Here is a 72089-nt window from a genome sequence, read left to right on the forward strand (position 1 = left end):
ATTGCCCTGCTTACAGAAACTGCCTTTCCGGTTAACCCTTATCACATTGTAACAGCTAAGGCGAAGCGCCCATTGACGTGAATGACGTTGAGTTGGCCACGCCCACACAGTCACATGACCACTGTACCACGCCTACACAGCTGGTCATTAGGGCAGAGAACCGGCTGTTAAATTGTTTGAATCCCACCACTGGTGCTAACTTTCTACGATATGATATGCCAAGACCAAACAAGGCGCATTCTGGTTAGAGTATTGTGGGAACTCGGGCAGTTTCTAATTCATAACTATTTTGGGATGGATAACATTTGTTATTTTTCATTCTCTTACATACCATTGTAAGTATACATTCACATAATTGTTATTCTTCTTTACATTTGTCATTCTTATACATTTGTTATTCCATTTAATAGGTTATAATATATAGTTTGGGTCGCTTTATTTACCATCCCTTCCGCCTGTTGTAACGCCACCTTATTTTCCCTTTCTTTTCTCCCTCCCTCCCTTCTCTACTTCCTTCCTTCCTCCTCTCCTTCTCCTTCCTTCTTCGCTTACCTTTCCCCTACTAGGCTGGAGAACATTAAGGAACCATTCCAGTCCAGGTTCATACCAGAATTTCAGATATAACAGATCTTGGTGGTTCTAACTCAGTGTTTCCCAAAGTGTGGTACGCGTACCCCCAGGGGTACGGGAAGAGCTTGGTGGGGGTACGCGTCGCACCGGAGTTTGGTGGGGATCACGTGGGAATATCCACTGCACCGTGCTTAGCTGCGCCCATAGAACAAGGAAAGAAATAGGCGCGTATCGCAGTTTTTACATGGGAACTGGGGCCATCGTACCGTGACCCGTCAAAACCACGGTAGACAAAAGCGCACTCGACGAAAGCGCGTACCTGACGTCATCAGCAGCGCGATGAAAAAAATTAAAAATAAATTAAATTGATATTAAAATAAAATTAAAGCAAGCCGATTCACATAAAGGTAAGGGTTAGGTTTAGGTTTAGGTTTAGGGTTAGGGTTAGGTTAAGGGTTAGGGTTAGGTTTAGGGTTACGTTAAGCGTTAGGGTTAGGTTTAGTGTTAGGTTAAGGGTTAGCGTTAGGTTTAGCGTTAGGCTAAGGGTTAGGTTTAGGGTTAGGTTAAGGGTTAGCGTTAGGTTTAGCGTTAGGCTAAGGGTTAGGTTTAGGGTTAGATTTAGGCTTAGGTTAAGGGTTAGGTTTAGGGTTAGGTTTGGGGGGGTTAGGGTAAGGTTTTCGCTTTAATTTTAAATTTACCGCTCACAGCGCGATGTTTTCGTCGCGCTGTGATGACGTCACGTACACGCTTTCGTCGAGCGCGCTTTTGTCTACCATGGTTTTGTGGTGGAACCCCATCGTACATCGTATCGCAACGCATTATGGCGGGAACTTCTGCGCATGCTTCACGCAGCTCGGGTTCGGCCATTTTTGAACTGCGGGAACATTAACAGTCGACATTGAGCCGCGGAGCTGTTTAAACGCCGGAGATTTTTATTAAAGCATATGTTTTTGATGAGGGGTACTCAGCGTTACGAAAATTATAGAAGGGGTACACATATGTGAAACGTTTGGGAAACACTGTTCTAACTGATGACCTTCGCCAACAAGACTGCTAGGGGAAGGATGACTTTTATTTCTTCTTGATTTATCAGCAGCTTTTGATATCCTCATCCATCCGCTCTTCCTGCACCAACTTTGCTTTTGAAGGTTGAGTGCGGCAGGAGGCATTGAGTTACTGTGGCTCCACTCCTACTTACAGGGAGGGTTTTCAAGGATAACGTTGGGGGGGGGGTATTATATCTGCCAATTGTGCTTGCTGCCTACTAGTTAGCTGAACCACCTTCAAGAGGAGGACAATTATAGAATGCCAAAACAGTTATGAATTAGAAACTGTCTTGAGTTCCCACCTTCAAGATGGGGTCAATTATGAAGCCCAAAATAGTTATGAATTAGAAACTATCTTTTTTGGGGGGGGGGGGGCAAAAGTACACAGATGGCTAGAAAAGATAATGGGGAAACATGTAGATTTCAAACCTCAACTGTTTTTATTAGAGGTGATATCAGAAAAAATTGATGAGAAAAGGATGTGTTTAGTATGACGTGTCTTAACAATGGCGAGGATGATCTTCACAGAACGGTGGAAAGATAAAGAAAGACCGCAAGATGAAGAGATAATTAAGAAGATACTAGACTGTGCAGAAATGGATAGATTCACTACATTGAAAATCAAACAGAAAGAAAACCCAGAGTATCATCAAACGGGGAACTTAATTTACCAGTGGTTGGAAAAATGGGGTGGACTATAGTCTGAAAAATATGGTAAATATCCAGACAATACAATGTTTATTAAGCACTAAGAATTATAATTAATACTAAAGTGTGTGTGTGTGTGTGTGTGTTAGCTGATAAAGGAGGAGAGCTTGTGGCTTAGGGGCTAATATAACTGCCTAATATGTAATACAGCCCAGGTTCGATTCCCAGTAAGGGTATGGCTAGCTGATGAGAGCTAAATAGATCTATACTAGTCTCCCTTTATTTATTTATCAGCACAATTGCAACACACAAACACACAAACACACACACACACACACAATCCCTAGTGCCGCGTAACGGAGTGAGCTCCTGTTATTTGTCCCAGCTTCTGCCAACCGAGCAGTTCGAAAGCACGTAAAAAACGCAAGTAGAAAAATAGGAACCACCTTTGGTGGGAAGCTAAAAGCATTCCGGGCGCCTTCGATGTTTAGTCATGCCGGCCACATGACCACAGAGACGTCTTCGGACAGCGCTGGCTCTTTGGCTTTTAAACGGAGGTGAGCACTGCCCCCTAGAGCCAGGAACAACTCGCACAAATGTGCCAGGAGAACCTTTACTATATATAAAGAAACTGGCTCCACAATACTCTTAACCAGAGTGTGACTTACTTGGTTTTGGCGTATCATATTATACAAAGAGAGCCGATATTGTTAAATCATGGCTTAGCACAGTATGTGAACCAGAGCCCTGCTCTCTTCCCTATAGGGATACGTATCTTTAGCCTCTGCAGCAGGAATGTTTTACATATTGCACCAAGATGTTCTGATGCTATTTTACAGTGACAGGGAAGTCAGCCGTCTCCAAAGCGTAGTAATAGTATGGAAACTACCCACAGGGTGGGAAACGGGATTTGGATAGTTTCTGCTTCCCTGAACCTACAGCAATAGAAGATTCCATGGAGCCAAGTTGAGTAGATCAAATTCATTTTATATTTACAGATTAACAGAGTTGGAAGGAGCCTTGTAGGTCATCTAGTCAACACCTCCCCACCCCCAAGCAGAAGACCCTATACCATTTATGACAATTGGCAATCCAATTTCTTCTTGAAAGCCTCCAGTGATGGAGCATTCACAATTTCCAAAGGCAACTTCTGTTCCATGGGTTGATTGCTCTCACTGTCTGGAAATTCCTCCTTATTTCCATGTTGAATCTCTCCTTGGTCAGTTTCCATCCATTATTCCTTGTCTGGCCTTCGGGTGCTTTGGAAAATAGCTTGACCCCATCCTCTCAGTGGCAGCCCTTCAAATATTGGAACGTTGCTATCATGTCTCCCCTGGTCCTTCTCTTCACTAGACTAGCCACGCCCAGTTCCTGCAACCGTTCACCGTATGTTTTAGCCTCCAGTCCCTTAATCATCCTGGTTGCTCTTCTCTGCACTTTTTCCAGAGTCTCAACATCTTTTTTATAGTGTGGTGAACAAAAGTGGATGCAGTACTCTAGGTGTGGTCTTATTTTATAGAGTGGTATTTGTACCTCATTTGATCTTGATTGTATTCCTCTGTTAATGCAATTTAGGATTGCGTGGGCTTTTTTGGCTGCCGTCCAGAGGTGGGTTCCTACCAGTTCGCACCTATTCAGTAGAACCGGTTCGTCAAATCTACCGAACCGGGTTAGAAGAGGTTCTACCAGTGGACCCGGAAAGCAGGCCACACCTACCGAAGAGGGTCCAAAAATTTTTGAAACCCACCACTGACACCCCCCCCCCCACACACAGACAGACTCACACAGAGAGAGAAAGAAAAAGAAAGGAAGAAAGAAAAAAAGAAAAAAAGAAAGAAAAAGTGTGAGAGAGATGAAACATAAAAAGGAAAAAGGGACAGAGAGACAAAAGGAAAGAGAGAGAGAGAGAGGGGGGGGAGGGAGGGAGGGAGGGAGAAAACACATGGCCGGCAAGCCATTCCCACCAGGTCACATGGCCGGCAAGCCACTCCCACAAAGGAGGCCACACCCACAGAGTAGGTTCGAATTTTTTTTGAAACCCACCACTGCTGCCGTCGCACACTGCTGGCTAATATTTAGCTGGTTGGCCACTAAGACTCCAAGATCCCTCTCTCAGTTACTACTATTAAGCCTGGCTTCACCCAGTCTACGTATATGTGTACTTTTGGTTTTTCTTGCCTAAGTGTAAGACTTTACTTTTCCCTACATTGAATTTAATTTTGTTAGTTTAGGGGCCAGTGTTCAAGTCTGTCAACATCCATCTGGATCTTGAGCAGTTGTAAAATTCATTTTTTTTTTTTACTATTGGTTCTGTGGGCGTGGCTTGGTGGGGGTGGGAGGGGAAGGATATTGCAAAATCTCCCTTCCCTCCCCACTCTGGGGCCAGCCAGAGGTGGCATTTGCTGGTTCTCTGAACTACTCAAAATTTCTGCTACTGGTTCTCCAGAACCTGCTGGATTTCACTCCTGATCGTGAACCTATCTTCTAGAGTATTGGCTATTCCTGCCATCTTAGTATTGTCTGCAAATTTGGCAAGTTCCCCTTGTATTCTCTCATTTAAGTTGTTTACGAAAATGATAAACCTGTATGAGCTTCTTCATGCCATGATGATAGAAACCTTAGTCAATGCTACTACAGCAGTGGTGGGATTCAGCCAGCCCGCACCTATCCCGGAGAACCGGTTGTTAACTTTCTAAGCAGTTGGGAGAACCGGTTGTTGGAAGAAATCTCCTTTTGTTTTTTTCCACTTTACAGGGCTGATCCTGTAAGGAAGGCAGGAAGGAAATATTCTGGTGTTGTTTCTAGCCTCATCTTTATTGCCCTGCTTATAGAAAGTGCCTCTCCAGTTAACCCTTATTACATTGAAACAGCTAAGGCGAAGCGCCCATCGACCTGAGTGACATTGAGTTGGCCATGCCCACCCGGTCACATGACCACCGAGCCATGCCTGCCCAGCTGGCCATTAAGGCAGAGAAGCAGTTGTTAGAAAGAGCCGAGGTGGCGCAGTGGTTAGAGTGCAGTACTGCAGGCCACTTCAGCTGACTGCTATCTGCAGTTCAGCGGTTCAAATCTCACCGGCTCAAGGTTGACTCAGCTTTCCATCCTTCCGAGGTGGGTGAAATGAGGATCCAGACTGTGGGGGCGATATGCTGACTCTGTAAACCGCTTAGAGAGGGCTGAAAGCCCTATGAAGCGGTATATAAGTCTAACTGCTATTGCTATTGCTATAGTTGAATCCCACCACTGTACTACAGCTAGTCTTCGACTTAACAACAGTTTGTTTAGTGTCCATTCGAAGTTATAAGAGCACTGAAGAAAGGGACTTATGATCATTTTTTCACACTTACGACCATTGTAGTATCTGCTCTGGAGCTGGCCTGATTGAGGCCATTTTGAGGCTCCAGGGTTGCCCCAATGGAGATGAGGGTTAGGGAGAGGGGAATAATGATAGCTGGGGTTTGGTAGCCAAAACAAAATAGTTTCCCTTAGGAACCAAGGACATTCCCAGAGGGGGCTGAAGAAAGGAGGAGTGAAGTTGCCCAAGCAAGCAGGTTGCACTCTGATTGGGCCATGTGACTGATTGCTTGGGGAAAGGGGAAGGGAAACATTTACTTTTAATTAGGTGAAAACCGCGGGAACATTTAGAGTCGGTTTTCACCAGCCTGTGCCAATTTAATACATCTAATAAAACTATTGTTTGAGCAACCTACCTGCCTCGGAGTTCTGTTTGCTGTGGGTGTATTACTTGGAACCCTTCCAAGCATTACACGATGGGAAGAACACCACGCAATCTCCCAGCTGTTGTTTCCCACAAAACTCCCCTTTGCTTCGCCACCGTTAAGCGCAACCCAGAGGACGTGTTCGTTGACAAGGCCACTTCCAGCCAGAATGAAACACCCCTGGTTGGTGGCTGTTACTATTTGATCCTAATATCCTGGCGTCGTGTGAAAAGTTCAGCACGTCTCAATCCAACTGCTGGCAGCGAGGATCCCCTCTATAAATCTCCTCCTTGGCAGAAGTGCCAAGTCAGACCGAAAGCGCCGTCTGCCAAAAAACCCAGGTTCGTTCCATATTTTCAATGCACAAACTCAATCCCTGTATTGCGGTGAACAGCTTGTGTGGGTCCCAAGGTTGCCGCTAATGTTCAGAAATGGCTTTTGTGCACTGCTCAAAGTCTTTGGAGAGAGAGAGAAAGAGAGGGAGGGAGGGAGAGAGAGAGGGAGGGGGAGGGAGGGAGGGAGAGAGAGAGGGGGGAGAGGGAGAGGGAGGGAGAGGGAGAGAGGCAGAGAGAGAAAGAGAGAAAAAGAGAACAGAGACAGAGAAAGATAGAGACGGGCAGAAAGAGACGTGAGAGACAGACAGACAGACACACAGAGAGAAACAGAGAGAGGGAGGAAGAGAGGGAGAGAGAGAGAGAGAGACAGAGAAAGAGAGAGGCAGAGAGAAACAGAGAGAAAAAAAGAGAGAGACATACCGACACACTGAGAGAAACAGAGAGAGAGAGGGAGAGAGAGAAGGAGAGAAACAGAGAGACAGACAGAGAGAGAGAGAAAGAGAGAGAAAGAGAGAGAGGCAGAGAGAGAGGCCGAGAGAGAGAAAGAGACAGAGAAAGACAGAGACAGACAGAGAGGTGAGAGAGTGACACACACACACACACACACACACACAGACAGACAGACAGACACACGCCGAGAGAAACAGAGAGAAAAGAGAGAGACAGAGAAAGACAGAGACAGAGACAGACAGAAAGAGAGGTGAGTGACACACACAGATACACACAGACACACACACAGAGAGAGAGAGAGAAAGAGAGAGAGAGACAGAACAGACACACACACACACACAAACACAGAGGCTGAGAGAAACAGAGAGAAAAAGAGAGAGACAGAGAAAGACAGAGACAGAGACAGACAGAAAGAGAGGTGATACAGTGACACACACACACACACAGAAAAACAGAGAGAGGGAGAGAGATAGATAGATAAGGAGAGATAGAGAGATAGATTCAGGGCAGCCTGGCTTCTGTAATTTCCCTTGAAATAACGGCTAATTCTATTTTATCCAGCCAAAGGAAAGCGGGAAACTGAGAGAGGGGAAGAGGTTTATAGAAGGAGACAAATGTAATTGTTTCAGACAGCTGGGGCTGGTTGGCAAATGGTTTGTGAGATGATCCTGCGTGAAAAAGAGAAAAAAAACTGCAAGGGGGAATGAATTCTGCTTGTAGGGCCTGAGGCTTTTGACATCATCTTCCCAGGATAGGAAAGGAGCTGGCTGCAACATCTCCCAGGCCAGAAAAAAAAGGAGTCCAGCAATCTTCCTGTGAGAGCTAATCCCCCCCATGGATAACGCTGGCCATTAGCTGACCCATAGGAGACACTGAGACACGGTGGCTCGGTGGCTAAGACGCGGTGCTTGTTGATCAGAAAGGTTGGCAGTTCGGCGGTTCGAATCCCTAGTGCTGCGTAACGGAGTGAGCTCCCGTTACTTGACCCAGCTTCTGCCAACCTAGCAGTTCGAAAGCATGTAAAATGCAAGTAGAAAAATAGGAACCACCTTTGGTGGGAAGGTGACAGCGTCTAGTCCAGTGTTTCTCAACCTTGGCAACTTGAAGATGTCCGGACTTCAACTCCCAGAATTCCCCAGCCAGCGAATGCTGGCTGGGGAATTCTGGGAGTTAAAGTCCGGACATCTTCAAGTTGCCAAGGTTGAGAAACACTGGTCTAGTCATGCCAGCCACATGACCACGGAGACAGCTTCGGACAGCGCTGGCTCTTCGGCTTTGAAACGGAGATGAGCAATGCCTCCTAGAGTCGGGAACGACTAGCACATATGTGTGAGGGGAATGTCTTCCCTCATGCCTGAAAAAATACAGCTGATTTCTGGGTGAAGAAATGAGTTCCAAGCCTGAGCTGTCAAAAATAATCACATTTTCCCTATTTCTCCATATCTTTGTAAGAGAATCTGGCATCTTGAATGATGCCCAATTCAGATACTTGGACTCATTCGTAGCATAATATCGCTTAACATATGCCTGTCAAGAAGAAGGTCATTGTGCTTTGACCTAATGGAAACTGTTGATGGAATGGTGGCCCCCCCAGAGCAAGCGATTTCTGAAGTCTCTGATATGCTTATGTATGGAGTCAAAAATCAAGGCTATGATAACTTTAAGAACCAAGGACTTCAACTCCCAGAATTCCACAGTCAGCTTCAGGAGGCTTCCCTTCTCCGGAGGGAGAAAAATGGCCCAATGTGCAAACCGGAAGTCTGTTTCTGAAACTTCCAGTTTGTGCATCAGGTTGTTTATCGCCCCCTGGAGGCTTCAGGAAAGTCTCTGGAGGGAGAAAAACAGCCGAAAATGAAGGCTGAAATAAGCTGGTTAGCGTGTGCATGAATGCTGGAGCTGGCAGAGCAACGCCTCATGTGTCCTGAGAAATGGCTCCACATGCCACCTGTGGCACGCATGTCAAAAATTCGCCATCACGGGTATAGGGTTTCCTGCCTGAGCAGGGGGCTGGACTAGAAGACCTCCAAGGCAGCCGCGCGAGTGATTGTGGGCGCACCACGGTTCGCCCACATAACACCGATCCTCCATGAGCTGCGCTGGCTACCTGTTGATCTCCGGGTGCACTTCAAGGTCCTACTTACCACTCATAAAGCGCTCCATGGTAGTGGATCTGGCTATTTGAGAGACCGCCTTCTGCTGATTACCTCCCTCTGTCCCATCAGATCACATAGAGTAGGCCTCCTCCGAATTCCATCCGCCAGTCAGTGCCGACTGGCGACTACGCGAAGGAGAGCCTTCTCAGTTGCAGCTCCGACGCTATGGAACAATCTCCCCGTGGAGATCCGCACCCTCACCACCGTCCAGGCCTTCCGCACAGCCCTCAAGATCTGGCTATCCCGTCAGGCCTGGGGATAAGACTTTACTTTTGCCCCTCCCGAATGTTGAATGAATGTTGTGTTTTTACTGCCAATTATTTGTTACTCACATTTTCTTTTGTGTCTCTGTCCTGCACTCCCCTCCCCTATTATTGTAAGCCGCCCTGAGTCCCCTCAGGGAAAAGGGCAGCCTATAAATGTTTAATTAAAAAAAAAAAAAGGTCCCTTCCAACTAGGTTATTCAGTTATTCCTTTCCTAGTCTTTCCTTTTAAAAAGGTAATGGTAAATGTTCCCCTCACACACATGTGCTAGTCATTCCCGACTCTGGGGGTGGTGCTCATCTCCGTTTCAAAGCCGAAGGGCCAGCACTGTCTGAAGACGTCTCTGTGGTCATGTGGCCGGCATGACTAAACACCAAATACTCACAGAACCCTGTTACCTTCCCACCAAAGGTGCTCCCTATTTTTCTACTTGCATTTTTACGTGCTTTCGAACTGCTAGGTTGGCAGAAGCTGGGACAAGTAATGGGAGCTCACTCCGTTACATGGCGCTAGGGATTCGAACCGCCGAACTTTCTGATTGACAAGCTCAGCGTCTAAGCCACTGAGCCACCCATTTTTCCTTTCTTACACTTTGTTAATTTTGCACCCTGAAGACAGAATGCTAGCCATATGTGATATCCACTTCTCCTCTTAACATCTGGCACTGCACCACTGGGCAATCCTCGCATTTGCAGCTGAAGTAGCTAATTCTCTGCTTGAAGCTGCAACTGACTCTCCTTTCACTGTCTAGAGCTGATGGGCAGAAAAGATACAAGAAATAAATTGCAAGGAACATGTATCTAATTCTCAAATATGGTCAGTGTTTTCCTTTTATTTCTAGTTTTGGGATTCCAACACTACAGTTTCTGCCCTGTGTGTTAACTGGATGCTTTAACTCAGATTGATCCGCTTCAGTGTTTAAGTGGCCTTCTGCAATTCTAGAATTCTGGAATATATTCTAGAATATAGTCATGCGTTTTGCTTCCAAAATTCTACACCGTGTAGTGAATAAAGAACGGGGGCGGGGGAGATATCTAATCCCCTGGAAGCTCATACAGTAGTCAATATTTTGCTAGCAGATACAGTCAGGGTATAGACTCACTGTCTAAGATTAATTTTTATTCCTGGATGATTTGGCACTCACTGTCTGATTTCCCCCCTTTTATTTATACAATGAAAGTAAGGCTATAGTCTCATATACATTTGACTCATATACAAGTGACTTTCATCAGCCTGTGCTAGCGGGCTGCTGCTTTCTTTCACCCACCTGTGTCCGCGGCAGCCCGCCATCAGAGGCGGGATTTCGCCTGCCTCTGCTGATGGGCTGCCGCGGACACAGGTGGGCAAAATAAAGTTACTTTTGCTGACCTGTGCTGGTGGGCTGCCGCGGACACAGAGGCGGGCGAAAGAAAGTGACTTTCGCCCACCTGAGCTAGCAGGCTGCCGCGGACATAGAGGTGGGTGAAAGAAAGTGACTTTTGCCTGCCTGAGCTGGCGGGCTGCTCTCCCTGCCTCTCCTACCCCCTTCCCTCTCTTCACTCAAACAAACTTTCTCTCAAACACACACACAGACACAAAGTTGCACCAGGAGGATTAAGTTTGAATTCCTCCCCCTCCCTCTGACCCACATGTACCTTTTCCAGCTGTTTCAGAGAGGATTTCAACTCTGCTCTTGCCTGCCATCATGAAAGGAAAAAAAAATGTAAAAGGAAAAAGGCAAGAGCTGCTGAGGTCAGGCTGGGCTAGTTGCTGCCAGAGTCGCCATGGATGACTCTGCTTAATTGTTTAAAAAAGCCTCTAAAAAACACTCTCTTCAGGAGGAGGTAAGAGAACGACATGCCTCATCTACGTCAGAAATTTTTCGGCTTTTAACCCTTGCTTAGCTCTGCTCGAGTCATCATAAAGTCAGACTAGATGAGGCACATGGTTCTCCTGCCTCCTCCTGTAGAGGACACTTTTTAGAGGCTTTTTTAAACAGTTAAGCACTAAGCAGAGTCATCCACTGTGACTCTGGCAGCAACTACCTCAACCTTTTTCCTTTTACATTTTTTTTTCATGATGACAGTGGTGAGGCTCTGCCTCCCCTGCCTCCCCTGACAGCATGTCCCTGCCATCCATCCATCCATCCATTATCTATCTATCTATCTATCTATCTATCTATCTATCTATCTATCTATCTATCTATCTATCTATCTATCTATCTATCTATCTAAAATGACTGTTAGTGTGTATGTTCCAGCATAACTCTGGAACACCTCGAGCAATTTCAACCAAATTTGGTACACAGATGACTTACTCTCTAGAAAAAAAATACCGTGAGAGTAAGAAACCCCTAACACTCTTCAGGGTGCATGTTCTGTTAAGATACAGCCTGTTGTGCCTTAAAATGGATTCTACTGTACTGCCTTAAAATGGCTTCTACTGAACAGCACAGTGGAGTTACCATGGTAACGGCTTCACAGTACTCCACAAGGGGGCTCGCTCGCTCTATCTATCTATCTATCTATCTATCTATCTATCTATCTATCTATCTATCTATCTATCTATCTATCTATCTATCTATCCATCCAACCATCCATCCATCCATCCATCCATCCATCCATCCATCCATCCATCCATCCATCCATCCATCCTCAAAACCCATACTATGCTTTTTCCTTTCTGTGGGGAGAAAAACCCCACGCAAAATCCTGTTCACTGAAACTGGGAAGTCATGTTCAGGCCTGATTGCTGGGCTGAAGGCTGATCAGTCGATGTGTAACCAGAGAAGAATCTCTCTCTCTCCGCTGACCCTTTCGGTAAGTCCCAGCTGTCCCGAAGGCTTGATCTCTCCCGGGGGCCCCATCAGCTGGGATGTCATCATGCTATTTCATCAGGTTCAGTTTACAGCAATGCCGGGACAGCCCGTGTCTCTGTCTTGCAGCGAGAGCGCAGCAAAGGGCCACCTCGCTGAACGACGGCCAGTTTGCCTTGAGTCTTCCAGCTGTCCACCTGCTCCTTTCGGGCATTGCTTATTGGGAAGGCCGGGTTTCCATGCTGAAAGGCATTTACAGCGCTGGCGATAGAAGATAAAAATAGGAGCTAGGGGCTGAGCCCACAGGAGAACTTGGCCTGGCACGGAGAGGGAAACAATTCATTTTCAAGTTTTGTTTTTACCTTCCAATTGGCAGGAATTATTTCAGCTCAAAAAGAATTAACAAATGATCTGGCCCTAAACAATTTATCATTTCTATGTGAACAACCAGAAAGGTTCTTTATGAATTATTAAGATTATTACGTTGAGTGATTTCGTTCTTTTCAGAATAACAGAGTAATAGTGTTGGAAGGGATCTTGAAGGTCTTCTAGTCCAGCCACCTGCTCGAGCAGGAGACCCTATATTATCCCAGACAAAGCGTTGTCCAATCTCTTCTTAAAAGCTTCCAGTGGTGGAGCATCCTCAAGTTCTGGAGGCAAGCCGTTCCACTGGTTAATTGTTCTCACTGTTAGGAAATGTCTCCTTATTTCTACTTTGGTTCTCCTCTTGATAATTTTCATCCATTGCTTCTTCTTTTGCCTTCTGGTGCTGTGGAGAATAGGTTGACCCCAGAAGTGATATTCAGCTGGCTCTGAATGGTTCTGGAGAACTGCTGGTGGAAATTTTGAGTAATTCGGAGAACCGGCAAATACCACGTCTATCTGGCTACACCCCCATCTATTTGCTGCCTCTCGAGTCCCAGCTGATCAGCTGGGTCTTCTCCTATTGCCCTGCACAGGAGAACGGAGCTGGAAATCAGGTTAGTGGGGTGGGGAGGGAATGGGGATTTTGCAGTATTCTTCCCCCAAGAGTGGGGAGGGAATGGGGATTTTGCAGTATCCTTTCCCCTGGAGTGGGGAGGGAATGGGGATTTTGCAGTATCCTTCCTCCAGGAGTGGGGAGGGAATGGGGATTTTGCAGTATCCTTCCCCCAGGAGTGGGGAGGGAATGGGGATTTTGCAGTATCCTTCCTCCAGGAGTGGGGAGGGAATGGGGATTTTGCAGTATCCTTTCCCCTGGAGTGGGGAGGGAATGGGGATTTTGCAGTATCCTTCCTCCAGGAGTGGGGAGGGAATGGGGATTTTGCAGTATCCTTCCCCCAGGAGTGGGGAGGGAATGGGGATTTTGCAGTATCCTTTCCCCTGGAGTGGGGAGGGAATGGGGATTTTACAGTATCCTTCCCCCAAGAGTGGGGAAGGAATGGGGATTTTGCAGTATCCTTCCCCCAAGAGTGAGGTGGGAATGGGGATTTTGCAGTATCCTTTCCCCTGGAGTGGGGAGGGAATGGGGATTTTGCAGTATCCTTTCCCCTGGAGTGGGGAGGGAATGGGGATTTTGCAGTATCCTTCCTCCAGGAGTGGGGAGGGAATGGGGATTTTGCAGTATCCTTCCCCCAGGAGTGGGGAGGGAATGGGGATTTTGCAGTATCCTTCCCCCAGGAGTGGGGAGGGAATGGGGATTTTGCAGTATCCTTTCCCCTGGAGTGGGGAGGGAATGGGGATTTTGCAGTATCCTTCCCCCAAGAGTGGGGAAGGAATGGGGATTTTGCAGTATCCTTCCCCCAAGAGTGAGGTGGGAATGGGGATTTTGCAGTATCCTTCCTCCAGGAGTGGGGAGGGAATGGGGATTTTGCAGTATCCTTCCCCCAAGAGTGAGGTGGGAATGGGGATTTTGCAGTATCCTTTCCCCTGGAGTGAGGTGGGAATGGGGATTTTGCAGTATCCTTCCCCCAAGAGTGGGGAGGGAATGGGGATTTTGCAGTATCCTTCCCCCAAGAGTGGGAAGGGAATGGGGATTTTGCAGTATCCTTACCCCAGGAATGGGGAGGGAATGGGGATTTTGCAGTATCCTTCCTCCAGGAATGTGGAGGGAATGGGGATTTTGCAGTATCCTTACCCCAGGAATGGGGAGGGAATGGGGATTTTGCAGTATCCTTTCCCCAGGAGTGTGGAGGGAATGGGGATTTTGCAGTATCCTTTCCCCAGGAGTGTGGAGGGAATGGGGATTTTGCAGTATCCTTCCCCCAAGAGTGGGGAAGGAATGGGGATTTTGCAGTATCCTTCCCCCAAGAGTGAGGTGGGAATGGGGATTTTGCAGTATCCTTTCCCCTGGAGTGAGGTGGGAATGGGGATTTTGCAGTATCCTTCCTCCAGGAGTGGGGAGGGAATGGGGATTTTGCAGTATCCTTTCCCCTGGAGTGGGGAGGGAATGGGGATTTTGCAGTATCCTTTCCCCTGGAGTGGGGAGGGAATGGGGATTTTGCAGTATCCTTTCCCCTGGAGTGGGGAGGGAATGGGGATTTTGCAGTATCCTTCCCCCAAGAGTGGGGAAGGAATGGGGATTTTGCAGTATCCTTCCCCCAAGAGTGAGGTGGGAATGGGGATTTTGCAGTATCCTTTCCCCTGGAGTGAGGTGGGAATGGGGATTTTGCAGTATCCTTCCTCCAGGAGTGGGGAGGGAATGGGGATTTTGCAGTATCCTTCCCCCAAGAGTGGGGAGGGAATGGGGATTTTGCAGTATCCTTCCCCCAAGAGTGGGAAGGGAATGGGGATTTTGCAGTATCCTTACCCCAGGAATGGGGAGGGAATGGGGATTTTGCAGTATCCTTCCTCCAGGAATGTGGAGGGAATGGGGATTTTGCAGTATCCTTACCCCAGGAATGGGGAGGGAATGGGGATTTTGCAGTATCCTTTCCCCAGGAGTGTGGAGGGAATGGGGATTTTGCAGTATCCTTTCCCCAGGAGTGTGGAGGGAATGGGGATTTTGCAGTATCCTTCCCCTGCCACACCCACTAAGCCATGCCCACCAAGCAATGCCACGCCCACCAAGCCACGCCCATAGAATCGGCAATAAAAATTTCTTCAATCCCACCACTGGTTGACCCCCAGTTCTTTGGGGCGCCTCTGAAATATTGGAACACTGCTATCATGTCACTCCTAGTCCTTCTTTTCTCTAGACTAGCCAAACCCAAGTCCTGCAACAAAATTGGAAGGAACCTAGGAGGTCTTCTAGTCCAACCCTCTGCTCAAGGCTGGACATATCCAATTTCTTCCACCGTTCTTTGTGAGTTTTAGCCTCTGGTCCGCTAATCATCTTTGTTGCTCTTCTCCGAGGTGGCGCACTGCAGGCTACTTCAGCTGACTGCAGTTCTGCAGTTCGTCTGTTCAAATCCCACCGGCTCAGGGTTGACTCAGCCTTCCATCCTTCCGAGGTGGGTAAAATGAGGACCCGGATTGTTGTTGGGGGCAATATGCTGACTCTGTAAACCGCTTAGAGAGGGCTGAAGCGGTATATAAGTCTAACTGCTATTGCTATTCTCTGCGCTCTTTCCAAAGTCTCTACATCTTTTTTATAATGCGGTGACCAAAACTGGATGCAGTATTCCAAGTGTGGCCTTACTAAGACTTTATTTCATGCAACAATCATAACTGGGGGCAATTGTGAGTGGATGACTTTTGTTTAAAAGAAGTATTTTAAATAAGGAGGAGGGAAATATTTAATCCAGGCTAATCTGTGTTATTGATTGGCACAGTCACAATGGTCTAAAGTTAGTGTGCTGTAATAAGGTGAAGGTTCTCCCGCACATGTGTGCTAGTTGTTTCTGGCTGTAGGAGGTGGTGCTCATCTCTGTTTCTTAGCTGAAGAACCAGCGGTATCTGAAGACATCTCCGTGGTCATGTGGCCAGCATGACTAAACGCTGAAGGCGCACGGAACGCTGTTACCTTCCCACCAAAGATGGTTCCTATTTTTATACTTGCATTTTTTTACATGCTTTCGAACTAGGTTGGCAGAAGCTGTGACAAGGAACAGGAGCTCACTCCATTATGCAGCACTAGGGATTTGAACCCCTGAACTGCCGACCTTCTGATCGACAAGCTCAGTGTCTTAGCCACTAAGCCACCATGACCGTAGGGTGATCTAATCAACACGTACAATTGAGATACACAGAAGTAGCAAATCGCTGGGTGCAGTCCTTTCAAGGTTAAGTGGCTCATAAAAAACTGACTTGTCAGAAAGTGTTTTCGATATTATTTTTTTAAAAGTAAGAAAACTTCAAGTGTATCATCATTTTTTTTTTTGGCAGAGATTTAAGCCAGGAAGGCCCATACCATTTGTTTTTCTTCGCTGATATATTAGGGTGGGTTATTTTAGAAATAACAGAAGGGCTCCATAACGGTCATCAATCAAGGACTAGCTGTAATTGTAAGAGCCGGTTTGGTATAGTGGTTAAAGCATCAGGCTAGAAACTGGGAGACTGGGAGTTGTAGTTCTGCCTTAGGCATCTGGGTAACATTGACCAGTCATGTCCTGTCAGCCCTAGGAAGGGAGCAATGACGCAAAAAACATCCTAAAAAAAAACCTCGCTAAGAAAACTGCAGAATCAGATACGATGAGCGGAAGAAAATATTTTTGAATTGAATTGAATTGAATTGAATTTATTGCATTTATATGCCGCCCTGTTCCCCGGAGGGGACTCAGGGCGGCTCACAATCCAAGTCAGGGAAGGGGATACAGATAAGGGATAAAAAGACAAACAAAACAATACACAATTTAAAAGCACACAACAACCATACCATTCGAGGGGGTGGGGGGGCAAAAGCTCTTTAGCCCCAGGCCTGTCGGAACAGCCAGGTTTTAAGGGCTTTGCGGAAGGCCTGGAGGGTGGTGAGGGTTCGAATCTCCATGGGGAGTTCGTTCCAGAGGGTCGGAGCAGCCACAGAGAAGGCTCTCCTCCGGGTAGTCGCCAGTCGACACTGGCCGGCGGATGGAATTCGGAGGAGGCCTAATCTGTGGGATCTAATCGGTCTATTGGAGGTAATTGGCAGCAGGCGGTCTCTCAAGTACCCAGGTCCAATACCATGAAAAATTAATTTTTTCTATTAATTGATAATATTACGGGACTGGAGGCTAAAACATATAAAGATCTGTTCCTGAAAATGGGTATGTTTAGTTAATGAAAAGAAATACTAGGACAGAGGTGGGTTCCTACTGGTTCGGCCCGGTTCGGCTGAACTGGTAGTTGTATAGCGGCCTGGGTGGCTGGAACTGGCACCAACCAAGGCTTGCCATGCCCCCGAACCGGTTCCCCAGTTGCCCCAGTGCCATCTTGTTTTTGAGTTCTGCGCATGCGCAGAACAATTTTAACTGAACTGTGCATGTGCGCGCAGCATGCATCCAGCACGAACAAGAGCGAACTGGCAGTAAAGCCGGTGCGAACCCACCCCTGGACTAGGGGTGACATGATAGCAGTGTTCCAATATCTCAGGGGTTGCCACAAAGAAGAGGGAGTCAAGCTATTCTCCAAGGCACCTGAGGGCAGGACAAGAAGCAATGGGTGGAAACTAATCAAGGAGAGAAGCAACTTAGAATGAAAGAGATATTTCCTGACAGTGAGAACAATTAATCAGTGGAACGACTTGCCTCCCGAAGTTGTAAATGCTCTAACACTGGAAGTTTTTAAGAAGATGTTGGATAACTATTTGTTTGAAAGGTTGTAGGGTTTCCTGCCTATGCAGGGGGTTGGACTAGAAGACCTCCAAGGTCCCTTTCAACTCTGTTGTTCTGTTCTGTTCTGTTCTGTTCTATTCTATTCTATTCTATTCTATTCTATTCTATTCTATTCTATTCTATTCTATTCTATTCTATTCTATTCTATTCTATATGAGTTATTGCAATTTTGCTACTCAGGATTTTCAGACATAATTTTATTTGATTGCCATTTGAATGTCTGTAAGTCTGGAAGGATTGGGGCAGCAGTTAAATTGCATTGATCAATTTATAAAGCTCTCTTGAAGAATTGCAGGTAAAGTACTGCTCAGAGCACAATGCTGCTGAAAAATTCAAGTTGGGCCCGATCCAAATGCTTATGACATTTGGCAGCATCCTGAAATAAGGTGTCAGCTTTGCATTGTGGGAATACAGCAAGGATTACATCACTGTTCTCGGCCTTTCCAGATGTGTGGGCATATACTTCAGCTTTGCTGGAAACTCCCCTTGATTTACGACACGGACTCCCCTAATCCTTGATTTAAGGCCACAATTGATCCCATATTTATGTTACCAAGACATCTTGTTAAGTGAATTTTGTCCTGTTTTACGACCTTTCTTCCCACAGTTGTTAAGGGAATCATTGCTGTCGTTAAGTTAGTAACGTGGTTGTTAAGTGAATCTGGCTTCCCCATTGACTTTGCTTGTCAGAAAGGGGAACTGCAGTCATCATAACTATGAGTCAGTTGCCAAGCATCTGAATTTTGATCACATGACCACGAGGATGATGTAACGGTTGCAAGTATGACAAATGGTCATTGGTCACTTTTTTCAGGGTAGTCATAACTAAACAAATGGTTGTAAGTCAAGGATTACTTACAAATACAAACTCTTCTGCAATTTCTTGGGAATGCACCAAATTGTAGAGGGAACTTACTGATTTACCGATTAACAGAGTTGGAAGGGGCCTTGTAGGTCATCTAGTCCAACCCCCCATCCAAGCAGGAGACACTATACCATTTTTGACAGATGACAGTCCAATCTCTTCTTAAAAGCTTCCAGTGATGAAGCTCCCACAACTTCTGAAGGAAACTTCTGTTCCATGGGTTGATGGGTCTCACTGTCAGAAAATTTCTCCTTATTTCCAGGTTGAATTTCTCCTTGGCCAGTTTCCATCCATTATTCGTTGTCTGGCCTTCAGGTGCTTTGGAAAATAGCTTGACCCCCCTCTTTGCTGTGGCAACCTCTCAAATGCTGGAAGACTGCTATCATGTTTCCACTGATCCTTCCCTTCGCTTAGACTAACTATGCCCAATTCCTACAACTGTTTACCGTATGTTTTACTCTCCAGTCCCCTAATCATCTTGGTTGCTCTTCTCTGCACTCTTTCTAGAATCTCTGATGCAGGAGGGGTTGCACAGGTAAACCCACCAGTGGCTGGCCAGGTTAGGTGGTCTTAATAGAATGGACCTTATAAATTCATATTAGCTTGGCTTTTCATTCTAATGCCCTCGAGTTCCAAAGTTGACTTTTAGCTGGAGTGAACTTTCTCTCCAACTTCCTCATAAGTATTAAAAATAGGGCTGAACAGTGTGGCAAGACCCTGTAAAGGAGGGGCACAGGAAGCCAGGCGTGGGTGACAGATAGAACAGAGGTAAAAACTGCTGACAGCTTAAGACATTATAGGAACTTCTCTTTTTTGTATTTTTCCTATGTACTTCTCTGTAACATTCCAAATGAACTTCTCCTTTTCGAAATGTCATGCTTGTCTCGTGTATGGAAACGCCTTGAGAATGTACCGTGTGGAACACGGCATAAAAGTAGCATCCTGGGCAGAGCCCAGGCAGTTCAGATTTTGGTTTGTGAACACGCTGAACTCGATGCATCAAATAAACCTGTTTCTCTCACCTTCGTGGTATCGAGTCCTGGTCTTTCGTAAGTAGATTACAAACCTCAATCTGCTGCAACATCTCAACATCTTTTTTTTTATAGCGTGGTGACCCAAACTAGATGCAGTACTCTAGGTGTGGTCTTACTAAGGCTTTATAGAGTGGTATTAGTACCTCACTTGATCTTGATTGTATCCCTCTGTTCATGCAATTTAGGATTGTATTGTTTTTTTTGACTGCCAGCACACACTGCTGGCTCATATTTAGCTGATTGTCCACCTCCAGGGCTGCCTTGAAAATAGTGAAGGAGTGCCCCATGGTGCCTCTGCCAGCAAAATGGCTCAGGAGGGCCGCAGGCAAAAGGTTGCAGGAGGCCAGCAGAGCCGAAAACGGAGTTCGGGAGGGCTGCATGCAAAGGGTTTCAGGAGGCCAGGAGAGCTGAAAATGGAGGTGAGGAGCCCATTTTTGCTGGCACCACAGGTGCCCCCAACGCAATAACAATAGCAATAGCAATAGCAGTTAGAATTATATACCGCTTCATAGGGCTTTCAGCCCTCTCTAAGCAGTTTACAGAGTCAGCATATCGCCCCCACAGTCTGGGTCCTCATTTCACCCACCTCGGAAGGATGGAAGGCTGAGTCAACCTTGAGCCGGTGAGATTTGAACCGCTGAACTGCAGATAACAGTCAGCTGAAGTGGCCTGCAGTACTGCACCCTAATCACTGCGCCACCTCGGTGACGTCGAACTGGGTATGCCCACCCTGGCCATGCTTACCCCAACCCCCCAAGGTCAAAACACAACCCTGATGTGGCCCTCAATGAAATCAAGTTTGACACCCCTGTTCTAGAGACTCTTCAGTCAAAATAAGAAACGGTTTTGTTTCCCAAACAGTGAAGAACTGGCTAAAGATGCTTGCAATGTCCAGTACTTCAGTTGGCAGGACAAATTTTTCTAACCTCTCATTTTGGAAAGGGAAAAATAAGAGTCAGGCATTGTTCCTTATTGACTGCACAAGCGTCCAGACACTTAAATAAACCAGCTTGATTTATAGAAACAAATAGGGGCATTTTGTCCTACATATCCAAATTCTCTGCTAATATTTGTGTCTCCCCAAAAGATGAAGCTAATGGCATACTTCATGATCAAAAGGGGAAACCCAAAGTAGATTTCCTATTTAAGAACAAAAGAAGAACATTATTTTAATTAATTAGCTGATTGATTTGTTTGTTTATTTATTACACTGCTATCCTGCCACAGTCAATTCGACTTTTGGCAGCTGGCAGCTTATATGATGTAAGATAATTTACATTATTCCCCTGTAAGCAGAAAAGTAAAGGCGACAAAAAACGTGAGCAAATCTAAACCAACAAGAATGGGAGGGAAGTACCATAAAGATATGTTATCACTTAATAGATTTACAATGATGTAACAGATAGTTAGCATATATATGAATTTAATCTTTAGAATATATGTTTAAAAGGAAGGAATTATAAGAGTAAATTGAATATATGACTTACAATGATAATCAATGTATTAACATATAGTGGATTGATAACTACTGATTTTATATGCATTTGAAAGGGGTGATGCACAAATATTTGTGACCAAATGACATGCTAAATAGACATGTAATTAATGATATATAAATTTTTGTTTGTTTTAGCCGAGGTGGCTCAGTGGTTAAATGCAGCACTGCAGGCTACTTCAGCTGACTGCAGTTCTGTAGTTTGGCTGTTCAAATCTCACCGGCTCAGGGTTGACTCAGCCTTCCATCCTTCCAAGGTGGGTAAAATGAGGACCCGGATTGTTGTTGGGAGCAATATGCTGACTCTGTAAACCTCTTAGAGAGGGCTGAAAGCCCTATGAAGCGGTATATAAGTCTAACTGCTATTGCTATTGCTATTTAAAATTTAAAAAAAAAGAATGGGAGGGAAGAAAAATAATCAAAATAAAACTAAAGAACATTCTCTAGGTGTGTGTGAAATTTTTAAAAGACACATTCAAATTTAAATGAAAAAAAATGATATATATGTCATGCAAAAATGATAAATATATCATACATCAGTATGCTTCATCCCATATTTGGGCATACCAGGGGTTGTGACACAATACATACCTATTTCCCTGGCCTAGCTGATATATATATATATATATATATTGAAGTTACAGTCGATGTGTAAACCCCATAGATGCACGCATAAGTTTCCACCACATAATTTCCTACTGCACAAACGTCATTGGGCAAAGCACAGAAAAGCAGTAGAAAGGAAGGAAGGAAGGGGAAGGGAAGGGAGGAAGGAAACGGGGATAACCATCTCTAGAGAACCTAATGGTCCTGAAGACAGCTTGAAAGTCCCTTATTTCCCATCTGCAGACATTTACAAAGCTTCTCCGTATTTCCACACATTCGGTATTAATTTCACCCTTTTTTATCTTCTGCGCCAGGTAAAAAATGGCGCCAGAGCTGTATCTCTGTCGGGTGAATTGTCTGCACACCTGGAAAATTATCTCTTGCCCTTTCTGTTATTTTTCTTCCCTCCGTTATTTTTTCTCCCCTGCTTTCCTTGTCTTCTTTGCACTGGGAGAATGTGAAAAACCTGAGCAAAGCGTGACTTGGCAGGCCCGTTTTATGTCTTTATCTCCCAACGCCGATGAATTTGGAATGCTAAATTAATTTCGGTGGCAAAATAGATATATTTAAGTCTAGCCTGCTGTGCGAGTTACATTAATTCCAGTCTGTGGGGTTTCTCTCCCTCTCTCTCTCTCCTACTGTTTATTATTTTTTCAGGTCCAGGTTCTCAGACATTATGAAAGGGCAACAGGTGCTACAGAGTTCAGAAAATACAAGTACTCCTTGACTTATGATCCATCATTTAGCCACCATTCAAATCTCCTTGATTAGATTCCATCCATTGCTTCTTGTTCTGCCCTCAGGTGCCTTGGAGAATAGTTTTGACTTCCTCTTCTTTGTGGCAGCCCCTGAGATGTTGGAAGACTGCTATCATGTCCCCCCTAGTCCTTCTTTTCATTAAACTAGACATACCCAGTTCCTGCAAACATTCTTCATATGTTTCAGCCTCCAGTCCCCTAATCCTCTTTGTTGCTCTTCTCTGCACTCTTTCTAGAGTCTCCACATCTTTTCTACATCGTGGCAATTCTTCTTCTTCTTCTTCTTCTTCTTCTTCTTCTTCTTCTTCTTCTTCTTCTTCTTCTTCTTCTTCTTCTTCTTCCTCTTCCTCTTCCTCCTCCTCCTCCTCCTCCTCCTCCTCCTCCTCCTCCTCCTCCTCCTCCTCCTCCTCCTCCTCCTCCTCCTCCTCCTCCTCCAGGTCCTGCAACCATTCCTTATATGTTTCAGCCTCCAGTCCCTTAATCATCTTTGTTGTTCTTCTCTGCACTCTTTCTAGAGCAGTGATGCCGAACCTTTTTTGCCTTGGGTGCCAAAAGTACATGCATGCACGCTATATCATGCACTTGTGTGCCCACCCCATAATTCAATGCCCCCCCCAATGCTGTGCCTCCATGCATGCACACGTGACACCCCCCACTACCCTTTCTTGGAGCCTGGGGAGGGTGAAAACGCAACAAGATCCTTGCACCCCTAACCCTTTAGAAAAAAAACCCCAGGGGTATTCAAACTTGACAGCTTTAAGACTTGTGGACTTCAACTCCCAGAATTCCTCCTCCAGTCATGTTGGCTCAGGAACTCTGGCATTGAAGTGTGCAAGTCTTAAAGCTGTTGAGTTACAAGACCCTTGCACTCCTAACCCTTTAGAAAAAAAAAACCCATGGGTGTTCAAAGTTGACAGCTTTAAGACTTGTGGACTTCAACTCCCAGAATTCCTCCTCTTGCTCTTCATCTTGATGATGTGCAGGCAGGCGAGGGGAGGGAGCTGGAACCGGTTCTAAACGGCACTATACAAGAGGTTAGAACTGGCAGGAACCCACCCGTGCTCCGCATGCCACTTGTGGCACATGTGGCATAGGTTCGCCATCACGGGTTTAGGGTTTCCTGTCTGAGCAAGGGGTTGGACTAGAAGATCTCCAACATCCCTTCTAACTCTGTTATTCTACTCTGTGAAAACATCCTCACGGTGGTCCAAAATGAGGCAGCCCTGGCCCTTTTTACAGCTATCTGAGACCCTTAAAAGGGGGGTGTCACTTTGATGAAGTGGTGGCGGCCAGCATTTTGACCCCCAACCCACAGATACTCTTTAGGTGCTGTCCAAACATGCTCGTTTCTGCCCTGGGTAAAGACAACCTTAAATCATCCTGAGCTGTACCAGAATTAAAGCAATATTTCCCCCCTTCTCTTGACGCTGTGCAAGGACAGCCTCAAGGTGTGAAAATTATTTAGATCTTGTCACCCATCACTTTGGATCTAAGTCACTGGGAAGACAAGCCACGGGAGACATAGATGGATCGGCAACGGGTGCCGCGGTTCTCACAACTGTGTGGTTTTCTATCTGCTCAAGGATGGGTGGGGAGTAGAAAATGGGTGGGGAGTTAAAGCCAAAAAAGCAGGGACAAAATCCAGCAGGTTCTGACAGGTTCTGGAGAACTGGTAGTGGAGGTTTTGAGTAGTCCGGAGAACCGGCAAATGCCACTTCTGGCTGGCCCCAGAGTGGGGAGGGAATGGGGATTTTGCAGTATCCTTCTACTGCCACGCCCACCAAGCCACACCCATAGAACTGGTAGTAAAAAAAATGAATTTCACCACTGCAAAAAAGCTAATATAATCCTGGGCTGTATAAACAGAGGCATAGAATCAAGATCACGTGAAGTATTAGTGCCACTTTACGAAACCCTAGTAAGACCACATCTGGAATAATGCAACCAGCTTTGGTCACCACCATACTAATTAGAAGATGTTGAGACTTTGGAAAAAGTTCAGAGAAGAGCAACTAAGACAATCAAAGCAGGGGTTCGCCCAAACCAGTAATAAAAATGGTACTGGTTCACCTGAACCAGTAGTAAAAAAAATGAAACTGGTTCGGGCAAACTAGTACTACTACGATGATCAGCTGTGACACGTGATTTATATTAGTTAGAAAGCAGGATTTCCTGAACGGAGGTGGGTTTCACATATTCTTGCCATCGGTTCGCCCCACGTGTGCATGCTTGCTTCGCGTGCGTGCCTTCCATTCATGCATCTGGCCTTCTCTGCATGTGCTTTACTCCATGCATAGGACGGCAATATGCCAGGGCAGGGAGTGGGGGTGGCACAGTGCTGCTACCAGTTCGGCTGACTCAGCTGAATACCACTTTTGCATCTGATGCAGATCATAACATCTGCAACTGTCAGCGTTCCAAGTATCATGTAGAATTAAATCAGAGTCCAAGGCAAAAAGATCCTCAAAGTTCCAATTTAATAAAGCAGACCTCTTAGCACAACTGTGTTAATCCCAATTCTGGAAATGACATCAGAATTCCACCCAGTTAAAAGTTCATCTTGCCCCCGCAACCACAATCCATCACATGGTCCAATCTTCTTCTTCCACGCTGGCATCCACATCCAGCTGCTTCCGGTCAGGTGTAAAAGTGCGCAGACAAAAGATGACCTTGGTCTTCTAGAAAAGAATGATAACAATACATTCCACAATCCTACTCCTGTCTATTCCCCCCTCCCATCAACTATACTAATGAAACAGCATAATGAAATAAGAGAAAGTGTGGCAGGCCAAAATTCTAAAAGGAATATAATTGCAGGCCTGACAGCAACATTTGTATGCCTGCCTTGTTTCTTTTTCCTTGAATTCATTTTCCTTCTCATCCAAGAAGCTTCTTCAGTTCTGAAAAAGCTTCTTGGATGAGAAGCGAAACATCTTCGAGGAAAAACAAAAGAACTTCAGTGGCCTCATGGGACAACCATGACCTGGATGACTGAGAATCTCCATAGAGAGTCTATCTTTGCAAGGAATGTGTTTGCCCACATGTGTGTTCATTTGCACGCACAAACACATGTCATGCACCCCATGAACGCTTATGGCGAGATGAGTCTAAGCATTAACAAAAACTAAGGGAAACCATATCATTGAGCTCTGTGCTTCCAACGTTAAAATGCTTTCTGAAAACAATTTCTACAGGGCAAAAATAGAAATGTGAAAATATTCCTTGTAGGTTCATTCCAACAGACATTTCAAATGGATTTGGCAACTGGTTTTCAAATAAAAGCAACGGTGAAACATTAATGGATTACTACGGATGCATTTTAATCGGGGTTTTTTTTGTTCAAGCCATTTTTATTAGCAGCTTCATAGCATTTAATTCATTCCTAATTAAAAGCTTGGTTTTCTGACGTCTTTGTAACGTTAGTTTATATATTCACCAGGGAACTGCCTATTGCAGTGTTTCTCAACCTTGGGGACTTTAAGTAGCGCAGTTTTTTTGCAGTTCCGCTGGTGTTATTGCAGGAAGTTGCAATTTGTTGATGTATCTTGTAAAATTCTTGGACATGGTACCAAGTGCCCCGATGACAGTGGGTATCACTGTTACATGCTTCATTCATAGCCGTGTAGTTTTGATGGCCAGGTCGCGATATTTCATTATTTTTTCTAGTTCTTTTTCTTCGACTCTGGCATCTCCAGGAATCAATAAACTGTACACTTCGGCCCTCTCCAACCGTGATATCTGGCGTGTTGTGCTCCAAATGACGATCCGTTTGTATTCGAAAGTCCCACAAGATCTTCACCTTCTCATTTTCGATAGCTTTTTCCACTTTATGTTCCCATGACTTTCTGGGTACAGGTAAATCATATTTTTTACATAATGACCAGTGGATTAATTTAGTAACTCGGTCGTGTCTAGCTTTGTAATCAGCATTCACATATTAAATGTGAAACAGTTTCACCTTTGTTATTGTAAAGTTGGCAGTTTGCGTTGTCAGTGAATTTCTGTATCTTCGCTTTCATGGCATTAGTTTGTAGTGCTTGTTCTTGAGCAGACAGTATTAAACCTTCTGTTACTTTCTTGATAGTTCCCATCTTAAGCCATGTCCATGTCAAGTTGTCATCACATTTTCCTTCGATGTTTTTCAAAGCAAAGCTTTGGTTTTCCATCTATTTAATCTCATATAATAACAATAACAACAACAATAATAATCTGGATAACAGATTAAATAGATGGAAAACCAAAGCTTTGCATGGACAGCACTTGAAAAACACCGAAGGAAAAAGTGATGACAATGACATCAGAAAGTCATGGGAACATAAAGTGAAAAAAGTTGTTGAAAATGAAAAGGTGAAGATCTTGTGGGACTTTCGAATACAAACGGATCGTCATTTGGAGCACAACACGCCTGATATCACGGTCGTAGAGGGCCAAAGTGTACAGTTTATTGATATCGCTGTTCCTGGAGACACCAGAGTCGAAGAAAAAGAACTAGAAAAAACAATGAAATATTTCATCGAAACTACACGGCTATGGATGAAGCACGTAACAGTGATACATCAACAAATTGCAGCTTCCTGCAATAACACCAGCGGAACTGCAAAAACTGTGCTACTAGGAACATCTTATATTTTAAGAAGGTATTTAGTTGATACCTAGGACGCTAGCAGCAAACCGTATCAACCATTAGCACCAGTCACTGGTATTTGTAATGCATTTTTGAATGTTCAGTTGGCTGAGTTTCATGTTTAATGAATAAAGTATATAATAATAATAATAATAATAATAATAATAATAATAATAATAATAATTTCGCATACAAACAGACAAAATACTGGCGCATAATACACCAGACATCACATTGGTTGAGAAAAATAAGGTCACAATCATAGACATCGCAATACCAGGTGATAGCAGGGTTGCTGAGAAGGAATATGAAAAAATTGCAAAATACCAGGACTTAAAAATTGAAATTCAACGACTATGGCACAAACCAGCAATGGTAATTCTAGTGGTAATTGGCACACTGGGTGCTATTCCAAAAGCACTGGAATTACATTTAAAACAGTTAAAAATTGACAAAATCACCATCAGTCAAATGCAAAAAGCCACACTGCTTGGCTCTGCACGCATATTACGAAAATACGTTATAACGTCCTAGGCCCCTGGGTGGGGCCCGACTAGTAACCAATGCCAAATCCGGCGAAACAACTGGCCGCTGTGATACAATTGTATAATAATAATAGCAGTAGCTCAGTGACTAAGACGCTGACTTGTCGATCAGAAAGGTTGGCAGTTCAGCGGTTCAAATCCCTAGCACCATGTAACAGAGTAAGCTCCTGTTACTTGTCCCAGCTTTTGCCAACCTAGCAGTTTGAAAGCATGTAAAAATGCAAGTAGAAAAATAGAGACCACCTTTGGTGGGAAGATAACTACATTCCGTCTTTGACGTTTAGACCACAGGGACATTTTCGGACAGCACTGGCTCTTCGGCTTTGAAACGGAGATGAGCACTGCCCCCTAGAGTCAGGATCAACTAGCACACATGTGCGAGGGGAACCTTTACCTTTACCTTTAGAAAACCACCAGGAAATTCTAATTGAAGACAATCTAGATTAACACTTCCCATGTTGTTTCCAACAATACATTTGTGTCTGTTCTTCATCAGGAGTTGCCTTTATTTTAATATGCATGAGTTTTCGGCCTATTTTCTCTAACATACATCTTTCTGTAGAAATTTTCCGTATTTGCATAATGCATAATTCTCAAAATATAATTATGCTTTGATTGCATCTTGATAGGGAGTGTGCAAACTAAGAAAAGCCACGGGTGTCAAATTCTCACTGAATGCTAGATCTAGTCAAAGCAATGTTTCTCCATTTTGGCAAGTTTAGGATGTGTGGATTTCAATTCCCTGAATTCTCTAGTCAGCATGTGGGATTTTGAGAGTTCGACCTTGACAACTGACTGGGGAATTCTGGGAAATGAAGTCCACACATCTTAACATTCTCACAGTTAAGACAAACTGACTGTCATTAAATAAATAATTACCATATTTTTTGGAGTATAAGATGCACCTTTTCCCCTCAAAAAAGAGGCTGGAAATCTGGGTGTGTCTTATACACTGTGTATAATAATAATACAGCATTTTTTTGCCTACTGAAACCTCGCCCCCTTCACCAAAATGGCCATGCATAGCTTTTAGGAGGCTTTCAGAATGCTCCTGGGGCTGGGAAGGAATTCCCGCCCCCCCAATCCCTAGGAGCACTCTATAAACCTCCTAAAGGCTATTCATGCCCTTTTTTTTGACGAGCCATTTTTTGCTTGTTTTTCTGGGGGGGGGCACTCCCCAGGAGCACTCCACAAGCCTCCTAAAGACTATTCATGCCCTTTTTAAAAAAGGGCCTATTTTTGTGAAAAACGGGCCCATTTTCATGAAAAACGGGCCATTTTGGGGAGGTCTGCAGAGTGCAAAAACTTTTTTAAAATTTGTCTCTTTAAAATCTTGGTGTGTTGTAAGGAATATAATCTAACGGTTGGGTTGGCAATATATAAATCATGTAACAATGCTATACCTGTTTCTTTAAATCATACTGTAAAATGTGATTGGTTGCTGTTTTCCCCAATCGGCCATAAGAAGGAGCCAGAAGGACTGTTAGCTCTCTGTTTGTTAGATGCTGGGCTGATCTGATCTGAGTGTTTTGGAAGCTGGCTGTTAGAAAGTGCCTTGAGCTATTGTAAGTTTTGCAACTGCTAGCAAACTTTGAATGCTGAACTGATTATATGATACTGGACTATGTTATTTGGATTATCCCTTAACTGAAAGACATTGATGTCTGGCTGTCTTATCCGTGTATGACTTAGACTGTTTGATGGACTCTGATACCTCTATTTCCACGAAAGTAAAATCCTACTTAAACTGCAGTGTCTCTGTATGCTGGTTTGTGTGTTCTCCAACACAACTCTCACAACGCTTCTCTGAACGTACTCGCTCTCCCAACGGGGAGCTTACCTAACATACTCCAGTGCATGTTATACTTTGAGTTTCAATGAGAAATACCTCAGAAATACAACTACAGGGACAGAGGTTGAAGGCAAAACTAAAGTGTGCTCCCTGAAGCCTTCAACTAATGTTCCTGGTATATTGGAAATTAAAGTAAAAATAAATTCTTTCCCATCTCTACCCACCATCTCCAACTTGTTCATTTATCTAATATTCCTGCTTTGTTAGAGCTGAGAACATTTTTTCTCTCCTGAAAATAATACCAGCTTTACTAATAAGGTTATTTCCTTAGTATAATTTGGGGAGTGGCTTGACATACAATTAATTTGACTTTCCGTTAATCTGAATATCACTTTATAGGGAGTTCTTGACAGGAGTGGGATCCTACCAATTTAGCAACCGGTTTGCTGAGAGCGTGCGGTCTCACACCTGGTCGGAGGAAGGTGGAGTGATGCCGTGACCCGTCAAAACTGCGGTCCACCAAAGCGCGCCCGATTAAAGCGCGTACGTGACATCAGCAGCAGCGCGACAAATACGACCACGGAGAAAAAAGGGCGCTTTAAAAAGCGCTTTTAAAGCAAGCTGATTCACATAAAGGTAAGGGTTAGGTTTAGGGTTAGGGTTAGGGTTAGGGTTAGGTTAAGGGTTAGGATTAGGTTTAGGGTTACGTTAAGCGTTAGGGTTAGGTTTAGGGTTAGGTTAAGGGTTAGGTATAGGGTTAGGTTTGGGGGGGTTAGGTTTAGATTTACGTGTTAATTTTAAGTTTACCGCTCACAGCGTGCTGTTTTCGTCGCGCTGTGATGACGTCACGTACGCGCTTTTGTCGAGCGCGCTTTAGTCTACCACGGTTTTGTGGTGGAACCGAGTGATGCTACCCGACTGCCAGTCTGCACCGTGATTGGACCATATGACTGATTGTTTGAGAAAGTAGAAAAACATTTATTTTTAATTAGGTGAAAACTGCAGGAGACTTCAGAGTCGTTTTTCACCACATATGTGCCAATATGATATTTCCAATAAAGTCATCCTTTAAGGAATCTACATGTCTCGCTTTTGCTTGCTATGGATCAATTACTTGGAGCCCTAACAGTTGACTAATATTGTAAAAGGTGCTAGAATAGGAGGGCTCCTCCTAAAATAATAGATTTAATGAAGAAGAAGAAGAAAAAGCCAGCAGATTGATTGAGATCAAAAGCGCCTGGTGAGATGTTCCATGTTCGTATTATTAGTAACCATTCAGACAGCAAAGGACTCCGTTTCTGTCCGGCCTGCTGATAAACAGCCAGGAAGAAGCTTATAAAACTGGGCATGTTTTTTCTGCTTCTGTCACTGCTGGGGAAATCTTATCTCAGCCGTTTTCCGGGATAAAGCATTTAGCCTTTTGTCACTAAACCTTTCACGAAAGGAAAGCAAGAATGGATTTTATTATGCACGGAGAGATGGGGTGGAGGGAGGGCTGGTTGAATTCCTGGGGAGGGAAGATGCAAATGAAAAGTGTCTTGCGTTGAGAAAGGCGGGGAAAGCCTTCCTTGAAACATTGATAAGGACTAAAGGGGGCTAAAACATATGAAGAACGGTTGCACGAACTGGGTGTGTTTAGTTTAAGGAAAAGAAGGACTAAGGGAGACATGATAGCAGTCTTCCAATATCTCAGGGGCTGCCACAAAGAAGAGGGAGTCAAGCTATTCTCCAAAGCACCTGAGGGCAGGACAAGAAGCAATGGGTGAAAACTAATCAAGGAGAGAAGTAACCTAGAATAAAGGAGAAATTTCCTGACGGTTAGAACAATTAACCAGTGCAACAACTTGCAGAAGTTTTGAATGCTCCAACACTGGAAGTTTTTAAGAAAATGTTGGATAACCATTTGTCTGAAGAGGTGTCCCTTCCAACTATTCTATTCTATTCTATTCTATTCTATTCTATTCTATTCTATTCTATTCTATTCTATTCTATTCTATTCCATTCCATTCCTCTACTCTACTCTACTCTACTCTACTCTACTCTACTCTACTCTACTCTACTCTACTCCACTCCACTCCACTCCACTCCACTCCATTATTCTATGCTATTCTATGCTATTCTATTCTATGCTATGCTATGCTATTCTATTCTATTCTATTCTATTCCATTCCATTCCATTATTCTATCCTATTCTATCCTATTCTATCCTATCCTATCCTATCCTATCCTATCCTATCCTATCCTATCCTATCCTATCCTATCCTATCCTATTCCATTCCATTCCATTCCATTCCATTCCTCTACTCTACTCTACTCTACTCTACTCTACTCTACTCTACTCTACTCTACTCTACTCCACTCCACTCCACTCCACTCCACTCCACTCCACTCCACTCCACTCCACTCCACTCCACTCCACTCCACTCCACTCCACTCTACTCCATTACTCTACTCCACTCCACTCCACTCCACTCCACTCCACTCCACTCCACTCCACTCCACTCCACTCCACTCCACTCCACTCCACTCCACTCCACTCCATTCCATTCTATTCTATTCTATTCTATTCTATTCTATTCTATGAACTTAATAGGCCACAAAAGAAATTATCTCCGCATCGGTTAAAAATGTCACAATTCTGCTTCGGTACAGAGGAAGAAACATGATAAAGCTAGTCCTTAACTTACAACAGTTCATTTAGTGACCGTTTGAAGTTACAAAGTGACCTTTGACCATTTTCACACTTGTGACTGATGCAATATCCCAATGGTCACCTGACCAAAATACTGATGCTTGGCAACTGACTCATATTTATGACAGTTGCAGTATCCTGGGGGTCGTGTGATCCTCTTTTGTGACCGTCTCACAGGTAAAGTCAATGGGGAAGCCGGATTCACTTCACAACCCTGTTACTATCTTAGCAACTGCAGTGATTCACTTAGCAGTGGTGGCAGGAAAGGTTGTAAAATGGAGCAAAACCCACTTAACAGCTCTCTCGCTTAGCAATTCGGGATAAACTTTGGTCATAAGTTACATTTATCATCTTTCCAGTGAATATATTGGCTCTGATGCTTATATACTTTGTAAATGCACCACTTGAAATAAAATACTTTATGCATCATTTTTTAGACTGAGGATGGAACTCCAAAAAGGGAATGTGACCAGGATCAGAAATGGTTTATTTTATGCAAATTTAAATTAAATTCTACTCAACTCCAATTAATTATCTGGAATTCATACGTTTACTGCCCCATTATGCATGGAACGATTTGCCTCTATGAAAATGGAGAAGTTCCATTATACTGAGAAATACAATTTGGTGAACATCTCTGGGGGGTGATTACAAGTTTGGGTCTTCCAATCTGAAGTTGTATAATCCTGAGTTATAGAATTTCATCTTTCTTCCTAACAAATATCTTGAAGCCCCTCTCTCCTCCGGTTTGCTCATGTTGTGTCCAGGCCAGCAGATGGCGCTGTGCAAGGCGCCTCTGATTGGCCAGGATGCATCTGCCTCTTGGCGGGAGAAACCCTGCACTCCCATTGGTTCCCCGTCTGACAGCTCGCTGTATAATAGCTGTCAGGCGGGGTTTTTTCGTTGCCTGTTACTTGAACAAGTTGCTGTTAATAAACCATTCCGTTGATCTCAAACCGGTCTCCTCAGTCGTTACTTCAGGCTACAAAAGCTCATTCTCTTTTCCAAAGCTCCCTCAACATTGCATGGCTCAAAACAAGCTATTCTTGGGAAAATGTAGAACACGGCATAACAGAGTCAGAAGGGACCTTGGAGGTCTTCTAGTCCAACCCCCTGCTCAAGCAGGACACCCTATCGCATTTCAAACAAATGGCTGCCCTATCTCTTCTTCAAAACTTCCAGTTGTTGAGGCCGGCCAACGTCTAGCGGAGCTGGTGGCAGACTCAGAGAGTGAGGAGGTTGGGGAGGAACATGGGCCAGTCCTGGATTCTCAGGAAGCCTCTGATGAGGGCTGTGCATCAGAGGAAGAGATGCGGACAGGGCCGTCCGACAGTTATCAGCCGCCTTTGGAGTCGGAGATTAGTGGGACAGAAGAACAGCTGGAGCCTGTTCCCGATGTGCGCATGTGCAGGGCTGCCAGGAGAAGGGAACAGCTAAGGAACAAGGGCTGACTCGGGAGTAAAGGCGCACAGGTGGGCAGTGAATGGCCCCTCCCATAGGGAGGGAATAAAAGAGGAGCAAAAGGGGAGGAGAGTTTGCATGAGACAATTATTTCAAAACTAAAACTCCTTCCTCCAACTGAGAGAGAATGATTGACCAAAGGTCACCCAGCCAGCTTCATGCCTAAGGCAGGACTAGAACTCACACTCTCTTGGTGATTGGCCCAAAATCACCCAGCTAGCCTTCATGCCTAGGGTGGGACTAGAACTCACAGTCTCCTGGTGATTGGCCCAAATTCACCCAGCTAGCCTTCATGCCTAAGGTGGGACTAGAACTCACAGTCTCCTGGTGATTGGCCCAAAGTCACCCAGCCAGCCTTCATGCCTAAGGTGGGACTAGAATTCACAGTCTCCTGGTGATTGGCCCAAAGTCACCCAGCCAGCCTTCATGCCTAAGGTGGGACTAGAACTCACAGTCTCCTGGTGATTGGCCCAAAGTCACCCAGCCAGCCTTCATGCCTAAGGTGAGACTAGAACTCACAGTCTCCTGGTGATTGGCCCAAAGTCACCCAGCACAGAGGTGGGTTCCTATCAGTTCGGACTGGTTTGGCAAAATAGGTAGTAACTTGGCAGCCTGGGTCGGTGGAACCGGTAGTGACTCAGGCTTGCCATGCCCCTGAACTGGTTCTCCTACGGCAGCGCCATCTCGATTTTTGGTTCTGTGCATGCGCAGAACAATTTTCATTGCAGAAATGTATTTTTATTTGATTTGATTTTACTTTTTAGTGTTTTGCGCATTTTTAGATGCAAATACACACAAACACGGAGCAGGCCAAACCAGCAGCAACCCACTTCTGCCCATCCAGCCTTCATGACTAAAGTGGGACTAGAACTCACGGGCTCCTGTTTCTAGGCCAGCACCTTAACCACTAAACCAAAGGAACGTTGATTGGAGGGGACTCAGTAAGGGAAGCTGAATAACGGTCTGAATTCTATGTAGGACAAACTGCTGGTGTAAGAAAATGATCCCCAAAGGACAAAAGGGACCAGAAACAATTCAGTCAGCCACCATGAGTGCAGAATTAAGAATCCCATTGAATTGCATCTTAATGTTCAGGCTTCACCTGTGTTAGCGCCTCTGCATCCCATTAGCAGCTGCTCATTTCCCTAATTATGAGCTATTCTTCGCCCTCTGGTACAAGATCAACTGAACAGCCTTTGGCAGCCAAGAGACACTGGTTTTGTCAGGCTGCGGCTATTTATTACCTGTGTGAAGTACATCAAGTATCAAGCGTCTTGTCTTGATTAATGATACTAATTACACTAATGTGTCAAAGCAGTTGCAAAAGAGAGAGAAAACTATTTACTTTTGTTTGTGTTTTCAGTTCAGCAGGGTTACGTTGCTTCACCAGCTTCAATTCATCAGCCCTGTTGGCTCCTTGCTCGTCTTCGGCTTCTCGGTTTTACAATTCATGGGTCAGAATTTCATTTTCAGGAGAGTTTAGACCATGGGTGTCCAGCCTTGGCAACTTTTTTAAAGATTTGTGGACTTCAACTCCCAGAATTCCCCCTGCCAGCATGGGAAGTTGAAGTCCACAAGTCTTAAAATTGCCAAAGTTGGACACCTCTGGTTGAGGCCAGGGAAGAGGTGGGTTCCTACCAGTTCACACCAGTTCGATAGAACCAGTTCGTCAAATCTACCGAACCGGTTAGAAGAGGTTCCACCAGTGGACACGGAAAGCAGGCCACACCTACAGAAGAGGTTCCAAAAAATTTTAAAACCCACCACTGACACACACACACATGCATGCATGCACACACACACACACACACACACACACACACACACACACACACACACACAAACAGAGACAGACAGACAGACAGACTCACACAGAGAAAGAGAAAGAGAAAGAAAGGAAGAAAGAAAGAAAAAAAGAAAAAAAGAAAGAAAAAGTGAGAGAGAGATGAAAGAAAAAAAGGAAAAAGGGACAGAGAGACAAAATGAAGGAGAGAGAGAGAGAGAGAGAGAGAGAGAGAGAGAGAGAGAGAGAGAAAGAAAGAAAGAAAGAAAGAAAGAAAGAAAGAAAGAAAGAAAGAAAGAAAGAAAGAAAGAAAACACATGGCTGGCAAGCCACTCCCACCAGGTCACATGGCCAGCAAGCCACTCCCACAAAGGAGGCCACATCCACAGAATTTTTTTTGAAACCCACCACTGGCCCAGAGGTTCCCAACTCCCGAGCCACAGCTCACTAAGCTTGACTTATGTGAGTGGTGGGCCAACGTGTGCCCATATTCATTATTAAATCTGTGTCCAAGTTTTTCAATTGCTCATTTTTTACTCTTTAATTAATTGCCGATCCCTTATATAGAATTGTGTTCTGGCCCCCCTCTGTCCAGTAATGAACACGGACACAGGCTTAACTGTTTGCCACTCTTTATTCACAGCAATTATAATCTTGTGGGCTGAAAGCACAGACACGACTCACTGGCAAGAAGTTGGCAGCAACCCAGACTCCAACAGACACGAGAACACAAGGCAGACCAGACAAGGAGTTCTCCAGATTACTACGAACAGTTGTGTCCTGCAAAAGGACTCCTCCTAAAGTCTCTTCTTATATACTCTCTTGGGAGGGGCCAAGCCACAACCACCTGGCCTTGATTATCTCTTATGAATCTGCTGCCTCCATTTCTCCACCCTCCTTTGCCTGGCATCAGGGACAAACTTCCTTTGATCTTCCCCACTGCTCCATGCCTCAGGCGCCTCCTGGTGGCCAACCAGCCTCTCTGGTCCCTGCTCTGAGTCTGAACCCTGCCCAGGGTCCTCCACATCTTCCATAGCAGACTTAAAGGGGTCCTCACTATTGGAGTCCATTGGCAGCTCCAATGGCTCCTGCTGGGCCACAACAGGATTGTATTTTTACCATGCTTTTATAGTTCTCATAAGATAAAGATAAAAGTTCCCGATTCTAGGGAGCAGTGCTCATCTCCATTTCAAAACCAAAGAACCAGCGCTGTCCGAAGACGTCTCTGTGGTCATGTGGCCGGCATGACTAAATACCGAAGGAACACAGAATGTTGTTACCTTCCCACCAAAGGTGGTCCCTATTTTTCTACTTGCATTTTTACATGCTTTCGAACTGCTAGGTTGGCAGAAGCTGGGACAAGTAATGGGAGCTCACTTCATTACATGGCACTAGGGATTCGAACCATCGAACTGCCAACCTTTCTGATCAACAAGCTCAGCGTCTTAGCCACTGAGGCACCTCATCCCATCTTTAGTTCTCATAGATATCGTATTAATATTAAGCATAGTCTACTTGTAAATCTTAGTGATATCATGATCTTGTGTTTCATTTAGCTATTTCATTTTCAGCTGCTGTTTTGTAATTCACCCAAATTACATAAGTCTATTCATTTTCATCTTTAAAATTTTATATTAACAGTCTTAATGGCATTGGTATCAACAATTTTATAGTTTGTGCTAGTGATCTAAATTTTCATCATTTTTTATAGATATAGGTCAGACTGCTACCATAATGGGACAGCTGTCATTTTATTGTTGAATATTGCATTATGCTGGCTGATGATGACTGGAATAAAGAGACTTGTTTTGACTATTCTCTGTCTCACAGTAAAAGGCTGCAGATGGTTTTGCAATATCTCCATTTTAAGAGCCTTAAATGTATTTCTGGAACTGTTGTGGCCTGCCAGTGGCCAGTGGAGCTGGTGGCAGACTCAGACAGAGAGGAGGTTGGAGAGGAACATGGGCCAGTCCTGGAGTCTGGGGAAGGCTCTGATGAGGGCCCTGTGTCGGAGGCAGAGAGGGGGCCAGAGCCGTCTGACAGTTATCAGCTGCCTTTGGAATTGGATATCAGTGAGGCAGAAGAACAGCTGGAGCCTGTTCCCGATGTGCACATACACAGAGCTGCCAGGAGAAGGGAACAGCTAAGGAATTAGGGTCGACTCGGGAGTGAAGGGACAGGTGGATGGTGAATGGCCCCTCCCATAGGAGCGAAAGGGGAATGGAGTTTGCAGGAGACAATTAGTTCAATTCGTTAGGGTGAAGATCTGTTCCTGACTTCTTGCCAAGGTATCTACAGGTAGTCCTCGACCTATGACCACAACTGAGCCCAAAATATCTGTTGTTAAGTGAGACATTTGTTAAATGAGTTTTGCCCCATTTTATGACCCTTCTTGCCATAATTGTTAATTGAATCACCAAAGTGGTTAGGTTAGTAAGCCGGTTGTTCAGTGAATCTGGTTTCCCCATTGACTTTGCTTGTCCAAAGGTCGCAAAAAGGGATTGCGTGACCCTCCCCCCTGAATACTGCAACCCCCATAATTATGAGCCGGTTGCTAATCATCCGAATCATCATCAACGATGGGATGCTGCAGTTTCAGTATCATTTAATAAAATTTGTATGCCGTCCACTCCCATTGGGATTCTGGGCAGCTCACAAGCAAGATAAAAAGCATTTAAAAAATTTAAGAAAAGATGCAATTATTAAAATAATACACCATCCATTCAGTCTAAGTGGGGCTGAATATTAATCAACAGCCCCAGGCCTGCCGGAACAGCCAGGTCTTGGTCGCGTTACGGAAGACCGGGAGAGAGGTAAGGGTCCGGATCTCTACGGGTAGATGGTTCCACAGGGCCGGTGCAGCTACAGAGAAGGCCCTCCCACAGGGGGCCGCCAGCCGGCACTGTCCGATCGACGGCACCCGGAGGAGGCCCAACCTGTGCGATCTTATTGGTCGTTGGGGGGTGAATGGCAGGAGGCGGTCTCTCAGGTAGCCAGGTCCAATACCATGTAGGGCTTTAAAAGTAACGACTAGCACCTTGAAGCAAAGGTTGTAACTCTGAAAAAGCGTCATTAGGCTCACTTAATTCAGTACTGTAGTCATTTTGAACGGTCACTAAATGAACTGTTGTAAGTCGAGGATTACTTGTATTCCTCTTTTCCCACGAAGGTCTGCAATATGCGAAAGAAACATGAAGCCGAGCAAAGAATTCTTATTCTTGATTGCTGATGGGAAATCACTGTCATTTTTGAGGTCTGGGGCAGCTGCGTTGGTGAGCAACAGGTGTGGTATATGCAAAATGACCCATGTGTCTCTTGACAAACCGCAGAGGGGACCACAAGCAAGGAGGGGGCAGCTTGACCCTGTAGCTCAGGGTTGAAATATGAAGTTCTTGGTCCTCTCTAAGTTTGAGGGGAATGAAGAAAAAAGGAGACAGAGTGGCTATTTAACTAAGTGGTCACCAACTGGTGGTCCGTGGGCCACTGGTGGTAAATGAGAAAATTTTGGCGGTCTGCAGAAAAATGATTTGCATTTTTTATATTGCACTCAATCGGGGGTCCTCAAACTACGGGCGCCTGGGATGGATACGTGCAATGAACATTTGTGTTGCTCCCCCTTTGGGGTCTTTTTGTGTGGGTTGGAGGGAGGGCAGAAATTCTGACTTGGGGTCTGCTTCAGCCTCCTGGTGGGGGGCTTTGGGCGAAGGCTGGAGGGAAGTGACGCTGGTGGTAAAGAGCCAGAGGGTCTTGTTCCAGTGGGACTGCATCATGGCCTGGAACTGGCTGACCATCTCAGCCTTCTGAGCCTCCAGGCGCCGGTACCTGGCCTTGCACTCCCACAGGTCTTCCCTCTGCTGCAAAGCCTAAGCTCAGTGAGGTGCTTCTGCTGAGCCTCCTTCTCGGTCAGATGCAATTTGAACTGAACCAGCTGTTTTGCCAACTCTTCCTCATGGGGGCTGCTTAGCTCCAACAACTGCTTCCTGTTGGAGCCCTAAGGAGCCCTTCCAGGGAGGCGAAGAGTGGCTGGGAGGGGAGCAGTGGTGGGTTTCAAAAAATTTTGGAACCTACTCTGTGGGTGTGGCCTCCTTTGTGGGAGTGGCTTGCCGGCCATGTGTTTTCTTTCTTTCTCTCTCTCTTTTTCCTTCCTTTTGTCTCTCTGTCCCTTTTTTCTTTTTTTCTTTCATTTCTCTCACTCTTTCTTTTTTTGTTATTTATTTCTTCCTTTCTTTCTCTTTCTCTCTGTGTCTGTCTGTCTTGTGTGTGTGTGTGTGTGTGTGTGTGTGTGTGTGTGTGGCAGTGGTGGGTTTCAAAAATTTTTGGAACCTCTTCTGTAGGTGTCGCCTGTTTCTAGATTTGACGAACCGGTTCTACCGAATAGGTGCGAACTGGTAGGAACCCACCTCTGGAGGGGAGAGATGAGTAGAGGCCAGCTAGGTGCCCCTCGACCCCTCAAGTTGGTTTAAAAGTATAATGTCTATATATGTATACTTTTTTGTACTCTCTTTTTTAAAAAAAGAAGGAACATATATGTTAAAATTAAATACGTGTATTGAAAAGGAATTATAAATACCATCAACATAAAATGGAGCTTGCTCAGAAGCTGAAATACACCAAGTAAATGAGATGAAGAGTGTGAAGTAGAGGAGAGAGGAAAGGGAAGAAGAGAGGGAAAGGAGAGAGGCAAGGGGAGGGGAAGGAGGAAAGAAAGGAGGAGTGGTAAGGGGAGGGAGAAGGAGAGAGGAAGGGGAAGTAGAGAATGGAAGGGGGAAGAAAGGAGGTAGGGAGGGGGAGAAGAGAGGGAGAAGAAAGTGATGGATGAGGTACAAATATGGTGTACGGAGAGCAGAAGAGCCAATAACTGTTTTTGGGAGTGGATGGTAAGATGAATCGATGTAAACATTTAATAATACAATGCGATCTTGGCTGTGTAATAGTAGACATGTGATTATATGTTATGAAAATGAAAAAAAATTATATACAAAGTTGACCATGCCCACACAGTCACATGACCACCTGGCCACACCCCACACAGTCGGGTCATTAGGCAGATCATATTAGTGGTCCGTGGGATTAAAAACTATGAATTTAGTGGTCCCTGAGGCCCGAAATGTTGGCACATGCCCCCTTAGTTCGCCATCATGGCACTAGGCCATGGACGATTGTGTGCTGCCAGGGTCCAGGGCAGTGGTGGGTTTCAAAAATTGTTGGAACCTATTCTGTGGGTGTGGCCTCCTTTGTGGGTGTGGCTTGCCACCCAAGTGACCGGATGGGAGTGGCTTGCTGCCCATGTGACCGGATGGGAGTGGCTTGCCACCCATGTGACCGGATATGAAATTATGAATTAGTACTTAGGTCAGTCCAAGTAGCGATTCAGAAGTTAGTGGTTAGAAGCAATCATAAAGCAAGATATGGAATTAAAACCAGAAATATTTTGTTAGCTATTTGAAAGGGAGTATAATAGATATTTAATTTTACACATGTTAGCAGCTGCTGGAATTGTGTTTGCACACGAACACAGAGATATGTGAATGAATAAATATTACAATGTGCAGGAATAAATAAATTGACAATTAAAATCAAGAAGGCTTTGAATACTTTTTCACGTGGGATTGGTTTTAGCAATTGCCAACTAACGGAAACAGAAATTAGAAATCCAAAAGTATGAAGGAAAACACCAATTATGTAAGGAAAGGTCCCTAAAATGTATAAGGAAATACTACTAGATCATTATTAATGCGTAGATAACTGCGGGACATTACACACCCACCAGTGGTGGGTTTCAAAAATTTTTGGAACCTCTTCTGTAGGTGTGGCCTGCTTTCCGGGTCCACTGGTGGAATCTCTTCTAACTGGTTCATTAGATTTGACAAACCGGTTCTACCGAATAGGTGCGAACTGGTAGGAACCCATTTCTGGTCCAGGGTGAGATAATTGCCCCAGGAAGCAGCTAATTCGGGCACTTGGATCCCCTCTCCGTACATGTGTCCTTCGTGCAAATCATTTGCACACCGTCAATGTGGCCTGAAGGAAAAGCAAAGGGCCGGATTTCACAGATCTAGCCAAGCCATCCGGGGAGAGAAAGGGCAGCTGCAATGGGCATGAAATATCTATGTCTCCATCTGTCAGGTCAGCTAAAACCAGCTCGGGATCATCGGCTTAAGATAGAATGGCAGAGAGCGGAGGAGCAGTCAGGTTGGAACGATGCAGCTGAGATTTCATCATCCAAAGCAATGAAAGTTACAGCTAAGAGATCTGCAAAAGGAAAGAGGAGAGAGGATTTGGCGCGCGCGCACACACACACACACACACGCACACACACACACATGTCACAATAGGGTTTCCCTGTAGAGATTTGGGGGCCTGTTCGCCATCCTGCCCAACTGCTTTGGATGCAAGCCTCACTTTACGCGAGAGGCTTGGCGGGCAGGCTTGAGATCTAAGCGGGAGCTAGAATGCAACTCAAGGTCGTGCCCCAGAAACTAAACGCAGCGAAGATTCAGGGCCAGCTCTTATTCATTCAGTGCGTAGCTGAATGTCATTGCAACAAAACTGGATCGTTTAAAAAACAAAAACAAAAAAAAGGACTGGCCAAATTTATCAGGTAATGCTTGCGTTATTCAGCCCAAAATGTAGGCTGCTAAGTCTGTGATGGCAAACCTATGGCACACGTGCCAGAGGTGGCATGCAGAGCCCGCTCTGTGGGCACATGCACTGTCGCCAGCTGCTCTTCTGGTTTCTGGCGCAACAGCCAGCTGGTCTTCGCTGGCACCAGAGCCCTGGAAAATGGCCTGTTAATAGCCAAAAACCAGGCCATTTTTCAGATCATTTCCAGGCTGTTTTCATACCATTTTTCGGGCCATTTTTGGGGTGTTTTTAGACCATTTTTCAGGCAGTTCTCGGTCTGAAAAATGGCCCCCAAATGGCCTGAAAACAGCCTGAAAAATGGCCAAAAGCAGCCAAGAAACAGGCACATGCACGCTGGTCAGCTGGTCTTTGGGTTTCTGGTGCTCCAGCGCATGCCCGCACATGCCCGCACATGCCCGCACATGCCCGCACATGCCCGCACATGCACGCACATGTCTGTGCGTTCTGGTTTGGGCACTCGGTGCCAAAAAGGTTCACCATCACTGTGCTAAGTGAAACATGAAATTCAATGTAGAGAAAGGTAACATCTTACACTAAGACAAGGAAAACCAAAAATACACATATAGACTGGGTGAAAACAGGATTAATACCCTAGCATTAAATGTGAGAGGGGTCTTGGAGTCTTAGTGGACCACCTGTTAAATATGAGTCAGCAGTGTGCAGTGGCAGCCAAAAAAGCCAATGCATTCCTAAATTGTATTAACAAAGGGATACATTCAAGATCAAGTGAGATACTAACACCACTCTATAAACCTTAGTGAGACCACATCTACAATACTGCATCCAGTTTTGGTTACCACGGTATAAAAAAGATGTTGAGAGAGGAAGGGGTCAAGCTATTTTCCAAAGCACCTGAAGATCCAGACGAGGAGTAATGGATGGAAACTAAACAACCTGGGAATTAGGAGAAATTTTCTGACAGGGAGAGCAATCAACCCATGGAAGAGGAGTTGCCTCCAGAAGTTGTGGGAGCTTCATCACTGGAGGCTTTCAAGAAGAGACTGGACTGCCATCTGTCAGAAATGGTGTAGGGTCTCCTCCTTGGGTGGGCAGGCGGGGGGTTTGGACTAGATGACCTACAAAAAGTCCCCTTCCAACTCTGTTAATCTGTTAAAACATTTGTTAAGTGAGTTTTGCTCCATTTTATCACCTTTCTTGCCAGAGTTGCTAAGTGAATCACTGCATTTGTTAAGTTAGTAACCCAGTTGTTAAGTGAATCTGGCTTCCCCAGTGCCTTTGCTTATCAGAAAGTTGGAAAAGGGGATCGCATGACCCCAGAACACTGCAACCGTCATAAATATGAACCAGTGGCCTTGCGTCTGAATTTTGATCATGCGATCATGGAGATGCTGCAGCGGTTGTAAGTGGGAAAATCATCATGTCATTTTTTTTTCAGTTCCGGTGTAACTTTGAACAATCACTAAATGAACTGTTGTAAGTTGAGGACTACCCCTAATGGAGGATTGGTGGTTTTTCCAGAAGGCAACTGGACTTTCTTGGGTTTTTTCTTTGCAAACATCTTGCTTTTCATTCAAGAACCTTCTTCAGTTCAGAACTGGAAAGAAAATCCTCCAGAAAAGTCCATTTGCCTTTTGGAAAAAGCAGCTTTGGATAATCATGATCTGGTTGATAGAGAATCTTCCATAGACAGGTTGATTAACACCCATGTTTTCGTATCTAGTGGCCAAATTCCTCTAGAATTCAGTGTCAATGAATTTCAGCAGACATTCCATAAAAGGAGAATCTATTCCTAAGCTCCAGTTCTCATATCATAAACACCTATGAAGTTGAACGATTGTGTCGGGGAATTCAAAAGCATTGTTGGGAGAAAAAAGGAAAGAAGGAAGGAAGGAGAATGGGAGGAAGGGGAAGAAGAAAGAAGGAAAGAGGAATAGGAGGAAGAGGGAAGGGAGAGGGAAGGACGGAAGGAAGGAAAGAAAAAGATGAATAGGACAAAGAGGAAAAGAAGGGAAGGGAGGAAGAAGAGGAAGGAAAGAAAGAAGGAAGGAAGGAGGAGAGAAAGAGGAAAGAAGGAAAGAGGAGGAAGAGGGAAAGAAGAGGAAGGAGATATTTAAAAAAGGAAGAATGCTTATTGATTTGAGTTGGTGGTGGACTACAGTTTGTTTTCCAATTTTTGTTGAAAACAAGAATCTCACAACATTGAGCTACTGTAGCTGTCATTCTCATTTTTCATCAGTGTGCGGTGAAACTTTACAGAATATAAGATAAGAGCTTCTTGTCCATTGAGGTTATCATCCAAATTTGACCGGGTCAAACCAAAAGAAGGGCAAAAAAAGAATGAGCATGGGAACAATTTACTCTTTAGTTGTTGATGTTTTTTCCCTCTTCAGCTGCGGATGATATAGAAGTACTGCACAACATTATATCAAAGCTCCATGGAGAAAGTTGATTTTGAGGTGGGATAGGAAGGCAGGGAGGCAGGCGGGAAGGAAAGGAAAGAGGGAGGGAGAGAGAGAGGAGAGAGAAGGGAAAGGAGGGAAGAAAGGGAGGAGAGAAAAGGGAAGAGAGAAGGAAGGAGGGAGGAACGAAGGAAAGGAGGGAGAGGGGAAGAGGGAGGGAGGAAAGAAAGGAAGCTCCATGGTGAAAATTGATTTTGAGGTGGGATAGGAAGGCAAGAAGGCAGGAAGGAAGGAAGACAGGAAGGAAAGACAGGAAAGAAAAGGAAAGGAAGGAGGAAGGGAGGGAGGAAGGAAGGGAGAGAGAGAGAGGGAGGAAAGAGTAGGGAAAGGAGGAAGGAAGGAAGGGGGGGAGAGAGAGAGAGAGAGAGAGAGGAAAGAGTAGGGAAAGGAGGAAGGAAGGAAGGGAGAGAGAGAGGGAGGAAAGAATAGGGAAAGGAGGAAGGAAGGAAGGAAGGAAGGAAGGAAGGAAGGAAGGAAGGAAGGAAGGAAGGAAAGAAGGAAGGAAGGAAGGAAGGAGATATCATGTAAGTGAAAGGCATAAGAGGCACCAAAGGAGGAAAGAATGGAGAAGACAAGAGAACCCCTTGGTCATGGGTGGGTTGAGGAGGATGAAAGTAGATCATATAAGAAGGATGGAATAGCTCCCATCATCTTACTGCTTTATCTCCTATTTGGAAGAAACTTTTACAACAGAACGACAGTACCATATGGAGCTTGACATTTTCAGCTGCGTCATCTAGGCCGGAGACCTGATCCATCGCTTTTTATTGGTGTTTTAGGAGGCACTCATACTTTTTTTTTATACAGAATTACAGACTTGGAAGACACCATTCACTGATTCTACCGTCAAACGGTTCTTTCTGTTGCAAAATTTTTGTCTTGATTTTCAGCTAGAATGTCTCCATAATGTAAACTCATTGCTCTGTATCCTATACTGGATAATACAGAACAAGTCTGGAATCTCTCCCATCCCACTTTCCTTGTTGTTAGTTGCGAAGTCGTGACTCATCGCGACCCCATGGACAACGTTCCTCCAGGCCTTCCTGCCCTCTAGCATTCCCCAGAGTCCATTTAAGCTCACGCCTACTGCTTCGGTGACTCCATCCAGCCACCTCATTCTCTGTCGTCCCCTTTTTCTTTTGCCCTCCATCATTCCCAGCATGAGGCTCTCCTCCAGTGAGTCCTTCCTTCTTAATATTTGGCCAAAGTCTTTGAGTTTCCTCTTCAGGATCTGGCCTTCTAAAGAGCAGTTAGGGTTGATCTCCTCTAGGACTGACTGGTTTGATCGCCTTGCAATCCAAGGGACTCGCAGGAGTCTTCTCCAGCACCAGAGTTCAAAGGCCTCCATTCTTTGGCTCCCAGCCTTCCTTATGGTCCTACTTTCACAGCCATCCATTGCAACTGGGAAAACCACAGCCTTGACTACACGCACTTTTGTTGGCAGGGTGAGGTCTCTGCTTTTTAGTCTGCTGTCTAGATTTGCCGTAGCTTTCCTCCCCAGGAGAGCAAGCATGCTTATTGTTCTTGTCAGGGTAGGTGGCCCTTGATTTACAACAGTTCATTTAGTAACCATTCAAAGTTACAGCGGCACTGAAAAAAGTGACTTATGACTGTTTTTCACAGTTACAACCTTTGCAGCATCCCCATGGTCATGTGTCCAAAATTCAGATACTTGGCAACTGACTCACATTTATGACGGTTGATGTGTCCTGGGACCACATCATTTCCTTTTGCGACCTTCCGACAAGCAAAGTCAATAGGAAAACCAGATTCACTTAATGACCACGTTGCTAACTGTTGTGATTCACTTAACAACCCTGGTAAGTAAAGCCTTAAAATGAGGCAAAATTGACTTAACAACTGTCTCAGTTAGCAACATAAATGTTGGGCTAAATTGTGATCCTAAGACAAGAATTATCTGTATTCCTTCTGGTTTTTCAAACAAATAATGGTGCTGACTTTGACTTGATCCATTTGAAGATTAAATGATTATTTTTTGGTTGCAATAGCATTATTATTATATACTTTATTCATTAAACACGAAACTCAGCCAATTGAACATTCAAAAATGCATTACAAATACCAATGACTGGTGTTAATGGTTGATATGGTTTGCTGCCAGTGTCCTAGGTATCAACCAAGAACCTTCTTAAAATATAAGATGTTCTGAGTAACACAGTTTTTTGCAGTTCCGCTGGTGTCATTGCAGGAAGCAGCAATTTATTGATGTATCTTGTAAAATTCTTGGACATGGTGCCAAGTGCCCCGATGACAATGGGTCTCACGGTTACATGCTTCATCCATAGCCGTGTGGTTTCAATGGCCGGGTCGCGATAGTTCATGATTTTTTCCTGTTCTTTTTCTTCAACTCTGGTGCCTCCTGGTACCGCGATATCAATAAACTCTACTCTTTAGCCCTCTACAACTGTGATATCTGGCGTGTTGTGCTCCAAATGACGATCCGTCTGTATTCGAAAGTCCCACAAGATCTTCACCTTCTCATTTTCGGTTAACTTTTTCCATTTTGTGCTCCCATGAGTTTTTGGATACAGGTAAGTCGTATTTCTTACATAATGACCAGTGGATTAATTTAGCAACTCGATCGTGTCTAGCTTTGTAATCAGTTTGTGCAATTTTGCTGCATTCAAATATTAAATGTGAAACAGTTTTGACTGTTCCTGCAAAGTTGGCAATTTGGATTGTCAGTGGATGATGATGATGATGATGATGATGATGAAGATGATGATGATTAATTAGAGGGCCCAAAAACCAAAGATCTGGCATAAATTCTGTTCTTGTAGGGCAACAATCTTCATTCTAATGCAACTCTGAAACTCTGCTATGCGAAACTGGTAGTGTTGAGTCAGGCATAATGCCAGCATCCATCTAATTAAAATAATTGAACATATAGAATATTTTTAACTTCAGAAAAACTGTCTGGGGATGCCCTGAAAATGTAACTCCTGTATTGAAGGCACCACTTTGCACATGCAGAAAATTGGGGATAGTCTTAACAGTCTCTTTTTATCTACTCAAATCAATGCTCAAGATATTTAATTAGAGACGAGGTGGCGCAGTGGTTAAATGCAGCACGGCAGGCTACTTCAGCTGACTGCAGCTCTGCAGTTCGGCTGTTCAAATCTCACCGGCTCAGGGTTGACTCAGCCTTCCATCCTTCCGAGGTGGGTAAAATGAGGACCCGGATTGTTGTTGGGGGCAATATGCTGACTCTGTAAACCGCTTAGAGAGGGCTAAAAGCCCTATGAAGCGGTATATAAGTCTAACTGCTATTGCTATTGCTATTAATTGATTTTTATCCCACCTTTATTATTGCTTATAAATAACTGAAGGCAGTGAACATGTCTAATACTGCTTCCTCCTCCTCCTCTTTCCCTCTCAACAACAACCTTGCAAGGGGGGTTTGGGGTGAAAGAGAATGACTAGCCCAAAGTCACCCAACTGGTTTTCATGCCTAAGATGGAACTAGAACTCACTGTCTCCTGGTGATTGGCCCAAGGTCACATGTACATGAAAGCTGGCTAGATGACTTTGGCTTAATCAGCAGGAGATCCTGAGATCTAATTCTGCCTTTGGCATGAAAGTCAACTGGGTGACTTTGGGCCACTAACCCTGGCCAATTTACCATGGCCAACTCACCATAGCTAATTCACCAGGGCCAACTCACCAGGGCCAACTCACCAGGACTAACTCACCAGGGCCAACTCACCATGGTTAACTCACCATCGCTAACTCACCATCGTTAACTCACCATGGCTAACTCACCAGGGCCAACTCACCATGGCTAACTCACCAGGGCCAACTCACCAGGGCCAACTCACCAGGGCCAACTCACCAGAGCTAACTCACCATGGCTAACTTACCAGGGCCAACTCACCAGGGCCAACTCACCATAGCCAACTCACCATGGCTAACTCACCAGGGCCAACTTGCCACAACCAACACACCATGGTCACCTCACCATGGCCAACTTGCCACAACCAACGCACCATGGTCACCTCACCATGGCCAACTCACCATGGCCAACTCACCATGGCTGACTTGCCATGTCCAACTTGCCATGTCCAGCTCATCACGGCCAACTCACCATGACCCACTTACCATGGCGAATTCACTGTAGGACAAGAGTTACACTAACTGTGAATGGCAAAAATTAAAGTATTTTTTTAATTTACTTTAAATAATTAAATAGAATTGTTAAATTGTCCCACAGTGAGTTGTCCCTCGGCGAGCTGGCTGTGGTGAGTTGTCCCATTCACGGATCCAAAGAGCTGGGCTTCATGACCTCAAGAGACCTTTTCAACTCTATGACTCCGTGATCTTTCTCTCCCTTCCCTGACAAAGCTAGGGGAGGGGCTGCCCCTAGGCTATTTACGCACTTTCCACATGATATGGAAGAGGGTTAGAGTGGGGTGTTTTTTTTTTGCACCTGTTCCCTACAAACTTAAATTTAGCCCAAAGGCTTTGAGAAAACTCTAAGTAGGGGATAGGAAAACATTTAAGGCCTCCCCACATTAATCCATGCAGCAAAATCAAGGGTGTGTGTGTGTGTGAGATTTTAATGGGACAAAATTTGAGACTATTTCAGCACCTGAGTTTGCCTTTCAAAGCTATCTTCTTTAACAGACATTTAAAGTATTGTCCTAGCTCTGTGCTGGAGGGAAAAATAATCATCCTCACCCTTGAAAGAGATTTTGCTTTCCAATTTTACCTCAGGTGAGAATTCCCACAGGTGGAATGAGGTCTTCCTTTAGGTGGAGGTTGCCAGAGTGGGCGAATGCCCGTCTTTCATTGTACAGGTAGTCCTCGATGTACAACCACAACCGAGCCCAACATTTCTTTTGCTAAGTGAGGCAGTTGTTAAGTGAATTTCGCCCTGTTTTTATGACCTTTCTTGCCACTGTTGTTAAGTGAATCGCCGCAGTTGTTAAGTTAGTCACACGGTTGTTAAGTGAATCTGGCTACCCCATTGACTTTGCTTGTCAGAAGGTCACGAAAGGGGATCGAGTGACCCCAGGACACTGCGACCGTCATAAATTTAAGTCAGTTGACAAGGATTCGAATTTTGATCACATGACTGCAGGGATAATGCAACGGTTGTAAGTTGGAAACACGGTCGTAAGTCATTTTTTTCCTTGGTGCTGTTATAACTTTGAACGGTCGCTAAACGAACGTGTGTAAGTTGAGTACTACCTATAAACTAAATACGTTGTGTGAACTCAGATATGGGCCCAGCTATATGAATGTAACAGTTCCAACATTTACATACCGGAACCTCTGGAAAAGGTTAGAGGAACATGCCGCGTTTCCCTGAAAATATGACATGTCCTGATAATAAGGCCATGCCAGATTTTGGTGTGGGCAAAAATATAAGCCCTCCTCCAAAAATAAGCCTCTTGGACATCCCCCACCTCCAGCCAGGCAGAGTACCACTCACCAACCTAGCATTATCCCGAAACCGCGGGAGCCGGGGGGGGGGAGGACAGGTGCCCGCACGACTTTGTGCCTTTGGGATATCGCTGGGTCAGTGAGTGGCACTTTGCCTGGCTGGAGAAGAGGGTTGCGCGAGCACCTGTTCCACCCACCCCCACTTGTGGGCCTCCCAGCCTCACCATGACCTGGGCCAGCACTCCCTGCAGGGCCAGGGCACCACCACCGCCGCCATCCCAGCACTGAGGATGGCTTCATCTGCGGCTTCCAAACCCTGGAAGTCTGCTGCCAAGTCTTCCGGGAGCCAGAGCAGAGAGTCTTCCGGCAGTGGCTACTCTGGGAGTGTACTTCCCGCTCTATGGTTGTGGGCCGGCTGACGGAAGAGCGTCAACACCGCAACATGGCCGTTCCCCCCTGAGGCTGTGCCGCGTACTCCCATCCCTGTGCCAGGGTCTTCAGGAGCCTACTCGCAAAAGAGCAGCCACTCGGCAATCCCAACACAATAAGCACCCCGATAATTACAACAAGGCTATATTTTTGGGGGGGGGGATGTCAAAAGAAAATAAGAACCTGTCTTATTTTTGGGGAAACATGGTAATAAATTTAAGGGTTGGTATTTCTTCCTGGTAAAGTCGCTGTAAGGACTATTCTAAATCACTGGGTTGTACATTGTGAACAAATTTATACACCCACCCGTGTAAAGATGAGCTGCCCCCACATATCATGCTCCTGAGGGTATATTATTAAAAGCAATTTTGTGTATCAGTGCAAAGAAGGTAAAACAAAAGTTAACAGCCCTAAATTTTATGCATAATTACTATGTAAAATTGCTGATCTCCCCTGGGTGGGAACGTCAATATTAATGGTAATAGCATTTCTAATATGGCACATTTCCAATATTTTGTCCCTAATTAGCATTCAGCTCAGGTACGGTGGTTTCAGCCTTGCTATGCCTCTGTTTTCCCTGACTTGGATCGAGCCAACTTTTACTTCGAAAGCAAAGAGGGGAAAAATAGGAGTGAGAGAACTGAACACCTACACTGGATGCAGGGATCTGGTATGAAATGATAGATAGATAAGATGATAGATAGATAGATAGATAGATAGATAGATAGATAGATAGATAGATAGATAGATAGATAGATAGATAGATGATATGGATATGGATACAGATGATATAGATATAGAGACATATTGACAGATAGAAAGATAGACATTGAACTGCCTTAATGAAATGACTTGAATATTCTAAATAATAATTTGAAGAATCTGGGCAGGAAATTCCTCCTTAGTTCTATCTTGCTTCTCTCCTTGATTGGTTTCTACCTGTTGCTTCTTGTCCAGCCCCCAGGTGCCTTGGAGAATAGCTTGAATCCAGGGGTGGGTTCCTGCCAGTTCTAACCTCTTCTATAGAAGAGGTTCCACAAATCTACAGTGCCGTTTAGAACCGGTTCCAGCTCTCCACCCCCTGCCTGTCCGCATATCATCAAGATGAAGAGCGAGAGGAGGAATTCTGGGAGTTGAAGTCCACAAGTCTTAAAGCTGTCAAGTTTGAACACCTCTGGGTTTTTTTTTTCTAAAAGGTTAGGGGTGCAAGGGTCTTGTCACTTGACAGCTTTAAGACTTGCGTGCTTCAAATGCCAGAGTTTCTGAGCCGACATTTTGGTTGCTAAGCAAGAGCGTTGTTAAGTGAGTCTCACCACATTTTACAAGTTGGCCACGCCCACCCAGTCACATGGCTGGCAAGCCACTCCCACCTGGTCATGTGGCTGGTAAGCCACTCCTACCCAGTCACATGGCCAGCCAGCCACTCCCACAAAGCAGGCCACACCTACAGAAGAGGTTCTAAAAAAAAATTGAAACCCACCACTGCTTGAATCCCTCTTCTTTGTGGCAGCCCCCGAGATACTGGAAAACTGCTATTATGTCATCCCTAGTCCTTCTTTTCATTAAACTAAACATACTCAGTTCCTGCAACCGTTCTTTATATGTTTTGGCCTCCACTCCTCTAATGATCTTGGTTTGGACCCCTCCCTGAATGGGACAAATACAGGTAGTCCTCAACTTATGACCACAATTGAGTCCCAAATTCCTGTTGCTGAGAGCTAAGTGAGTTTTGCCCCATTTTATGACCTTTCTTGACACAGTTGTTAAGTGAATCACTGTAGCTGTTAAATTAGTAACATGGTTGTCGAGTGACTCTGACTTCCCCATTGATTCTGCTTGTCAGAAGGTCACTAAATGTGATCTCATGACTGCGGCAACTGCAACTGTCATAAATATGAGCCAGTTTCCCAAACATCTGATTTTTGATCACGTGACCATGGGCATGCTGCCATGGTCGTAAATGCGAAACATGGTCATAAGTCACTTTTCCCAATGCTGTTGTAACTTTGAATGGTCACTAAATTGTGGTAGAATAGAGTTGGAAGGTACCTTGGAGGTCCTCTAGTCCAACCCCCTGCTCAGGCACGGAATCCTACACCACTTCAGACAAAGGGTTATCCAATCTCTTCTTAAAAACCTTTAGTGATGCAGCACACACAACCTCTGGAGGCCAGCTGTTCCTCTGATTAATTGTTCCCACTGTCAGGAAATTTCTCCTTAGTTCTACTTTGACTTCCTCTTCTTTGTGGCAGCCCCTGAGATATTGGAAGACTGCTATCATGTCTCCTCTAGTCCTTCTTTCTATTAAACTAGACATACCCAGTTCCTGCAACCGTTCTTCCTATGTTTTAGCCTCCAGTCCCCTAATCCTCTTTGTTGCTCTTCTCTGCACTCTTTCTAGAGTCTCCACATCTTTTTTACATTGTAGAGACCAAAACTGGATGCAGGATTCCAAGTGTGGTCTCACAAGGGGAAACACTTTCTGATTTTTCTTTAGTCAGGAAAAGTTATATTTGGGAGTCTCCTTTGACTTACTGTTTGAGGTCTGATGTTATCCCTTTGCTAAAGTGCAAATAGCAATAGCAGTAGACTTATATACCGTTTCATAGGCCTTTCAGCCCTCTCTAAGCGGTTTACAGAGAGTCAGCATATTGCCCCCAACAATCTGGGTCCTCATTTTACCCACCTCGGAAGGATGGAAGGCTGAGTCAACCCTGAGCCGGTGAGATTTGAACCGCTGACCTGCTGATCTAGCAGTAGCCTGCAGTGCTGCATTTAACCACTGCGCCACCTTGGTTCTTTTTCAAAACGGAGACATGTTCTTGTCCAAGGTCAGGAGGCAAGATTAGTAGAATTTTAGGCTCAGTAAATTTTCCCGCCAGTTGAATTCTGCCAGTCTATTGTGAACATGGCTAAAACCTGCACCCCTCGTCTCTTTTCCACGCAGTACTGATCACAAGTCAAATATAAACACATGGTTTTCTCAGCCGGTTTTCATTCTTTGCAAGAAGCACAGCGACCAAAACTGAATGCAGTATTCCAAGTGTGGCCTTACCAAGGCCTTATAAGGTGGTATTAACACTTCATGTGATCTTAATTCTATCCCTCTCTTTTGTGTTGGCTTTGGTTGTAAGTCGAGGACTACCTGTAAGCCGTTTGTCCCAGGAGCGATATGCAAAACTCCACTCTGGACCAGTTGCTGTCCTCCTTCATTTGTTCAACCTCTTCTTGACTCGATGGATGCCCTTCATCAGAATTGTCTGTCTGTCAGGAACTGTCAAGCCTCATCCGACAGGCAGTACTTCCACTTGGAAGATGATGAAGCTCCTTTACTTTGAAGTAGGATGACTCACGCCAGCCGGCCACTTCTGTCCACACTTGTGCAGAAGCTCTATTAGCATCTGGATCGAAGCAGGTGGCCACCCTGTCTCCACTTCAAGAGAGGAAGGCCGCTTTCATTCGGCATTTCATTTCAAAGACCGCTTCCCCCCCGTCCCCGAAGTCTGTCAAATCAAAATGCCACTTCAGAGCTTTGCCCAGCGGCACAGAGGAGCCGGTAATCCAGAGAAGTGGTGGGTTCTCTTCATTGTCTATGGTCAGGCAGGCAGAAACCATCCCGCTGTCTCTTGGGGATACATGGCTTTGAATTCCTCCACTGAGAACTGGGTTGACCCTTCCAGAGGTGGGTTCCTACCAGTTCGCACCTATTCGGTAGAACCGGTTCGTCAAATCTACCAAACCGGTTAGAAGAGGTTCCACCAGTGGACCCGGAAAGCAGGCCACACCTACAGAAGAGGTTCCAAAAATTTTTGAAACCCACCACTGGTCCTTGGATATGATTATTCTACACTATCATGCTCCTATTTATAAAACTCAGTGCCTCTGTGAAAGGTAAGGATGACTTCTGCGTTTGTGGTGCAATCAGAACATTGCGTGTGTGAAGTTGTTTTAACGCAAACCAAAGATGCCTTTTAAAAAACAAGTTTACCTCATATTCTTATGCATGCCAGTGCTGTGTGTGAGGTAATTTAAGGTGGTTCTGACAAGTGTCGTCGGCATCTTCATATCCGGTCACATGGGCGGCAAGCCACTCCCATCCGGTCACATGGGTAGCAAGCCACTCCCACAAAGGAGGCCACACTCACAGAGTAGGTTCGAACAATTTTTGAAACCCACCATTGGACCCTTCCAATTCTAGGATTCTATCTTCTATCTGTTGCCCTAGAAACAAATCTGGCCATTTATTTAAGCATAAATTACCATATTTTTTGGAGTATAAGATGCACCTTTCCCCGTAAAAGAGCGTGGAAATGTGGGTGCGTCTTATACACCGAATGCAGCCATTTTTGGCCTCCTGAAGCCCCGCCCCCACATTCCATTCTTTCAAAAAATGGACCGTTTTTCACAAAAATGGAGGCTTTTCTTTGCCTTCCCTCAGTCCCCAGGAGCACTCTGCAGACTTTAGCAGGGGTGGGGCAAGGAAAAAAATGCCCCCATTTTTGCAAACAACGGGCAAAAAATGGGCTATTTTTCACAAAAACAGAGGCTCTTTTCTCTTCCCTCAGCCCCTAGCAGCCCTCTCAGGCACTCTGCCCCCTTTTTTGCCTTCCCCCAGCCCTGCTGAAGCCTGCAGAGGGCTGGTGGGATCTGAGGGAAGGCAAAAACTTTTTTCTTACTTACCTCTTCGAAATCTTCATGCGTCTTATACACCTGTGCATCTTATAGTACGAAAAATACGGTAGCGAAGATTCTGGAGCCAGGGGGATATGATAGATACTGCTAAGCACTGGGGGAAAACCAGTATTAAGGGGTCGTTCTCAGCATCTCCTGGTTTAAACTGGAACAAAGTCTTGTCTGAATTTTTGGGGGAACTAATGGCCTAGTGCCGTGATGGCAAACCTATGGCATGTGTGCCTGTTCGGACCCCCCCTCTCCGTACACCAAGGCACTCCAAGGAAAGGTTACTGTTAGACGATTTATTTGCAGTAAATCAACACACTGACCAGACCTTGGCAGCAATCCAGACTTCCAAGATAAGAAATATACACAAGAGCTTCTCCAGCGTTGGTAATGAAGTTGAATCCTGCAAACAGTCTCCTCCCAAAGTCTCTCCTTATATACTCTCTTGAGGGGAGCCTAATTACAACCACCTGGGTCCAATTATCTTCTGTATCTGCGTAGTTGTTCTCTGCGTCTATCTACCCGCCGTTGCCTGGCATCCAGGACCAACTCCCTTGCCTCCTCCCCACTGCTCCAAGGCCTGACATCATGGGCACACTCCCTTTGGCTTTCACCGCTGCTCCACCTGGTGGCCAACCAACCTCTTTGGTCCCTGCTCAGAGTTGGAACCCTGTCCAGGGTCCTCCACATCTTCCAGAGCCGACTCATAGGGCCCCTCGCTGTCGGAGTCTGTTTGCAGCTCCAACGTCTCCTGCTGGGCCACAACAGTGTCACAGGTGGCATGCAGAGCTCTCTCTGCAGGCACACCAGCTGTCAACCCAGCCCAGCTCCACCCCGCATGCACTTGTGCCTCCTGCCGGCCAGCTGGCTTTTGGGTCTCTGTACGCCCTGTTTTGGGCCTGGAAGGCCACCTGCACCAACCTGGCAGTCAAAAGGGGGCATGGAGGGTGCTGCGGAAGCCCCCCCCCCTATGCCCCATTTTGGGCCTGCGATATCTCCTGCACTAACCTGGAAGCCAAAATGGGGTGCCAGGGTGCTGTGTGAGGGCCCCCTCCCATGCCTTGTTTTAGACCTTGAAAGCTTCTTGTACCAACCTGGAAGCCAAAAATGCATGAGGGTGGCCCACATGCGTGGGGGACGCACACACATGTGCGGGGTTGGTGTGCATGTGTGTGGGGGTGCTTGCATTGCATTTTGTGGTTGCATGCACACACACGCATGCTTTGGGCACTTGGCACCCAAAAGGTTACCCATCACTGGCCTAGTGGTTAAGGTGCCAGACTTGTCAACTGGAGGGTTGGCATTTCAAAACCAAAGTATTGTGGGACAGGTGAGCTCCCATTCTTGCCCCAGCTCTTGTCAACCTAGCTGTTTGAAAGCATGCAAATGTAAGTAGATAAATAGGTACCACTTTGGTGGGAAGGTTACAGCATTCCCTGCGCCTTAACGTATGCTGGCTACATGGAGCCCTTGGCTAGGAAACAGATGAGCACTGTCCCCCAAGAATCAGACACAATTGGACGGGAGAAAATGTTATCATTACCCGCTGATTAATTTGGACAATGCATACCTAAAGGATTAATGGCTTGTTCAATAATAAAACTACCTGATCTATTTGTAAAGCAGTAGAACAGCGGTTCTCAACCTGTGGGTTGCGACCCCTATGGGGGTCGAACGACCTTTTCACAGGGGTTGCCGTGGAAAAAACTGAATGCCGTATTCCAAGTGTGGCCTTACCAAGGCCTTATAAAGTGGTATTAACCCTTCACGTGATCTTGATTCAATCCCTCTGTTTATGCAGCCTAGAACTGTGTTGGCTTTTTTGGCAGCTGCTGCACACGGCTGGCTCCTATTTAAATGGTTGTCCACTAGGACTCCAAGATCCCTCTCACAGTTACTACTGTTAAGCAAAGTACCACCTATACTGTACCTGTGCATTTCGTTTTTCTTGCCTAAATGTAGAATTTTACTTTAATTACTTAATGCAAAACACACCAGGAAGGATTGTGCGCAAGAGAAGAGAGAGGGGTGGCGGCACGACAGTGGCATCACATTTTGCAGCTGGCAAGCAAATTTCTAATAAAATGGCTTTTGAAAAGGATATCGCCTTCATTCAAAGCTCCCATAAAAGCCACCCATCCATTAATTCCAATTAATGACACGACAGTGTTTCTGCTAATGTTGGTAGTAATTCTTGGTTAATGGATGATTTTTTTGAACAGAGCTTTCCGGAATTAATTTACGGCTTTGATGTGGGTGGAACCAAGCGCATGGATGGAAGGCTGAGTCAACCTTGAGCCAGTGGTGAAATCTAATTTCCCCCCCCTACCAGTTCTGTGGGAGTGGCTTGGTGAGGGGTCATGTGACTGGGTGGGTGTGGCTATGTAGTCATGTGACAGGGGGGATCCAAAGACAGAAACTCACTTTAACAATGTCCTGCTGGAGCAGGGGGTTGGATTAGATGACCTCCAGGTCCCTTCCAGCCCTGGAGTGCTGTGCTCTTTCAAGGTATCCTCTGAAGCTGCGTCTAGCGCCAGGTTTGTGGTCCTCCTTCCCTCCGTCTCTCTCTCTCTCTCTCTCTCTCTCTCTCTCTCTTTCTTTCACAGCAACGCCCCCCCACCCCCCTGGCTATTCGGCAGGGAAAAAATGCTTTAAAAAATGGAAAAAAAGCTTCTGATGATTGCAATAGCAATAGCAATAGCAGTAGACTTATATACCGCTTCATAGGGCTTTCAGCCCTCTCTAAGCGGTTTACAGAGAGTCAGCATATTGCCCCCAACAATCTGGGTCCTCATTTTTACCCACCTCGGAAGGATGGAAGGCTGAGTCAACCCTGAGCCGGTGAGATTTGAACCGCTGACCTGCTGATCTAGCAGTAGCCTGCAGTGCTGCATTTAACCACTGCGCCACCTTGGCACAGTTCACAGCTGAGCCTTGCAATTCTCGGAAGGGTTTTTTTTTTTTTTTACTACTGGTTCCCAGAGCAAAGGACAATCGTTCCTCCCAGTTTGGCTAAACCGGGCTGAACCGGGAGGATTTCACCCCTGCCTCGAGCCCCAAAGTGATGGAACTCCAGGCTGTGGGAAGAGTTAGCCTGCAGTACTCCATTCTAACCACTAAGCCACCAGGGCTTCCTATATAAATCAGCCTTTCCCAATCTATTAACCTTCAGATGTCCTGGATCTGTGTTTACAGGCTGGGCCTTTTGAGTCTGGGGTAGGTAAGCTAGAACTTGATCTACCCCTTCTGGATTCAGAAAAACAGAACAGCAAAGTTGGAAGGGACCTTGGAGGTCTTCTAGTCCAACCCCCCGCTCAGGCAGGAAACCCTATACCGTTTTAGACAAATGGTTGTCCTATCTCTTCCTCAAAACCTTTAGATTTCAATGTAATCTGACACCACATGTATACTGTTTCCTTTCTTTTTATCTTCTCTTTCTTTATTTTACATTCTTACTACTATTACTATTATTACTTTTTCTTTAAAAATAGGATAGGCTAAGCATATTGACATGTAGCGGAAATACACCAAGGAGAGGAGGAGTGGGAAAGAAGAAAGATGGGCAGAGAGGGGGGGGGGAAGATGAGAAGGATGGGGGGAGTAGATTGTGGAGAGAGGAGTGTTAGAGGGGGAGGGGAAGTAGAGAAGATGGGGATGATGGAAGGAAGATAGAAAGTTGGAGGGTGGTAGAAGAAAGAGGTGTATGGAGAGCAGAAGAGCTATAATGGGTTTCTATTTTGGGGGGGGGCTTGTTGACAAGAGGAACTGATGTAACTATTGTTTAATACTATATGATATGGGCTATGTATAGTATACATGTGAGCGTGTGTTATGAAAATAAAATAAAAAAATATTTCAAAAAAACCAAAACCTTTAGTGAGGACCACCCACAACTTCTGGAAGCCACCCATTCTGCTGATTAATTGTTCTCACTGTCAGGAAATTTCTCCTTAGTTCTAAGATGCTTCTCTCCTTGCTACCTTTCCATCCATTCGTTTCTCGTTCTGCCTTCAGGTCCTTTGGCTGAAGAGGTTGACCACCTCTTGTTTTTTTGTGGCAGTCCCTGAAATATTGGAAGACTTCTATCATGTCACTGTCAGAGTTCCGAGTAATGCATCTTCCAAAAGCAGAACTCCGAGGCAGGTAGATTCCTCAAAGAACAAGTTTATTGGACCCAGATTGTTGGGGGCAATATGCTGACTCTCTGTAAACCGCTTAGAGAGGCCTGAAAGGCCTATGAAGCGGTATATAAGTCTACTGCTATTGCTATTGCTACATCCTATCGGCATAGTTAGTGAAAACCAACTCTAAAAGTTCCAGAGGTTTTTTTCCCCCTAATTCAAAGAGCAAATAAGGTGGCGCAGTGGATAGAGTGCAGCACTGCAGGATACTTCTGCTGATCACTGACCACCAGTAGTTTGGCAGATCGAATCTCACCAGGCTCAAGGTTGACGTCCATCCTTCCGAGATGGGTAAAATGACAACCCGGATTATCAGGAGTAATATGCTGACTCTGTAAACTGCTTAGAGAGAGCTGTAAAGCACTATGAAGCGATATATAAGTCTAAGTGCTATTGATATTGCTAAATAATTCCTTCCCCAGATGCCCCCAGTTACATTGTCCAATGAAAGTAGCTGGCAGGCTGCTTGGTCACTCCTCTTCTCCTTCAATTGCCCCCTGTTGGGATGACCTTGGTTCCCACGAGAAAACTTTTTTGCTTTGACTGGTAGCCATTCTATCTACTTCCCCCTCTCTTCCCCCCTCTCAAAATTCGTGGCAACTATGAGGCAGCAAAAAAGCATGTTCCCTTCAGCGTTGACCATCACCCCTAGTCCTTCTTTTCCCTAGATTCCCTGGTCCTCGCTGGTTACGCCTGATTTCTTCAAACCTGCCATCTACCTAGACAGAAAAGTCTCTTGAAGCCACGTGTATCAGGGAAAACCTGATATGAGTCAGCTCTTTTTTTTCCACAGAAGTGGACAGTTGAGGTTGAGTTCCAGTCAAATAGCACAAGCCCTGGATGTGTTTCATCCTTCCAGCTGTCAGCCAGAGATGGTTAAGTCAACACAAATCGTTTTCCAGATCACACAGTCTCCTAACCTGTCATTTTCTAAATGACTTTATTATAGGCTTTGCTGAGCCCTTCAAGAGACGGGAAGAGCTATTCTCTTTCCTGCCTCTCCCCCGTAAATCGGGGAAACAGATTGCCTGCCAAGGGTGAAACTCTGCAAAGGAGACGAACGCTTGGCAGGAGGAAAGTAGAATGACGTGGGCTTTTGATATGAATGCAGGTAGTCCTCGGCTTACGGCCACCACTTTATTTATTTATTCTGTCATGGTATGTTGGAGGCGGTGGCCCTTTTGAGAGCAGTATGCAACGAAATTTCATTGGAATGTGTGCCGATGAGTGTGCATTCAAAGCGACAATCAAGTTATTCTTATTTTTCCAAAATTTACATGACTAAGTGAGGCAGTGGTTACGTGAATTTTGTTTCGTTTTATGACCTTTTGTGCCACAGTTGTTAAGTGAATCACTGCAGTCCAGAGGTGGTATTCATTCAGTTCTGACCGGTTCTGGTGAACTGGTAGCAGAAATTTTGAGTAGTTCGGAGAACCGGAAAATACCACCTCTGGCTGGCCCCGCCCCCATCTATTCTCTGCCTCCTGAGTCCTAGCTGATTGGAGTCCCAGCTGATCGGCTGGGTCTTCTTCTGTTGTCCTGCACAGGAGAATGGCGCTGGAAAACAGGTTAGTGAGGTGGAGAGGGAATGGGGATTTTACAGTATCCTTCCCCTGCCATGCCCACCAAGCCACGTCCACAGAAGTTGAAGTTCCAGTATCCTTGTTGTTATTAGTTGTGAAGTCATGTCCGACCCATTGCTACCCAATGGGCAATGTTCCTCCAGACCTTCCTGTCCTCTACCATCCTCTGGAGTCCATTTAAGCTCACTGCTTCCGTGACTCCATCCAGCCACCTCATTCTATGCTGTCCCCTTCTTCTTTTGCCTTCCATCTTTCCCAGCATGAGGCTCTTCTCCAGGGAGTCCTTTCTTCTCATTAGGTGGCCAAAGTATTTGAGTTACCTCTTCAGGATATGGCCTTCTAAAGAGCAGTCAGGGTTGATCTCCTCTAGGACTGACCGGTTTGATCGCCTTGCCGTCCAAGGGACTCACAGGAGTCTTCTCTAGTATCTCTAGTATAATAAAATGAAATTCAATGGTGAAAAGAGTAAGGTTCTACATTTAGGCAAGAAAAACGAAATGCACAGGTACAGTATAGGTGGTACCTTGCTCAACAGTAGTAACTGTGAAAGGGATCTTGGAGTCCTAGTGGACAACCATTTAAATATGAGCCAGCCGTGTGCAGCAGCTGCCAAAAAAGCCAACACAGTTCTAGGCTACATAAACAGAGGGATAGATAGAATCAAGATCACGTGAAGTGTTAATACCACTTTATAATGCCTTGGTAAGACCACACTTGCAATACTGCATTCAGTTTTGGTCATCACGATGAAGAAAAGATGTGGAGACTCTAGAAAGTGCAGAAAAGAGCAACAAAGAAGATTAGGCGACTGGAGGCTAAAACATATGAAGAATGGTTGCAGGAACTGGGTAGGTCTAGTTGAATGAAAAGAAGGACTAGGGGAGACATGATAGCAGCGTTCCAATATCTCAGGGGTTGCCACAAAGAAAAGGGAGTCAAACTATTCTCCAAAGCACCTGAGGGTAGAACAAGAAGCAATGGGTGGAAAATAATGAAGGAGAGAAGCAACTTAGAACTGAGGAGAAATTTCCTGACAGTGAGAAGAATTAATCAGTGGAACAACTTGCCTCCAGAAGTTGTTCCCAACACTGGAAGTCTTTAAGATGATGTTGGATAGCCATTTATCTGGAACGATATAGGGTTTCCTGCCTAGGCAGGGGGTTGGACTAGAAGACCTCCAAGGTCCCTTCCAACTCTGCTATTGTATTGTATTGTATTGTATTGTATCCTACAAAATTAAAATTATACAGTTTTTACATTTAGGGTGGGGAAGCTGCAAGTCAACATTTGGCCAAAAATTGTGCATTGAACGACCTCCAGGAATTATGCCAACAAAGCATGAATTAGGCTCTTTTGGAATTAATATTAATTTTGATTATGAGTTGCTTAAAATAAGCGATGGATGTCAGGCATTAAATTATTGTGATCTTAATAAATATGCAATGCGTTTTCCCCCTTTTTTTGCACCTTGCTTGCACACTCTGCATATAGCTGAAATATTTCCATTTTTCATCTCCGAGTGTGTGTTATTAAAATTAATAGTACGAGATCAATTATTTGACAAGTACATTTCAGAATCACTGGAACTGTACTGATGCTTGGAAAAATCAATCAGTCAAAAAAAAGAGAGAGAGATCTTAGAAGATTTCCCCCCCCACTTTCCAGAAGGATATTTCATTTTAATTAAGGTAGAATCTAACAAAAATGCTTTATAAAAGAGTTTCCCCACCTTTGAAGTCAATGGGATTTAGCACTGTGGTGGTCAGCTCCGAATCTAAACAGGCTGGAATGACTGAGACAAGAGAGAATCAGTGTTCGGGCACATAAAAGGCAACCATGGGGAAGTTGTGTTACATTTATGTTGTTTTTGTTGTTGTTGTTGTTGCTGTTGTTGTTGTTAGTTGCAAAGTCATGTCCAACTCATTGCGATCCCATGGACAACATTCCTCCAGAGCTTCTGTCCTCTACCATCCTCTGGAGTCCATTTAATCTCACGCCAGCTGCTTCGGTGACTCCATCCATCCACCTCATTCTCTGTCGTCCCCTTCTTCTTTTGCCCTCAATCTTTCCCAGCATGAGGCTCTTCTCCAGGGAGTCCTTCCTCCTCATTAGGTGGCCAAAGTACTTGAGTTTCCTCTTCAGGATCTGGCCTTCTAAAGAGTAGTCAGGGTTGATCTCCTCTGGGACTGATTGGTTTGATTGCCTTGCCGTCCAAGGGACTCACAGGAGTCTTCTCCAGCACCTATTTTTTGTGTTAAATTTATACTTACAGACAAAGAAATGAAGGGCAACTTGTATAGCTCTATTTCAAGCTATAGCTCTATACTAGTCTCCCCTTATTTCTTTGTTGGTAAATATAAATTTAACACACAACAGTTTGTCGTGAAAATGACTGCCTAATTAAGTTAGATACAGTTAAGCTTTGATTATTAGGGTTAAAATGTTATGATACAGGATATAGTCAAACAAAGGAGGGATAATGATGACAACCTATAAACATATATATGAGTATAATATAAGGAAACTAGATGATAATTGCTAACAGCGATTTGGAAAGGAGGATTAGAAAAGTCTGTTATTAAATATTATGGATGTTTAGCTAGAACATAAGGACATAAGGATTCAGTGTTATTGGAGGATTTTAGAAATATTAAATGAAATGCCAGTATGTGGTTATATATTAAATTTTGGTATATTTTATGATGAAGGATGTTTAAATAATTATAGTCAAATATAAATGGAGGTACAAGGGTAACATGTATAAATATTTGGGTTAAAATACTTGAGTTAATATTAATTATGTTTGATGACTGTGGAAGAGATGCACGAAAACCTTTTGTAACCAACTGATACACTTTCTACAATATGTAAGGAAGGAAGATTTTATGTGTTGTGCTTGTTTTGAAAAAAAATAAAATAAAATAAATATATATAAAAAACGACTGCCTGCGAAGGCTCCTGGATTGGGGATGAAAGGCAAAAGTGGAAGCAGTATGCTCCATCCCATATTTGGGTAGACCAGATTGCCCTGGGAAAAAAAAAAACTTATGGAAAAGTTGGTTTGCAATTCTTTTCCATTGCTGCAGAACCAGAAATGATGACTGCGAGTTGCAATTCCCTGAAGTTCTTTTAAAATCCAGGAAAAGCCCCTGATGCTGAGATCTGTACAGGGGGTCCTCGATTTAAAACCATTTGTTTAACAACCATTGATGTTGTAAGGAGATGACTACCATATTTTTCGGAGTATAAGATGCACCGGAGTATAAGACGCACCAAGATTTTGAAGAGGCGAATTAAAAAAAAAGTGTTTGCACTCTGCAGACTTCCCAAAAGCGGCCTGTTTTTTTGCAAAAACGGGCCCATTTTTCATCAAAAAAAGAGCATGCACAGCCTTTAGAAGGCTGGTAGAGTGCTCCTGGGGCTGGGGGGGGGGGAAATGAGCAAAACACAGCCCATTTTCCACTCATTTTTGCCCTCCCCAGCCCCCAGGAGCACTCTACCAGCCTCCTAAAGGCTATGCATGCTCATTTTTGCAAAGGGGGCAGGGTTTCAGGAGGCTAAAAATGTTGTATTCAGTGTATAAGATGCACCCATATTTTCACCCTCTTTTTTGGGGGGGGAAAGGTGCATCTTATACTACGAAAAATATGGTAGGCTACACTCAGAAGGAAGGGTCAAACGTGTCATCAGTCATGAGTCCCTTTGTGCCCAAAAGAGATCCAAATGCATCCCCAGGGATCATAAGCAAGGCAATTGGAATAATAAAGATGCTTCCAAAAACTAGTGTTTTGATTAAGAGTTACCCTAGCAGAATAACAGGGTTGGAAAGGACCTTGGAGATTAGAATTATGTATGAAATCATAACAGCGAAAATGTATAAGAGAAGAACAAAGCCACATGGATGGAAATGTGATATCCTTATATTTGTAAATACTGACTAGACCAATTGTAAATAAGCATGGTGGCTATACTATTTAACTTTATATTCTAGTATGTATGGCAAAGACATTGCCCGGACGGTTACACAGTGTCCAATGTTTTAATGTGTGTTTAATAAAAAAAATGTTTTAATAAAAAAAAGAGGAAAGGATCTTGGAGGTCTTCTAGTCCAACCCCCTGCTCAGGCAGGAAATACGTTTCAGACAAATGGTTGTCCAATCGCTTCTTAAAAACTTCCAGTGTTGGAGCATCCACAACTTCTAGAGGCAAGGCGTTCCACTGACTAATTGTTCTGTCAGAAATTTCCCCTTAGTTCTAGGATGCTTCTCTCCTTAATTAGTTTCCACCCATTGCTTATTGTCCTACCCTCAGGGGCCTTGGAAAATAGTTTGACTCTCTCTTCTTTGTGGCAGCCCCTCAAATATTGGAACGCTACTATCGTGTCTCCCCTAGTCCTTCTTTTCATTAAACTAGACATCCCCAGTTCCTGCAACCGTTCCTCATACGTTTTATCCTCCAGCCCTCTTTTTCTCTTTGCTGGTCTTCTCTGCACTCTTTCTAGAGTCTCAACCTCTACTTTACATTGTGGAGACCAAAACTGGATGCAGAATTCTGAGTGTGGTCTTACAAGGGGAAACACTTTCTGATTTTTCTTTATTCAGGAAAAGTTATATTTGGGAGTCTCCTTTGTTTGACTTATTGTTTGAGGTCTGATGTTATTTCTTTGCCAAAGTGCAAAACGAAGACATGTTCTGGTCCAAGGTCAGGAGGCAAGATTAGTAGAATTTTAGGCTCAGTAAATTTTCCCGCCAGTTGAATTCTGCCAGTCTATTGTGGACATGGCTAAAACCTGCACCCCTCGTCTCTTTTCCACGCAGTACTGATCACAAGTCAAATATAAACACATGGTTTTCTCCGCCGGTTTTCATTCTTTGCAAGAAGCACAGCGTCCAGAACGTTAGATTAAAAAGAATATTTTCTGTGCCTAATGAATATGCATGGATACACACTCAAAGGCACTTATATTAATTTGATATCAAAGGAAAGAGGAGAAATAGATCAACACCTGGGTACAGAAAGACTTTTTTTTTAAAAAAAAATTGCTTTATTTTATTTTAAGATGAATGCATCTGTCAGGCTCAAGAAACCAGAAGCCGGCATCAAGTTCAAAAACAATTCTGAGTTTATTCGGTACTTAAGAATAGGATCTACTAATGGCTAATGCAAATTAGCACCAGATAAGAATCAATGGACTTCCAGGAAGGCTGGACTTTAATGTTAGTATTTTTAATATAGTGGGTCTCTTTTAGATGTGTATGGACTCCAGACTAATGATGCATTAGGTGCCGCCCTCAGGCTGGTCATCTCCTACAACATCCCATTTTTTCTGATCCCTGAAAGATGTTTGAGGAATCTTGAGGAAGGCTACCATTGGCCGATACATGACTGTTACAAACTAGAAAGGAATTTCCTGTAGGCTTGTGCAAAATGACACCGCTATAGAGCAATACCGTTTTCAAGAGGCCACAATCCATGCCACAGTCATGTATTCATAAGAGAAACGAACTACTGCATTTGGTTGAAATGTATTCTGCTTTGTAGAGCCTTTCTTTCTTTCTTTCTTTCTTTCTTTCTTTCTTTCTTTCTTTCTTTCTTTCTTTTCTTTCTTTCTTCCCTCCCTCCCTCCCTCCCTTCTTTTCTTCCCTCCCTTCCTTTCTTTCTCTCCTTTCTTTCTTCTTTCTTTCTCTCTCTCTTCTTTCTCTTTCCTTCATTTCTCTTTCTTTCTCTCTCTGTTTTTCTTTTTTCCTTCCTTTCTCCCTTCTTCCTTCCTTCCTCATTTCTACCTCTCTCTCTCTTTCTCCTTTCTTTTATTTATTTATTTCTTCTTTCTCTTTTTTCTTTTTTCTCCTTCCTTCCTTCCTTCCTTCCTTCCTTCCTTCCTTCCTTCCTTCCTTCCTTTCTTCATTGCCTATCTCACTACGCAGAGTGTCTCTAGGCAGCTTACAATGTCATAAACACATAAATATTAAAGCATTAAAATTAACAGCAGTTAAATAAAGGTTAATTAAACCAACAGCATGGATGGTACAGAAGTGGACTTTTGTCTCTCATTAGCTTCTTAACCTTTTCGGTGTCTCTTTTGAATGGTGTGTAAGTGTGGTTTACCTCTATGTGTTTGTTGATGGCTGATTGGTCTGAATGCCAAGCTTCCAGAAAGTCCCTAACATTTTTGGATTTGGCTTGGTTTAGGATGCTCACATTCCCAGTTGAAACTATGGTCGAGTCTGTTCATTTCTTGTGAGATCAAGGTGTTTTTATTGTGTCTTCTGAGTCCTAATTGGTGTTTATGGATGTGCTCTGCTAGTCTTCTGAAACAATCAACATCTTCTTCAAAGGAACAAAATGCACAGGGGAAGAAGAAAAAACAACAGCATACTACCCTTCCTGGATATTCTCATTAGCAGAGGAAACAACAGCAAAATTAGAAATGAACATCTATCAAAACACACACACACACACACACACACACACACACACACACACACACACACACACAAATGGAGTGTTCCCCTACCAAAGTAGCAATCCAACCTCCCATAAGAGGAACATATGCATTTTACACCAAAAATACTAGATAATTCATATAAGCTTGGACATTCAGACAACTCAGCCATCAAAAGACTCATAGAGATAAACCACATTTGCACATCATTCAAAAGGACTGTAAAAAAAAAAAACCTAAGAAGGAAAGGAAAAAAAAAACCCAGAACATGTCCTTTCCAGCAGCCAACATCCAGATAAACAGGGAGTAACCCAGACAAACAGTAAAGCAGAAAACAATATCTTAATCAAGGAACTACCAAGGAGAGCACACAAACCCAACACTGGCAGGGTGAGCCACTGTATTAAAAATAGGGAACAACCCCGCATTCAGTAGTTTGATGATGTTACCTAGCTGGGTAATGAAATGTCTGCAAGCAAACAACCAAGCTTGGAGAATACCGTGGACTTCAACATTTCATTTTCTTCAGAAACTGCTCTTTCCTCAATAAACCAGTTCTTCCTCCAAGTCTTCCTTTCCTATTATTCTAGTAGCCTGTACCTTACATGGGGTTGCTTTAAATCCTGTCAGATGTAGCCTGTTTTTGTGTGGGGTTAATTCTCGGTGGTTTTTACAGCATAACACCTTCAGTGTGTTACAGTGTCCTTCGAAATGATGCCATAATCCAGAGCATTGACGGAACTTTCTGCCTGTCACAGACTTGAATGGTGGAACGCTGTCTCCAGACACCTTTTAACTGCAGTCTGCTGGCCTTCCTACCACAATTTCTGATGAAGACAATTGACGGGGGCTTCTGTAGATATGGTTCTCGTTGCTGCAATGAAGCAACTTCCTTCTTGAGCGTTTTCATATAATCAGGCCCACAGTGCCTGCTTTATCGGATCATCGTCCTGCAGATATCCATCACACAATACTTTGTGCATTTCCCCAGTGTTGGATCTCCAATCATACTTGCTTCGAAGTCTCCATATTCACCTGATTTAGCTAATTCCTGAAATGCGTTAACCAATGCATCCATACTCATTAGGGGCTTGTATTTTATGTGCAGATTTAAATAGTTCCATATAGGGGTGGGTTCCGGCAGGCACTACTGCCGGTTCGCTCAGAGGCGACAGAGTGCGCGCACTTGATGCGCACTGTACGTGCATGCACAGTGCAATAAAAATTGTTCTGTGCATGCACAGAAGCAAAAACAAGATGGTGGTGGTTATAGCGGCACCCGGAGAACCAATTCAGGGGCGTGGCAGCCTGGTTCCAGTGACCCAGGCCGCCAAACCACTACCGGTTCAGTCAAACCAATCCGAACCAGTAGGAACCCACCACTGGTCCCATCATTTCTCCAGGAAGGGGAAAATAAATTATCCACAGCAAATTTTAGAAGTGCTCCAAATCTCATGGTGTAGGCTATGTTTGCACAATGAAAGGTCTTCTGAATTTACAGCTAATGACAAATGACGTGTTATGGAACCACTTCAAACCGCATTGCTGTTCCAGCCCCAACACTTCTACAACTCCAGTAGTTGTGAAAGAGACTTCTGGCAGTCTTGGTATTTGCTTGTTAGCTCACAAGGAGTTTTAATTTGTTAATTTGTTTAATGTAATGTATTAATGTAGCCCTTTTGCCAGGGGTGTCAAACTCAAGGCCTGTCGGTTGGATCCGGCCCACAGGTTGCTTAGATCAAAACACCTTTTATTAGACGAATGTGAATTCCTCTCATTCACATTCAGGAACGGTCTGGTAAACAGTCTTTCAAAGGTATATTTATGACTACAGACCTTATCTAGCTTGGAAAGCTGCCTTGTAAATATTTCCCCAAATGCAGTGCTGTGCAAGGAAAGACTGGGCACAGAGTCTCTGAGATTCATGGACAGATCTTCACACTCCTGAAATGAATCTAATGACTGAACGAACGAGTTGTTTCCTGCAAAAGCCCACTCCCCTTTCACTCCTCTTTTATTCCCTATGGGAGGGGCCATTCACTGTCCACCTGTGGCCTTACTCCCAAGACGACCCTGATTTTTGAGTTGTTCTTTTCTTCTGGCAGCTCTGTGCATGCACACACTGGGAACAGGCTCCAGCTGTTCCTCTGCCTCACTGCTGTCTAGCTTCGAAGGCAGCACATAACTTCCAGATGGCCCTGGCCCCCATCTCTGCCTCAGACACAGAGCCCTCATCCGAGCCTTCCCTAAACTCGAAGACTGGCCCATGTTCCTCCCCAACCTCCTCACTGTCCGACTCTGCTGCCAGCTCTTCTGGCCGCTGGCAAGCCACAAGAAAATGCTGCTTCCCAGATTTCTCTTCACCTGGGCTAAGTTGTTGTTTATGAGGTAAACTGTCCATTGATTATCAACCTCACCACGCTCCTCTCACAGGGAATTTAATGAAATGGCTTGGAGAAATGGCCTCCCACCAGCATTTGTTTTTTTCTGGAAAAGAGGCATGAGTTAAACATTTCACAAGTCATTAAAGCTGTTCAGAAGCAAAATACATAACCACACAAAAATTAAAGTTTGGTGAACCTAGGCGTACTCATTAGAGGTAACCTCCGTGCCCATCACCCATTCCTAATTTTTTCTGTAGGATCTCCGTGAAGACTAGGCTTGAACAGAGCCGAGGTGAATGCAGCACTGCAGGCTACTTCAGCTGACTGCAGTTCTGCAGTTCGGCTGTTCAAATCTCACTGGCTCAAGGTTGACTCAGCCTTCCATCCTTCCGAGGTGGGTAAAATGAGGACCCGGATTGTTGGGGGCAATATGCTGACTCTGTAAACCCCTTAGAGAGGGCTAAAAGCCCTATGAAGCGGTATATAAGTCTAACTGCTATTGCTACTGGTAACTCTGTTACAGGTGTATCCAAAGGGTTTTGAAATGTTAAGCTATTGTTTGTTGTTAGGGATCTCGGTGTGAAGCTTCACAAACCAAGAAACACCTGTCGTGATTCTCCCAAACAGATGTCTCTATTGTTCCTCACCGATATAGAGAATCTTGTCAAACAAAAGCAAACTACCAACCTCATAAAGCATATACTCTTGAGCTATTAGGGAGGTGCTGTCTTCACCCTCTTTTTCCCCACACAATTATCTGAACTGAGTTGTCTCTTGTTCCTCTGGAAGGCAGCCCTTCCCTCCTGGGAATCCAGACTACATTCCATCACACTTGAGAAAATATATCATGGTTCAATATGGGATACATCTGCACCTGGAATGCAGATAGTGTTCTGACTGAGGCTTCCCAAGAGCATGAAACAAACTCCTGGCAAAAACCCCTTTTATTAATTTACTGTGAATTCTGCTCATTCACATCCAGCAAAGTCTTTCAAGGGAGGATTTACAGCCACAGACCTTCTCTGGCTTGGAGAGCTGACAAGCCGATATCTGCAAAACTTGGCAAGGAGTCTCAGAGAGTCATGAACCAATTAAGTGAACTAATTGTCTCCTGCAAACTCCACTCCCCTTTCGCTCCTCTTTTATTTCCTCTGGGAGGGGGCATTCACAGTCCACCTGTGTCCACTTGTGCTTTTATTTCTGAGTCAGCCTTTGTTCCTTAGCTGTTCCCTTCTCCTGGCAACTCTGCGCATGCACACATCGGGAACAGGCTCCAGCTGTTCTTCTGCCCCACTCTATCTCCAACTCTGAAGGCAGCTGATAACCGTTGGGCGGCCCTGGCCCCCTCTCTGCCTCCGACACAGAGCCCTCATCAGAGCCTTCCCCAGACTCCAGGACTGGCCCATGTTCCTCCCCAACCTCCTCACTGTCTGACTGTGCTGCCAGCCCTGATGGCCACTGGAGGGCCACAACAATTAGTGGAGGGCAGATCTCCTGGTCATTGGCCCAGGAGTCACCCAGCTGATTTTCATGGGAAAGGCAGGACTTGAATGGTCTCTTGCTTTCTAATCTGGCGCTTTAACCACCAGTTAGTTGTCAACCCCGAGTTGTTGTAGATTATCATTTTTACAACGTTGCAAACTGCCCAAAGTCACTTAACAGTGAGATAGGCGACCGACGCATTTAACAAATAAATATATTTTTTTAAAAATAGCAGAGCGTGGGAAGGAGCCTGATCTCCTGATTCTAAACACCAGCGAGGTATCTGAGATAAGCAAAAGGACGATAAACTGAGATGAACTTAGAGGTACTTCCGTCATGTCGGAACGAACATTCGGCACTAAGTGGACGGTCGAAGGGGCCTGAACCTCTGTCCAAGATTATCCTTCCATCACGATTACTGGGGGAAGGCTGAGTGACAAGGGAGTTGTTAAGTACCAAAAAGATTTTATGAGCGTGAAAACCGTAGCCAGTAATTCATTTGTAAGATGTAATATTAGGCCGTCATGCCGAGATGTGATGGCTCTTGCTGTCAGGCTTCCGAATTCTCCTCTCTAAATATAGGCCTCACTAGGCCTCTCTCTCACAGGGAATTTAATGAAATGGCTTCGAGAAACGGACTCCCACCAGGTGTTGTTTCCCAGGAAAAGAGACGTGAATTGAACAATTTCACAAGTCATTAAAGCTATTCAGATGCGAAAGGCAAATACAAAAATGAAAGGATGGGGGGCCCTGGGTACACTCGTTAGAGCTAAACCTTCTCCCCCTGAATATTTCCCCCCCCCCAATGATTTCACTTTGAGGAGCACTCTGGAACGTACTTGGGGTACAACAAGGACAGAGAGAGAGGGGAGAAGAGCAAGGAAGATCAAGCAAGAGCATCAGCAGAAATCTGTTCAGATTTTTTAAAAAAATCTGGGTTCAAGGATTTAGCAAGGCATTCAACAATCTGAAATCAAAATGGATGGAGCCATTCACAGTAGAATCCTAAAGTGAAAACTTAAGTCACTCACACCAGTTCAAATCTACAAGCTGCCTCCCTTCCTCCTCTCCCTC

General features: G+C 44.7%; 1 long non-coding RNA gene across 1 annotated transcript; it reads left to right on the forward strand.

Annotated features, from left to right (window-relative positions):
• Positions 1–6101: 6101 nt before the first annotated feature.
• Positions 6102–29921, forward strand: LOC148044752 (uncharacterized). The gene is made up of 3 exons (XR_015697412.1): positions 6102–6324; positions 12762–12959; positions 29827–29921. It is a non-coding gene; the product is annotated as an uncharacterized LOC148044752 (long non-coding RNA).
• The last annotated feature ends 42168 nt before the right edge of the window (positions 29922–72089 follow it).

Source organism: Thamnophis sirtalis, unplaced genomic scaffold (assembly GCF_051295495.1).
Source record: "Thamnophis sirtalis isolate CommonGarterSnake01/CBP01778 unplaced genomic scaffold, rThaSir2_p1.2 scaffold_7, whole genome shotgun sequence".
Taxonomy (NCBI): domain Eukaryota; kingdom Metazoa; phylum Chordata; class Lepidosauria; order Squamata; family Natricidae; genus Thamnophis; species Thamnophis sirtalis.